Source organism: Equus quagga, chromosome 3 (genome assembly GCF_021613505.1).
Source record: "Equus quagga isolate Etosha38 chromosome 3, UCLA_HA_Equagga_1.0, whole genome shotgun sequence".
Taxonomy (NCBI): domain Eukaryota; kingdom Metazoa; phylum Chordata; class Mammalia; order Perissodactyla; family Equidae; genus Equus; species Equus quagga.
This window is the reverse complement of record NC_060269.1, coordinates 123122752-123186925: the sequence shown is the minus strand read 5'-3', so window position 1 is coordinate 123186925 and position 64174 is coordinate 123122752. Positions and strand designations below refer to the sequence as shown.

At 42.1% G+C, this 64174-nt stretch overlaps 2 protein-coding genes across 9 annotated transcripts in view; one reads left to right on the top strand and one right to left on the bottom strand.

Moving 5' to 3' along the window:
* Nucleotides 1-3648: 3648 nt before the first annotated feature.
* Nucleotides 3649-15276, top strand: LOC124236666 (neuronal acetylcholine receptor subunit alpha-9). The gene is made up of 5 exons (XM_046655604.1): nucleotides 3649-3739; nucleotides 4034-4179; nucleotides 5110-5264; nucleotides 11231-11763; nucleotides 14732-15276. The coding sequence occupies exons 1-5, from the start codon at nucleotides 3676-3678 to the stop codon at nucleotides 15274-15276; spliced, it is 1443 nt and encodes a 480-aa protein (XP_046511560.1). The 5' UTR covers nucleotides 3649-3675.
* Nucleotides 15277-62764: 47488 nt separating this feature from the next.
* LOC124237311 (RNA-binding protein 47-like) overlaps nucleotides 62765-64174 on the bottom strand; it is a 147568-nt gene continuing 146158 nt past the window's right edge. For all 8 annotated transcript variants that reach the window (XM_046656808.1, XM_046656807.1, XM_046656809.1 and 5 more), the window contains one exon: nucleotides 62765-64174. This exon is cut by the window's right edge and continues 1366 nt beyond it. The gene's annotated coding sequence lies outside the window, so the exon portion shown is untranslated.

The window sequence follows — 64174 nt, the reverse complement described above, 5'->3', positions numbered from 1 at the left end:
GTGGTGCACCTACAACATGACTGACAAACATTAATGTACAATTGAAATTTCACAAGATTGTAAGCTATCAATAACTCAATTAAAAAAAAAAGGTAAAAAAAAAAAAATGAGGGAGTCAGCCAGATGGTCTCCAAGAGCTTTTCACAAGTTAAAAATATTCTAATTCTAGATTTAATAAAATGGAAAAAATATTCATGCTGTATTAATTTGTGGAGGAAAATCCTTTACAAAACATTGTTAGATTTTTGCAATTTTTGTTAAAAAAAATACATGTAACAGAATGAAGGTATTTGTCTTCTTCACACCTTTATCCTTCCTCCTCCCACTTTGGCTACTGGGGAGAGGTCTTTTAGCAAAAGAATTCGTTAGGATTCTTTGTCAGGCAAGAGCTCTATTCCAAGGAATGGGAGCACTGCATCATCCTCCTGGAATGAAGCCAGGGATGAGCTCTGCAGACTTGACCCCAATGAGCAAAGTGTTCTCAGCAGCTTCAGCCAAAAAGCGTTGAGCAGGGACCCTGAGGTGAGGGGAGAGGAGTAGGGAAGGATGGAAGGTCACTCAAGGTAGACCATGATGGAGACCACTCAAGGTAGACCACGTGCGAACTGCCATGCAACACTATGAGAACGGGAAAAGAGTGTTTAGAAGCATCCTCTGCACTTCTGTGTGCTCATGATCTGCATGGAGCAAGACAGTTCTGCCAGCTGCCTGTGTCCTTCCAGGTCTCACAGGACGTGACAACACAGTTCCATGAGAACTTAAAAAAGACGGGTGCTGCGTGAACCCTATCTATCTCTGGCTGGATTCTTCTGGGTGTCCTTTCTTTTCTGTACTCTCTAAGTTTTCTACAATAGACATGTATTACTTATGTGATAAAAATTATGTTTAAAAAATATTAAGATCTTATGGAAAATCTCTAATATCCCATTATCACATTTTGACAATAGACAAGTCCCTCAGAATTGGTCCTTAAGCTAGGATTTGGCTCCCTGCAACTGTGAAATGGCTGGAATACTTTATGCCCGGGAACTTGTGAAAAGGGACGACTGCTCCTCGAAAGGCACAGGTATTGAAAAGATTATTATGTTCTCTAGAAATTATTTGAATTATGGGTCCTTTTTTTCTGGTCTTGGGTGATGATTTTGCACAAACTATGGTGAGATGCTGTTCAGAAATTCTACCTAGGAGCCAGGGAAAGGTAGCTGCTGGCATGAAAATCATGAACTGAACTTAAATGGTGTAGTGCTCTGTTAACCTGAATTCATATGCCAACAGATAGGACCAGTCCTAAGTTAATGGGACTCAGGAAACTGGATGTGCTCAAGAGAGTCCAAATTTCTGGATGGTTGAGGTTTATTCAGATTATTGTCATTGCCTGAGCCCACATTTTAGAAAATCAACTAAAGCATATCCACCTGCTTTTCAGCCTTATTGAACCCTATATAGTGATTTCTAAGGATTTCTTCTTCCATTTAGTGTCCTGTAAGCTACACCATATTACAGGCTTCTCTCTCTTTTTTTATATGGTTTGGAGCTGAGGAAGAGATAGTGATGGAGTAAAGATGAGCAGGTGTCTGGGAAAACACCCAGGAGTTGTTTTTAGAATGAATTTTTAAAATATATTTTCTATCTTTTCATTGAAATTCTCAGTTTGTTCATGCCTTGTTCTTTTTGAATGAATTTGAGAGGAGTTTGCTTTTTAGTCACTAGCATCTTTGCCCTAAAAGGCAGAATTGCCCCACAAAAGTATTCGTTTAATTTGGATTGTGTTAACGTTGACAAGGTAGGCATCAACTGTTACCATGTTTTAAAAAAATTGTGAGTGACCAATTGAATGAACTGAGTTAATCGAAAGCAATCAAGGATTACCAGGGATGACCACCCTCCAGGCAGCTTTCGAGCAGCAGCCACAGCACCAGGTGTTCACTGAGTGCCTGTAACCAGGGGCTACTCCAATTGTCATGAGGAATCAAAGAAACATAAGGTAGGGAGTCTCTAGCCGTGAGGAGGTCACTACCTAGCTGGCATCAAGTGCCATGCGGATGAATGACAATGAGAAGGAGGAAAGGCAGCCATAGTGTGATGAGCGCACTGGGCTTGGACAGGGGGCCTGGATGCTGCCTCTGGCCAAGGGCTGCTGGAGGCAAGCCACTCGCATCTCCCGACCTCAGTTTCCCCAGGTAAAAATGAGGCGTTCAACTCAATTTCAAAAGGACCTTCAGCCTCTGAGATTCCAGAGCGGATGGTTTGTTGAAGGAGGCCTGAGCGTGGGCACCAGGAACTGTGTCATTTGATGGGTGAGTCAGACTAGGGATGTCAGGAAAATAATGTCTGCGCAATCAACACAAGAGCATAGGCAATTAAGAAACGCACTTAGCTGGTGGCTTGAGTGTCTGTTCCATTCGGGGATGTATTCCTGGAGAGGGACAGGGTGACTCATCAGACGGCTGTAACTGATGAAATAGAGCTATCCAATGTCCTTGCTCTGACTCCAGGCAACCGAATGGTCTTAATTTGGTTTTCCAAGGCAGTTTCCCCAGGCAAGAGGAGGGACAGGTGATGGCAATTGGAAATTGACATTCTTTTGTGGGAGCAAAATTAGATCATATGAGAAATGACTGTGAAATTATATAAAGCAGCATTCAAATGCAAAGGAATAACATCCTTGGTAATATCATCATGAATTATGAATCATTTCTCTGCTGATTTGGTTAGCCTTTGAACTACTTTTTTTTTAGAGCTAATAAACCCTGGGTGACTTGATAAATATGGAAATTCAGGATTTAAGAAGTTGATCAGAGGTGAAAATTACTAACATTTACGTAGTACTTTAAAGTTTTACAAAGTGCTTTCATGTAAGGTATCCCAGTAGCTCCGGGAGAGGGGGAATATTATTTTCCCAGTCTTCAGTTCAGGAAGGCTCAGCATCACAGAGGTAGGAAGGGTTTGGGCTGGCAGTCAAACCTAGGAGGTCTTTGCTTCCTAATCCAAATTACAGTGCTGCTGCTTCTGAAGGGTGTGAGTGCTCTTTTCCCATCCAACGCAGCCCTCCGCGCACAGACTCACACACCTTACTGTGCAAGATCCACGCCCACTGTGACAACTGATGGAGTGAGGAGAAGCAGGGCAACCTGTTCTGGAGATTATGGAACTGCTTCTCTTTCCCTCTTCAAATGCTGCTGGAAGCACATTCACAGGGCCTTTCTGGAAGGCTGTCTCATGGCAGGCTCTGTTCAGCTTCCCTTAGTCCCTGGACTCGGGCTGAATCTGCTTGCTGCAGGTATAGAAAGCACCCATTCTGCTTAGACAGAGATTTGGGGGTGTTGGGCTCCCCTACCTCTCTTCTCCTGAAAGTTTGTTCTGGATGTTCCTCTTGAAGGTGGCTAGGGTCCCTCAACTGTGACAGCTCCCCCAGAGCAGCACCACCTGACCTAGCCCCCCTGGCTCCCAGCATCTCAGCTGCTGGAGTTGCCAGTCTCAGATTACCGGAGGGGAGGGAGGGTGGGTCTGGATCTCAGGACCTCGGGCTCTGTGTGCGCTGCAGGTCTGAGCTCTCCATCTGCCAGAGCGAGACTACGATAGAGTGGGATCCCTGTGCCTAGACCCTTCCCATTCACGGAGGGGAGTGCAAGACCAAGCAGCCTGGCTAGGAATTTATAGAGGCTCAGGGAAAAGATGAACTGGCCTCATTCCTGCATCTCCTTTTGCTGGATTTACTTTGCTGCCTCCAGACTGAGAGGTAAGAGGCTGGTGGGTTTGGTAACCATCTCGGCTCATTTGGGGCCACCTCTTTGGTAGGAGGTGGGGTAGGCCAGGAAACAGAACAAATGATCTAACTGCAGGCAAGTGTTCCGTGCTTTTTATTGACTCATGCTGATCCCGGTAGGGCATGTCAGAAAAATAACTCTCATTGACCCAAAGCTTGTCCATAACTGATCCTGGATCATCCACTATTCTAGTCCTCAGTCTGTTGTTCTTTGCCTTGAAACATACACTGCCCTAAATGTTGATCCAGGTCCCTCTTTTTGAGCAGCTGTAGAAACTGCAGATGGAAAATATGCTCAGAAGTTGTTTAATGACCTTTTTGAAGATTATTCCAATGCTCTTCGTCCAGTAGAAGACACAGATAAAGTCCTGAATGTCACACTGCAGATTACGCTTTCTCAGATTAAGGACATGGTGAGTAACATATAGTGGTGACCCTTTGGAATGTTGCTTAGAATGAACTAACAGTCCTTTCCAAAGGGGGTGTCTTAACTGGGAATTTGAGAGGAACTGAGAACAGGGAGCTCTGTGTGCAAACTGTTGGGAGAAGGCAACATCAGGGGAAGGAAGCTTTCTACAAAATTAATTTCGCTAAATGTTACCTAATCCTGGCCATTAACAGTAACAGTCTTACATCATCTGAAGAAAGATGGCATTACATACTGTATGATTCCATTTCTTTGAAATGTCAAAATAAGCAAAACTATAGAGACAGAAAGCAGAGTAGTGGTTTTCAGGGGCTGTGGGAAGGGCAGGGAATGGTTGAGTGACTGCTTCATGGTCATAGGGTTTCCTTTTGGGGGGTGACAAAAATGTTTGGGAATTAGGTAGTAGTGATGGTTGCATAATATTGTGAATATACTGGAAGCCACTGTATAGTACACTTTAAAATGGTGAGTTTTATGTAATATTAATTTTATCCCAATTTAAAAAAAAGATGGTGTTTTAAAATGACATACCTTATTTAGTGCCTATATATGTTTAATTACACAAAGTTATAAAACTCAAAAGACTTTTCTTTTGTACACTGCAGCTATTTCCTGACTTTCTCATTCAAGTGAATCATCAGTTGATCAATTTTTCAGAGAAATCTGGACAGCTGATCCATGCGAAGATCTGATGACTTAAATATTTGCCCGCTTTACATTCCAAACACTAAATCAAGTAGAAAAAAATATGGCTTTGGCAGTCAACCAATGGGATAGACTAGAAAAGCTCTCACTTATTTATTGAAAATAGACTAGTGCTCTTGGAATTTTTGTTGTGAATAACAGGGGTTCTAGAGATGGAAGGCATTCAGTTGAGGTGTCTACTGAACAAAATTATATCTGGTTAATTGTGCAGGATGAGAGAAACCAAATTTTGACTGCCTATTTATGGATCCGCCAAATCTGGCATGATGCATACCTCACGTGGGATCGAGACAAGTATGATGGACTGGACTCCATCAGGATCCCCAGTGACCTGGTGTGGAGGCCAGATATCGTCCTGTATAACAAGTAAGTGCAAGTCACTAGTTTCTCAAGAATGAACTTGTCAATTTAACAGAATTTAAATGTAAATAAAAAAGAATGTTTAAAACATGCATGTAGTTAAGTACCAATTCATGTTCCTAGGCCCTGAAATGGTGGTCATAAAATCTTAGATGATAAAATAATAGGTCAGAAAAGCTTAGGGTTACATTCTCCTTTTCAGGTGAGAAACTGTATTAGAGGCTGTATTAGCCTTTTAGGGCTGTCAGAACAAAGTACCACAACCTGGGTGGCTTAAAGAGCAGAGCCGCATTGGCTCACAGTTGTGGAGGTTAGAAGTTTGAGATGCAGGTGTCGGCAGGGTTGTTCCCTCTATGGGCTGTGAGGGAGAATCTGTTCCATGCCTCCCCACCAGCTTCTGGTGGTTGCTGGCAATCTTTGTTGTTCCTCGACTTGTAGACGTATCACCCCAATCTCTACCTTCTTCACATGGCATTCTCCCTGTGTGTTGTCCGTGTCCATATTTTCTCTTATTAGGACACCAGTCATGTTGGATTTTGTGCCCACTCTACACTCTACCGACATCTTAACTAATTACATCTGCAATGACTCTATTCCAAATAAGGTCACATTCTGAGGTGCTGAGGGGTCGGATTTCAACATATGAATTTTTCGGAGACATAATTCAGTCCATAACAGTGGTGCTCCCTTGTCTAAGACCAAGTATCAATAATGATGATACTACTAAGATTAAACCAGAATGAGCCATCTAGAAGCTGGCCTATGGATTTTGGAATTTGTATGGATGAAGGATGAACTAGACCATAAGATTAGCAGTTGGCCTTTTCCTGGTCCCAGGGCAAGGGGCCTCGAGTAAACAGGGAGGTGAGGTTATGTTTCTCAAACTGCAAAGTGCACGTGATCCCTGAGCAGCCTGTTAAAATACACTGGGTCTGACATAGAGTTGGATGTTCCACATTTCTATAAGCTCCAGGTGCTGGTGCTGCTGGTCCATGGACCACACCTGGAGAAGGAACCAGATTTCTCTGCCACAATTCAGGCTCAGTTGCTCTACCTGTTGTGAAAGGGGCTTCTCTCCCTTTTTATTCCGGAACCCAGGTTTCTGTGGGTTGGGAAAGGTTCCTCTCTGACTCAGAACAAGCTGATTGAGGGACAGTTCACGGGGCTCTCCTGAGAGCCCACCCTTCTAGTGGGCATGAGTTTCCCTTCAGGAAGCAACACTCGTGGGTTGCAGCCTGGACTTTCTTCTCACTATTTACTCAGAGAGCTTGTCCAAGAGTCACGACTTCTTGGATCATGACCCTGATCCTGCCAACTATTCCCCACTCTGAGTGGCCAGAGGAAGCTTCCATATCCTTTCCCAAGCAAGATAACCTCCAAGTTCCAGTGCTTCATTACTCTAGTTTCCCCCCACCCCTGACCCCTAGTGCCTGCACAGGAGAAAGAGAATGAGCCATGTTGTCCATCACCTCCTCGCAGCCACAGGGTGCAGGAGAGTGATCAGAGAATACAGTTTACATAGATCACTTACAGCATTCTATAAGTGCTGACAGCTCTCCCTGGAAAACGAACAGAATGCTGGTTCTCCTCTCCCTCCTGCTTTGATTGGCTGAAGCAGTGACCAACTCTTACTGAACCACTTGTTTGTGAGCTTGCACGGTGACCTAAATTAAGCCTGCCCTAGTCTCCCCTTAATAGAGAAGCCAGTTATGCGCTCGTGAGCTCACACAAACCTACTGTGGCTTTGGTAAATTCTGTCCCCATTCTCCCTCCCTCCCCGCCCATCACTGGTTTTGAGATGTGTGAATTCTGTTCCCCATTCCTTTCACACACAGAGCCTGTTTACCATACTGATTAATCAGCTCTTTTCAGTTCCCCTGGGTTGACTCTTTCGTTTTCTCTGCCCTCCTGTCATGGGCAGTTCTCTTTCAGATCCTCTAATCTCCTTTGCATTCTCCTTCTGAGTAACATCAGCGTTTTACTATTTAGAGAAAACTCTAAATGTAGCTGTGATTGGATGTCATTTGCATTCCTTTAACCAACTGATAAGAGAATGGATGAAAGTTATACAATGGGGCAAAGGAGGGACCCCAGTCATACCCATTTCCCTGACCCTCGTCCTTCTAGCTGAATCTCTGGACCTGCAGAATCTTCTGATCCCAGATATTATATCACTACTTCTCAGAAGCAGGCATAGAGCCTTGTAGACCACAAAATGGGCTTTCTGCATGGTGGTAGGGAGAGAAGGAGGGCAATAAGGCCAGTGAGCCAATCAGGTGTGATAAAGATAGTTTAGGTAGGAAGATGCTTAGCATCTAGATTCACCAGTGGTGCCTGTATTCATGGGCCAGACTTGTTAGGGAGTGACAGATGGTGATGGGCCTGGAAGCTACTTCATATGAGGGGCATTGAATTTGTTGATGCTTAGCTTGGAAGAGAGAAGTCCTTGGGAAGACTTGATGGCTATCTTAGGCAATCATAGAGAAAATAAGGCAGAGAAAAGAGAAAATTGCTGCAGAGGACAAAACCCAAGACAATGAGTCGAAGTTAAAGGAAAGATAAGCAATTTAAAAAAATAGTAGCTGGGGCTGACCCCGTGGCCCAGTGGTTAAGTTCGCGCGCTCCGCTGCAGGCGGCCCAGTGTTTCGTTGGTTCGAATCCTGGGTGCGGACATGGCACTGCTCATCAGACCACGCTGAGGCGGCGTCCCACATGCCACAACTAGAAGAACCCACAATGAAGAATATACAACTATGTACCGGGGGGCTTTGGGGAGAAAAAGGAAATAATAAAATCTTTAAAAAAAAAAAAAAATAGTAGCTAATAACTTGAGTAATGAATTTTCCCAAGAGGCAATGAGCTCTTTAGCAAGATAATGGCTCAAGCAGATGTTGGCTCTGTTACCAAATCAGTAAAGGAATAGATATATTGAGGCTCAAAGTTCCAGTGAGGTTGTTTAATGTAAGTATACGACCAATATAATGGTTAGTATAAGAGGCTGCGAGGATTCCTGACATTTTTAGATGAGGTAAAGAGTGGGTTACAGAAATCCAAATGTGCATTTATTATGAGAGAGTTTTAATGGTTTGATTTTAATAAGCAGTTTTAATACTTAGATTTTAGACCTAGTGAGGAACTGGGTGCCCTATTATATTCAGAAAGATTTGTCAAGAATTTAAGTTTTGCTTAAATAATTTAAATGATTGAGAGGATGGTAAAACTTTTAAGTGAGATTGAAAATGAAGAGGAAGAGGAAGAGGAACAGGTTTGGAGGAAAAGAAGATAAGTTTGGTGTGAGACTTGTTCACTTTGGGGGACCAAAAGGAACATCCACATGGAGACAACCAATAAAGAGATTGCAAAGGCAAGGCTTAAGCCTGGAAATAAGTTCAGGGAGGGAGATATCAAAAGTCCTTTCAGCCCTTATAGAACTACTCAAGGAAGGAAAGAAAATGGCTGAGGACAAAGTTGAAGAGTTTCACTGAAGAAATTTAGAGAGGGCACTTGGAAGCCATGATTAAAGAGGTAGAAGGAGAACTGAGAGAGAGGTGTCATAGAAACCAAGGGAAGAAAGGATGTCTAGGAACAACCCACAGTGTGAAATGCTTGGGAAGAGTTGAAGAGGATAAGGACTTAGAAGAGGTCTTTAGATTTGCCAGTTTGCAAGCCATGAGTGACCTTTGGAAGAGCACACATTGGGGGCCATGCATCTATCCATGGCCATGCTGTGGTGATGGCTCACATACAAAATAGAGAAAGATTGGCAACAGATGTTAGCTCATGGTGAATCTTCCTCAGCAAAAAAAAAAAAAAAAAAAAAAGAGCACACATTGGAAAGAAGCTAAATTCAAGGAATAAAAGCAAGATGAAGAAGTGACAGCAGATCCTCCTCTCGCTCCAAGAAAAGTAGGAAGAGTTAGGGATGCTCTCAGTTCATCTATAGTTCCCACTTCTCATTTGGCTAACTCTATTTATTCTCATTGTTACTGAGGTTAAGTTCAGGCATTTTAAGAAATTCATTTTGTTATCTTTACAAGACCCTCATTAAAGATCCCCTCTCTAACCCTTCATTAAAAGTTGAGTACCACAATGTTAGCCATAATGGGCCAATTGGAGTAGCTCCCCCTGGGAATGGGTCCACTCCAATCAGACCATTACAGTTAACATTGTGGTGCTCAATTTTTAATGTGTGGAGGAAAAAAGAACTTTAAAAACATGCCAGTTCTTTGATCTAGCACATCCTTTTCTAGCAATTTAACTTAAAGAAAGAGTTAGTGGATAAATGCAAAGATTTGACTACAAGGATTTCACTACAGAATTTTTTATAAATGCAAAACTGGCAACAACTAAAATGTCGAACATCAGTGAATCAGTTAAATAACCATGGCATATCTATATAAGGGAATATAATAAATACTATTTAGCCATGAAAATAATGTTGCAGAAGAATATGAACAGATGACCATATGTATTTTTAAGCTTTGTCTCTTTTTTTTTTGGTAAATTAACTATTTTATTTCGAGATAATTTTAGATTTACAGAAAAGTTGCCAAGATGGTACTGAGAGTTCCTGTATATCCTCCACTCAGCTTTCCCTCATGCTATATCTTACATAATTGTGGTACATTTGTTAAAACTAATACAAGACTATTAAGTAAACTATAGATGTTACTTGCATTTCACCAGTTTTTCCACTAATGTACTTTTTCTGTTCCAGGATCCAATCCAGGACATTTAGCCATAATATATATATATTTTTAAAGATTTTTATTTTTTTCCTTTTTCTCCCCAAAGCCCCCGGTACATAGCTGTATATTATTCATTGTGGGTCCTTCTAGTTGTGGCATGTGGGATGCTGCCTCAGCGTGGTTTGACGAGCAGTGCCATGTCCGCGCCCAGGATTCGAACCAACGAAACACTGGGCCGCCTGCAGCGGAGTGCGTGAACTTAACCACTCGGCCACGGGGCCAGCCCCTCCATAGTATATTTTGTAGGGAAAAATTATAAGGAAGATTTGGAAAAATATGCATTAAAATGTTAACAGGAACATATCAATTATGATTCTTGGTTGTAAGCATTGGAAACTGACTTTGGCTACCTTGTGAAAAAAGGAATTTGTTGGAAGGATATTGTACAGCTCATTGAATTAAAGGAAAAAAATCAATGACCAGGCTCTGGAAAGGACAGACCAGGACTGCTCTAGACTTTGAGGGAGCAGGGACTGTTGAACTGTTGTTGTTGTTTTTTCTAACGGGGAGCCCTCACCTGGGTGTCTGTTTTTGGTCTTTGGTTCACTCTGCTTAAATCCAAACTCCAGGGAGAGTGGATTCGTTGGAGCTCGCTCGGGTCACACAGGCAGCCCCTAGCCAGGGGATACTGGCGTGCCTTAGTCAACATTCATGTGCTTCGCAATGGTGGTGGAGAAAGAGTCAAGGGAAATAGAAATTCTGCACTCAAAAATGCCAAGCATAAATGTTGATAAAACAAAAAAGAAGATATATTCAGAATAGATGATTATTTCTTAGATTATGCGTAAACAATTTTTTCTCTGTGTTTTCCAAATATTCTATAATAAACAGCTCTCCCAACAGCAACAAAAAGCTGTTTTAATAATCTTGTACCCAAAGTTAACAAGTCCGGAGAGAAGAGCCTCCCTGGACTTTAGCCTGGACAGGTTAACTTTTTGTCTGGATGTTTAAATCGTTATACCCGGACCAAGGAGAGGAAGGCACACAGGGCAGAGATGCTTTAAAGGAAGAATCCAAGAGAACTGGGCCCTGACAAACTATAGGAGATGGAGGAGAAGGGAGAATTAGAGATGATTCCAGATTTTCAAGCCAGGGTGACGGGGAGAATGGTGAACCATTGCCAAAGACACTGAAGTGATGGGCACAGGGCGATGAGCTGTCTGGAGTAAGGAAGTTGGTGAGTTCTCCTGGCAAGCAACTTTATTTCTCTCTTCTGACCTCCAGGGCTGACGATGAATCTTCTGAGCCTGTGAACACCAATGTGGTCCTGCGGTATGATGGGCTGATCACCTGGGATGCACCTGTCATTACCAAGAGCTCCTGTGTGGTGGATGTCACCTACTTCCCCTTTGATAACCAGCAGTGCAACCTGACCTTTGGTTCCTGGACCTACAATGGCAATCAAGTGGACATATTCAATGCCCTGGACAGCGGAGACCTCTCTGACTTCATTGAAGATGTGGAGTGGGAGGTGCATGGCATGCCCGCTGTGAAGAATGTGATCTCTTATGGCTGCTGCTCAGAGCCTTACCCGGATGTGACATTCACTCTCCTTCTGAAGAGGAGGTCCTCATTCTATATCGTCAACCTCCTCATCCCGTGCGTCCTCATATCTTTCCTGGCCCCCTTGAGCTTTTATCTTCCAGCAGCCTCTGGGGAAAAGGTCTCTCTGGGAGTGACCATCCTGTTGGCCATGACTGTATTTCAGCTCATGGTGGCAGAGATCATGCCAGCCTCAGAAAATGTCCCTCTGATAGGTGAGTTCAAATGTCTTACACTTCCAGCCTAGCTTGGTAGTGACTGGGGTTGTGCCTGTGCCTTTAAACTCCTAACAGTGAGGTCAACTTCAAACTCAACACAGGCTGTCATGTACTTCATTTAGTTTCTTCAGTTGGCATCTTTGAATACAGATGTGACTGTGGAAACAAAACTGGTCTTACGGTCTCTAGGTTTACACAAAAGAGGAAATATATGTATATTAGAGTAATAGTTCTCAAAGTGTGCTCCCTGGACCCACAGCACAACATCATTTTAGAAATGCAAATTCTCAGGGCTCACCCCAGACTTACTGAATTAGAAACTGTGGGAGTGATGGCTGGCAATCTGTTTTAACCAGATTTCCAGGTAATTTTGATGCATTTTCTGTTCCTCTGGCTTGGAGGTTAAGCCTCTGATTTTGAAGTTGAAGAAATCTGCATTTGAACTCTGGTTTTCTCTCTCATTCCTTGATCAACTTTAGACAAGTTACTTAATCTTTGAGTCTCTGCTTCATCACCTGCACAATTTGTGTAATTGCTACCTCATTGTGTTATTGCTTAGCACAGAACTTGGTATATGGTAAGCACTGAGTAAACAGTGACTATTATTATCTTTTCACAGCACAAGGGATCTCTTCTTGGGAAGAGCAACAAACACGATAGAAATGGACTGGCTTTTTAATCCTGCCATTTACCCTTAATAGAATAATTTTCAGCCTTTACTGGGTGGTAATAGGTGTGGGAGAGCTTGCTAAAATGTAGGTTCCTATACCCAACGAGTTGGATTTAGTATCAATCTGAGCTGATTCTAAAGTAGACCACATTTTCAAAACCCTGCAATCATGAAATATCTCTCTAAGGGTAGGAGTGTAGACTGAGGCTACCATTCCTGCCTCCTTTTTGCTTTACCTACCTTGTTATGAGATCCCTTCTAACGCCTTTAATACCTACTCCCTGCCACCGAGGACACCACTCAGCTCCAACACCTCTGTCTCAGTGACTCGCTGTTGTAATAGAGGCTTACCCAAATCATAAGCTAGACCTTAAACAAGCAGTGAGGAGAAATTTCAGAATGCCAAGAGACTTAGAAACGAATATCAAAGGGATATGGGACTGCCCTTTTCCCCTCGACTGAGTCCAGTATTGTCCAATATCCAGATGTTGCTACATTGCTTTCTCTGTTTGAAGAGCTTTTCCTTTTCATGTCTCTCCAAGTAAAGTACTACACACACTCTTTTTTTAGAGAGAAACACAGCAGATTTTCTGCCCCCACCACCACTAATGAAGAGGAAGAGGTGTATAGGCATTTTTAATACCTCTCCTGAGGCAGAAAGGATTGACAGTGGCGACATCCAATCATAGCCTGTTTGAGGCAGGATCCATTGGCAGATCCCTCTTTCTTCTTTAGCAGTGACATTCAACAGCAAGTTGGCTCAATTTCTGAAGAGAGATGCCTCAGGAATTTTGCAAGCATTAGTTGTCCTGTTTCTGTGATAATATGAAATGTATCTTTTTAGGAAGGGTGTACACAGATCTTGAGAATATTTACTAACAATCACAATTTGTTATTTGTAGCACCTATGAAAGGTACTTCAATCTTCTAGAAATGTGTTTGTTTTCTGCATTAAGTGTAGCATTTGATGTAGCTTCTGGCCCATAGCCTTTACTATATTAAGAAAGGTCCCATTAATTTTTAGTTTACTCAGAGCTTTTAACAAATAATAAATAGATGATAAACGTCATCAAATGCATTGTCTTAATCCGTTGAGATATCGCGTGAATTTTCTCTTTCACTTCATTAATGCAGTGAGTTAGGTTTTCTGATGTTGAACTAAACCCTCTTTTTTCAAGATGAATTATCATTTAGAAATACCATTGGATTTGGTTAACTAATAATTTTTATAGGACTTTTTCCAATATGTGTATAAGTGAAATGGCCTTAATATTTCCTTTCTTATTACTTTTGAAATCAAGGCTAAATTGACTTCATAAAATGAGCTCGGCAGTTTGAACTCTTCTTCTATCTCTGGAACAATTTGCATAAGATATGAGTTATCTGTTGCATAAAAGTTTGGTAAAACTCACCTATAAAACCTTTTGGCCCCTAGCTTTTTGCAGGATGGGTAGGTAGAGGTATCTGATTAATTCCCATTTCTATTCAAGTGTTCTTTCTTCTTATGCTAAATTTGACATCTAATATATTTCTAGAAATTTCATCTAGGTTTTTAAATGTATTATCATACAGCTATTTGTAATATTATTTTATTGTTTTCGAAATTTCTGTTCTGTTATTTCCTCTTTTGCATCCTCTCCGTCTCTTTCTCCACACCTTCCCCTGCCCCCACTGCCTCTATTTTGTGAAAGGCCTTATCAAAGGTTTATCAATTTTATTACTCATTTCAGATAGCTTGCTTTTGGTTTTATCTTCTTGTTTTATGTTCTATATTTTGTTAATTTGTGCCCTTATCTTTATTGTTTTCTTCCTTAACTTTCCTTTTTCATGAATATTTGCTTTATAAAATCTCATGTTAAAGACTAATAGTGACACAGTGTAATGAGCTTTCGTATGAATTAAGTCTGAAGACAATGTCTGAGAACTGGCCAAGATCATTAAGTGTTTGTTTGGCAAAAGTGGAAGTTTTTCACATTATGATGTCAGCAAACATTTATGAACTTTTTAACTCAACACAAGGGACATGCTTTACATGTATTATTTCCATCAGGCCTCATCATATTCCTATGAGATAACTATTATTATTATACTCATTTCACAGAGAAGGAAGCTGAGATTTAGCAGGATTCTATAACTTGCTCCAGGTCACAAGTCTAGAGCTGGAAGCCCAAGAAGTTTGATTCAAAAGTCTATACTGGTGACTATTAGTGTCCACAGTTTCCTTAGAAAAGGTGTTTGTTTATTTTTGAGCCAAACATGACATTTCAAGCTAACTTGACTGTTGTTATTTTCCAGGCAAATACTACATAGCCACAATGGCCTTGATCACAGCCTCCACTGCCTTGACCATCATGGTGATGAATATCCACTTCTGTGGGGCTGAGGCCCGGCCAGTGCCACACTGGGCCAGGGTGGTCATCCTGAAATACATGTCCAGGATCTTGTTTGTCTACGACGTGGGTGAGAGCTGCCTCAGCCCCCACCACAATAGGGAGGAACGGGACCGCCTCACGAGGGTTTATGGCAAATTCCCAGAGCCTAACCTGAAAACAGCAAGGAACAAAAATCTTCCCAGAAAGAAGGAAATGAGCAGATTCCTAAAGCATGACTTGGGGTGTGAGGGTGAGAACCTGCAGGATGCTGGCAGTTACTGTGCACGGTACAGAGTGCTGACGAGGAATATCGAATACATTGCCAAGTGCCTCAAAGACCACAAGGCCACCAATTCCAAGGGGAGCGAATGGAAGAAGGTTGCAAAGGTCATAGACCGATTCTTCATGTGGATTTTTTTCATTATGGTGTTTGTCATGACTATTTTGATCATAGCAAGAGCGGATTAGTGGGCATTTGGTATGTGGGGATAAATCAATGCAATTCTCTGTGATCTATTCTAATGTTCTTCCAAGTCAGATATACACACAAATGTGTATATTTGTTATTATTATATACAATTTAGGGGTTATATTGTCTTTACTTTTTATTTTTAACTTCAAATCAATGTTATAGCTACCTGTCAGGTTAAATTAAGCAGGAGGTCCAAAACTTCAAGAGTGGGGAGATGGAAGAAATAGAGAAGGAGCCCTTTATGCCTACCAGAGTGGTGGGTGGCTTGCGTCTAGATCACACAATTATTCTCCTGTTTAGCAGTGCAGATAAAGTGCACTACATTACTGTTTTAAATTTAAAACAAAACAAAACAAACTTATTTTTTCCTTAGTCCCTATTAAAATGTGCTTTTAAAAAAGGAAAATAGTCATATATTTTTTAATGTCAGTTAAGTCTTGATGTTACCTTTCTCGGGCAGGGTACATTTCAAGCCATATCTCAAATGATGGAATACAAAGTTTTGTCCTGTGTCAAGAAAGTCCAAGGATCAGCAACTTAATGGGGAAGAGAGCTTTCTTTATAATGATGACGTCATATATGTTGGTTATGTTTTATAGAAACCCTAAATATGAAGTCATTCCTGCATTTAGTCTTTGATTTAAGTAAGATAATCAGCAAACCGAGCTCATTCAATTATTCACCAAACATTTATTGAGTTCCTCCTACAAATATTAAAGCTACATGATTCACATTTGCATTGGGTGTCACAGCAAATCTGATGCACAGGGCCGATCCCTTTTGACCTTAACAATGATTCTGTGAACTAGGCAAGCAGGTATTTCTAGTCCTCTTTCTCAAAGGAAGAAACTGTGTCAGAGAAAGCGACCTACCTTCTCAATATCCAAGTAGGTGGTAAGGGGGGCTGGGAGTCATACCCTCAGCACTGTGACTCCAAGTTTGGGTCAGATCTGCTGAAGCCACAGTTTTTGGCCATGACAGATCATGATTTAGGATAGAAGAGACTGAGGGACTCTCGTTCTTAACTCTGAGTTTCTGCCTGAAATTACTTCCTCTCCTTCTCAACTTCTTTTTCCTATTTTCAATTAAATGTCTTTAAAGTCCCCCCATTTCCACCTTGATTAAATTGATCCAAGTACTAATACCCCTTCCCTAACTTCCAACTCCTTGACTACTCTGTTACCAATTAACAACAAACCAACCAACAAAGGAAGAGAAGTGGAGAGAAGATAGGGGTCAGCCTGGGAAAGAGAGGATGGCATGTGGTTTAAACATATAGACATTGTTTTCTGTTCTTGTGTTTACTTATTCAAAAAACATTTATTGTGCACTACTGTATACTGAGTACTAAGTCAGCCTTGGAGGGAACAAATACAAAACACGGTTTCGACCTCCAGTTGTTCACGTGTGTCTCACAGTTCAGTAAAGGAGACAGTCAAGAAAATAGACAAACACAATCTAGTGTAAAAAGTGCTACCACAGAAGCATGGACAAAATGCCATGGGAACAATGATGATGAGGGAAAACTTGGGAAAGACTTTGTGGGGTGTGGCATTTGAGCTGGGCTGTGTAGGATGAGTGGGAGTTTGCTAGACAGAGAAAGAAGTAGGACAGGAAGTGGAGGCATTAGGGAAAAGAAAGGAGTGTGAGCAGAGCTTAGAAAGGAAGAGGCTTGGTCTATTCATGAAATGGATGACAGGGAATTGGGGAAATGTAACTTGGAATGAGACAATTTTTCTTCTTTATTTTAATTACATAAGTACTTTTACCAGCTTTAGTTGCATTTGGCTGCAGATAACAGAAAACCCAATGGACCACGACTTAGGCAGACAGAAGTTACTCATCTACACGAAAATAAATCCAGAGTTACAAAGTCCAGGAATCTTTCCATCTTTCCTCTGTGTTGTTTTAAGGCACTAAATTTGTGGTAATTTGTTACAGCAACAATAGAAAATTAATACAGTACCCAATGAGCAACTTGGTGGAGGTAACATTTTCTGCATTTTAGATTATTTGTTTGAGTTGGATTTGTCTCTAGCCAGATTGAGACGGTCCTATTGAGCTATGCTAAAAAAATTGAACTTAATCTTAAAAACACTGAGAAGGCACAAAAGGATTTTAAGCAAGGGAGTGATAGTGTCAGATTTGTGTTTCAGAAATAAGACTGTGGTGGCAATTAGAAGATTGTAGAGAAAAAAGAGATGAGGCAGAAAGATCTGTTGGAATGTTTTTACCAATTCAGGGAAGTGATAATGAAGGCTTGACCCAAGATGGTGGGAATAAGAAAACGGATCACACTCTATTTACGACCTAGAATCGACAGGACGTGGTGACAGGTTGGATGTGGAGTTAGGGAAAGATTGGCATCAAGAATGATTCCGAGCTTTCTATCTCGGACAACTGAGGTGAAGAGTAACGGAGGTCCAGGTTTTGGAGGAAAGAATTCAGCTGAGGAAATTTTGAGCTGGAAATGCTCATAGGACACCACGGTGGAGATATCTAGTAAGTAGTTGAACAAGTATTTGGAACTTTGGAGAAAAATGAAAGCTTAAAAAAAAAGATTTTATACTCAGTTTAATCATTAAAGTATTTGTTAAGTGATTTCAGTGGGTAAGACGTGGTGCTACGAGCATTTAGAGACTCAGATGAATAGAAACACATTCTTTGCCATAATACCAGAAGCTTATAATCATCATGCATCGTTAAAGCATTTAGCTTGTTACACTGTCATTGCTCCATTCACATGTCCACTTCCCCAAATATATTGAGATCCTATATAGGCCTATGGCCCAGAAGCTGTCATTATTCTCTTTTCATCCTTCACGATAAGGGTGTTCTCTTTTTATCCTTTGTGTGCAATAAAGGGCCTAGTGTGAGGTCATTGGCCATTAAACGCTTGTTGAATGGATGGTGGGTGAAAGGAAGAGGTGTAAGAGGGTCTCACAGAATGCTATAGAAGCACGGACTGTGAAAGAGCCCCCATCCCATACAGTATACAAAAATAAATTACCAATGAATTAAAGACGTAGATGTAGGCGCCAGCCCATGGCCGAGTGGTTAAGTATGCATGCTCCAATTCTGTGGCCCAGGGTTTAGCTGGTTCGGATCCTGGGTGTGGACATGGCACTGTTCATCAGGCCATGCTGAGGTGGTGTCCCACATAGCACAACCAGAAGGATCTACTACAATATACAACTAGGTACTGGGGGGCTTTGGGGAGAAGAAGGAAAAAGAAAAGATTGGCAAGAGGTGTTAGCTCAGGTCCCAATCTTAAAAAAAACAAAAAGTAAACAGACTTAGATATAAAAACAAACAAAAACAAAAAGCTCGAAAGAAAATCTAGGAGACTTTCCAAATAAGATTCTCCATCTCAATAAATTTAAAGATGTGGTGACTGCTACGAAAGAGGAGTCCACTGCTCTCTGAAGGATGGTCACAAAGGGGCCTGGTTTGGATTGGATGGTCTGCCTGCTGAGAAAGTGACATTTAAGACGAGATCTGAGTCTGAGAAGGAGTTAGCAAGGGTAAGAGCTGGGCAAAGTGCCAGGTCGCAGGCAGTGGAAAGGTCAGAATTCAGACTCAAGGGCAGAACAGAGTTTATTTCCTGAGAAAGAGAAAGGAAGCCCAAAGTGTGACCCAATCAGCGACCCGAGAGAGAGGAGACTGGCCAGGGGAGCAGGGCCAGGACAGGCAGAGCCTTGCAAAGTTTAAAAAAACACCAACGACTTTGTTTATTGCCTGACTGCCTTGGTACTCTGAGATGGGCCTGGGTTTGTTGAGGTCCTGATCTTGTTCTTTCCCCTTCTTTAGCCTATGTACCTACTTTTCCATCAGCTTATTGCCCAGATCAACACTTGCCAACACAGCCATGGGCAAACCTGGCAAATGGACTGTCTTGGTCAAACTGGAAACACAGGTTCGAGAGCATCTTGAGCCAACAGTAGTGAGGCCACTTGTAATGTCGTCAACTCCAGAGGCTAGCAAAGGCTCTCTGCCTGTCTCTTCCTTCCTCTCAGATCACACCTTTGAAATAGGCCCTGGCTGTTAAAACTTCATGAACTTGTCAATATATTTAATTAAGCCTCTCTAATCCTTAAAAGATAAAGCCCTTGACAAAACCTCCCTTGTCTTTGTGTATTTCCCTCTCTCTACTCTTCCCAGCCAAGGTTCCTCCTTGCATCATGCAGGCTTCCAGCAGGACATGAATAGTGTGCTCAAATTAGGATAATTCAAGGAAGGTTTAATAAAGGGCTATTTATAAAGGTGTGGGCAGGCTGTAGAGCAACACAATGGGTGGTTGAGAACCCCAGGACTAGCACAGCAGAGTTATTACCACTCTGAGGCCTGAGAGGAGGCAGGAGGGAAGAGTGGCCTCTGATTGAGTGAATGCAGCAGACTTCGTAAGGGAGGGAACTGGGGGAATATGTATCCCCACCCCACTTTCCTTCTTCCCTCCAATCTCCTCCCAAGGCTTACCAGTGGCCAAACTCTGTGGAGTCCTAGAAATCTGTTGATGTTGCTATTTATCTGGGAGAGAGAACAGAGTGGTAAAGGGTAGAACACAGATCTAGAGGGACAAAGAGGAGACATGTGGCACATTCTCTCACTCTTTGACTTCAACCTACATTTAAAACCTGACTTCTTTTCACCACACTCAGATGAAACTGCTCTTGCCAAGTTCACCATTTGCAAATTCCACTGAACACTTCTGGGGCCTCTCTGCTGCTTTCAACACAACAGGCCACTTCCTCCTTCTTGAACCTCTTCTCCTCTGTGTTAATACCTTCTGCTTCTTAAACGGCTCGTTCTCAGAACTCTTGGCTGATTCCAATTCCTTCTCTTCTGGTAAAGGTTGATGTCCCTCAGTGTTCCGTCCTCAGCTCTCCTCCCCCATGATTTTTACTACCACATATATCCTGATGGTTCTCAAAACCACTTGTCCAATCTGGTGTTCCCCTTGGCTCCAAACCCAATACATTCTTCATGTCAACTGAGTATCACCACTTGAATCTCTCACAGACCTTCAAATTCCACATTTCCCAAACTAAGCTCATTATCTACATTGACAATCAAGGCTACTCCTCCCATTGTGTTTCTGTATCATTTAGCTACACCACCATCAACTCTACCACCCAGGCTGGAAATCAGGCAGTTATTCTGTATTCTTACCTAACCCAACATTACACTAATCACTGACTCTGTCAGTTTTACCTGCTAAGTGGTTTTTAAATCTATCCTCTTCTCTCTATATCCCTGGCAATTGCCTTATTCCAGGTATTTGTCATCATTGCCTGGATGGTTGCAGTAGTACCTTAACTGGGCCTCCCGTCTCCAGTTTCTTCCTCTTCTATTTCATCTTCCTCACTGCTGCGAAACTGATCTTGTGACTCTTTCATCTAAAACTTTTAAATGGCTAACTAAATACCTACAAGTTGGGTAAAGTCCAACTTCCTTAATATGATATAGTAGAGATTAAAAATGTGTGTATGTGTGTTTTCTTTTATGCTGCTCTAGTAAAAGGGGTTCCTTTGTTCACCCTGGGAGTGTAAATTACCTTCTTGTCATAGAAAATAACCATCCTACTATCTCTTGCAAGAGAAATAATCAGAGCTTTTCTGTCACGAGAGTCTGAGATCCCTAGGAGCAATCAGGATCTTCATCATGAGAGTGGGTATAGAATTAAGACATTTGGTGTTTGATGGTTAAAAAAGGAAGAGAAAAATTGCCTTCCCACCCTGGGCATGTGACTAAGACTGAGCTAGACATGTCCCCTCACCTGAGACCTTGAATCTTGGAGTTTATATGGAAGAATGAGTGGTTAATATCAACAGTCAAGAAAAATATGCAAAAGAAGACGGTGAGGGGTACTTGCCTGAGAGGATATTGGAGGGTATGATAAGCAAATAATGTTAGGACTAGGCTAGAAATAGACGAAAACAAACAAACAAACAAAATCAGTGGAAAAGAATTGAGAATCCAGAAACGGATCTCAGTGTATGTGAAAATTTAACATATGACAATGAGAGTATTCCAAATCAGTGGGGAAAGACTGCTCATTAAAAAAAAAATTGGGCACCTGTCTTAAATGAGATACAAACACTAATTCATGATAGATTAAAGACTTAAATGTAAAAAAGAAAACGAAATAATATAAATCTTGTGAGAAAATCTAGGAGGACATCGACAAGATGGTTGAGTAGGAGGTCCCCTACTCGTCCTCCCTCAGCAACAATAATTTGGCAGCCATTCACAGACCAAAGTCCCTTTTTGGGAGTGTTGTGGGATCCAGAGAAGAGATTGTGAAATCTTGGTGGAGCCCAAGACTGAGGACAGCCATTTTGAGAAGAGAGACACATGTCCAAGTGGCAGACTCACCGACTGTGGTCTTGGCTACAGATCTAAAAACAGCCCCTGTGGACTTGCCTACTCATTTGGCCTTGGCTCTGCCACCAGCACCATGTGCCAAAGGACCTAGCAGGAAATATGCCCATCTGTGCCCCCTGAGGCAGGCCTGCCAACCTCAGTCTGACTGCAGATCCTGAATTGGCCCAGTAACTGGGCTCCAGCCCCTCTCAGCCATGGGCCAGGAATACTCCTGCTCACCCAGGGACCCAAAAGGAGACGTGCTCATCTGTGCCCCTGGAGGTAGGCCTGCTGATCTCAGTCCAATCATGATCCTGAAGGGTCCTTATGACTTGGTTCCAGCCCTTTTCAGCTGCAGTCCAGAAGTAGTCCTGCCCACACAGGGACCTGACAGGAGATACACTGCTCCATGTCCCCAAGGTAAGCCCACCAACCTTGGTCCAACTGCAGATTCTAAAGCAGCCCTGTCACTTGGTTCCAGCTCCTCTCAGCCGGGGTTCAGGGCCAATCCTGTCTGCCCAAGGACTTTACACCTCAAGGAACCAGAAAAAGAAGAACAAACTAAGCCCAAAGTTAGCAGAAAGAAGGAAATAATAAAGAATAGAGCAGAAATGAATGAAATAGAGACTAGAAAGACGATAGACAAGATCAACAAAACTAAGAACTGGTTTTTTGAAAAGATAAACAAAACTGACAAAACTGTAGCTAGAATGACCAAGAAAAGAAAAACAGAGAGGACTCAGATAAATAGAATTATAAATGAAGGAGGAGACATTACAACTGATACCATAGAAATACAAAGGATCATAAGAGACTACTATGAACAATTATATGCCAACAAATTGGAAAACCTAGAAGAAACAGATAAATTCCTAGAAACATACAACTTACCAAGACTGAATCCTGAAGAAATAGATAATTTGAAATGACCAATAACAAGTAAGGGGATTGAATCAGTAATCAAAAACCTCCCAACAAAGAAAAGCCCAGGACCAGATGGCTTTACTGGTGAATACTACCAAACATTTAAACAAGAATTAATACAAATCCCTCTCAAACTCTTTCCAAAAGTGGAAGAGGAGAGAACACTTCCAAACTCATTTTATGAGGCCAGCATTACCTCCATATTGAAGCCACGTAAGAAAAAAATTACAGATCAATATCCCTGATAACATAGACGCAAAAATTCTCAAAATCCTAGCAAACAGCATTCGATAGCACATTAAAAGGATCATACACCGTGATCAAGAGGGATTTATCTTTGGGATGCAAATCAATAAACATGATACACCATATTAACAGAAGGAAGGATTAAAATCATCATTTTAAGTGTTCTCACCACACACACAAACAAATGGTAAGTAACTATGTGAGGGCATGGATGTGTTAATTAACTTGATTGTGGTAACCATTTCACAGTGTGTGCATATATTAAATCATCACCTGGTACACCTTAAAAAATCACACTGTACTATCTAAATATATATAATTTTCATTTATTAGTCATATCTCAATAAAGCTGGCAAAAAAGAAAGAAAATTTAGGAGGCTACATGTAAATGACAAAGGAGATCTTTTTTAAATTGAGGTATAGTTGATATATAATATTCTGTTAGTTTCAGGTGTACAACATAATGATTCTATATTTGTATATATTTAGAAAATAATCACCACAATGAATCTATTTAACATCCATCACCATACTTAGTTACAAAATTTATTTTTCTTGTGATGAGAACTTTTAAGACCTACTCTCTTAGCAACTTTCAAATATGCAACACAGTGTTATTGACTATAGTACCCATGCAGTCCATTACACCCCTATGACTTATTTATTGAGATCTTCTTAAAATAAACTAGAAATCAGAAGCTATAAAAGAAAAGATAGAGACATATTTGATTGCATAAAAACTAAAAATTTTAGGGGCTGGCCCCATGGCATAGAGTTTAAGCTTGGCCCACTCTTCTTTGGCAGCCTAGGTTCCCAGGTTTGGACCCCAGGCACAGACATACACCACTCATCAGCCATGCTGTGGCAGCAACCCACATATGAAACAGAGGGAGACTGGCACAGATGCTAGCTCAGGGCTAATCTTCCTCAGCAAAAAAACCCCTCAAAAAACAAAAAACCCCACTAAGCTAAAAATTTTATATGATAAAATATATAATTAATATAGTGAAGGAAAAAGTCAAATGTTAAATGATAGACTTGGATATACCATTAATACTGTTAATACTCAAAACACTCATAAACTGATCAAAAAGAGTAAACAACTCAATCAAAAACAGTGAACAAAAAATATGAAAAGACAATTCACAGAAAAACAAATTGGTATGCCTAAAAAACATAAAAAGTTGCTAAAATACACGAATAGTCCAGGAAGTGCAAATTAAAGTAATGGTATGTCATTTTTCACCCAACCAGCTGGCAAATATTAAAAAAGATCTTGACATCTATGGCTGGTGGGAATGGGTGGGGGAAGGGAGGGCTAACCTCATATACCACAGATGGAAATGTGAAGTGTTACTTTTGGAGAGCAACCTGGCAACATTTTAAAATATTAAAAGTATGTTTTTTGCCACAATAATTCCACTCCTGGAAATATAGCCCAAAGAAATAGAAGCAGCAGCAGTTAAGAGTATATATCCAAAGATGTTTATTACAACAATGCTTATAATACTCATCAACAAGGAGATGAATGAGTAAGATATGGTATACTTACAGGATGGAATATTATGCACTCAGTAAAAAGAATGATTTAGAGCTATATCAAAATCTAGGGATTTCTACAAGGTTTTGTTGAGAAAAGAAAGATAGAAAACTTCTAAAATGTGATCACATTTTTGTAAAAAGATCAATGATTTTATATACACACACACATATATATATGACTGATTCATGTATATATATGTATATATATGTATATGTATGAATGATTGATTACTTAGGCTTGGCAAAAAACATGGAAAAATAAATACCAAAGTATTAACAAGGTTAACTGCAGGGGGTGTGCTGATTGATATGAGTTGAAAGGGGAGAAGAGAAGAAAGGGAGCCGAGTGAAAAAAGGAGAGAGGGTTCACTAAAAAATGCCAATGCTTTTGCATAAAAGGAAAAATTTTGAAGAATTTAAAAAATTCACTGTTTTTGCAAAGCATCTTCTGTACTCCCAGTTTGCTAATTCCTCCCTCTTTTGCGTTGTTTCTATAGTGTGTACATATTTCTAAACTTACGACACACTAAAAATTTGTAATTAAAAAATGCCCACAGCTGTGTCCTCCCTTAGATTGTGAGGAAGTTGACGACAGGAACTGTGTCTTATTTACCTTTCCATCTCATCATCTAGTTGGGCGTTGTATTCATGTCCCAGGGCTGCCACAACAAAGCGTCACAAACCGGGTAGCTTAAAACAATTGAAATTTATTGTCCCGCAGTTCTAGAGGCTAGAAGTCCAAAATCAAGCTGTCTTCAGGGTCATGCTCTCTGAGGTTTCTGGGGGAGAATCCTTCTTTACCCCTTCCAGCTTCCGGTGGTTGCCCACAGTCCTTGGCATCCTTGGCTCACAGCTGCCTCCCTCCAGTCTCTGCCTCTGTGTTCACGTGGTGTTCTCCCTGTGCGTCTCTATCTCTGTATCCGAACTTCCCTCTTCTCATAAGGACACCAGTCACTGGCTTTAGGGCCCACTCGAATCCAGTATGACCTCATCTTAACTTCATTACATCTGCAAACACTCTATTTCCAAGTAAGGGCACACTCACTGGTTTGAGGGTTAGGACTTCAACATATTTTTGGGGAGACAGAATTCAACGTGTAATAGGCATGTAGTAGATACTCAATAAAATAATTTTTTAATTTAATTGAAGTCATAGAATCTTCATATTAAAAGAAAAACTCATGGAACAAGCAATAAAGTTTTGGTTATCTAAAGGAAAGTGTAATGAAAGCAAAATGTACACTGATTGGTAGCCGACAATTCATGTCAATGGAGGGGAGTGAAGTAATAATAGTAAAATAAGTAAATATGAGAGAAGTAAGGATGGGGATGGATATTGTAAGAGATATAATAAAGGATCTCTTTCTTTTGTATGTTTCCTTATCCAGGTCACAGAAACCCCAATATGATAAAATTTCTATTTTACACAGTGTGCATCTTAATCACATTTAGAACTAAATGACTCAACACAGGTTGAAAGGATTATTCAAGACCACAACACACATTCTCAAGTCGAGGAAGGGGCACTACCTCCAGGAGAACCAGCAGAATGGAGAAGTGTCTTTGGTTCAAAAAAGAATATTCTATCTACTATTGTTTTCGTTAACCAAGCTACAGGAAGCAAAACCGACTAAATCTTGGCTTGTAGAGATGTAAAGAATTCAGTGTGAGAAAACTTTGAAGTGGGCCTGAGCTACAAAAACAACTGAGCTACACTACGCAAGAAGAAGAGAGAAGAAACATAATTCAGAATCGTAAACTGTAAAACACTTCAGTATTTTTATGGAGACAATGAAAGTCTGGGTCTTTGATTTTGGGGGAACAGTGTTTTGACCAACTCTGCCTACGAGGTCCTCATCTGACTATAAGCCACGGAAGGATTTTCTTGGCCCTGTCTCTGGCCTGAAGACCAGTTGGATCCTGCTGACCTCAGCCATTCACACTCTAATAACTCCACTTGCAGGTCCCAAGTTTGGAAGATTGATATATAAACCCAAACCAAGTGAATCGCCTTGATTCAAGATCTCGGAGCTTTGAAGCAGGGCTCCCCTCCTATCCCTGAGCCTTGGGCTGGATTGAAATGAATTGTAGGACAAAGTTGACGCTATATATCTTGTCTTCCTAATTAATTCAATTAATAAGTGATGAAACTATAGTAGAAATTGAATAGTTGCAAGTTCCTAGGTGTAGCTCACATAACTGTAAGCTTTACAGTTACACTGGCCCTTAAGCCAGAAAACCTACCTATAGATAGAGAATTGTCTTGTTCTGCGCCAGCTCCCTCGAATTCTTAATGGCTTGGTTTGTGGGAAGTTATTTAAGCTGTGAGACTATCTCAGCCTTCATATGTAATTTAGCTGTAGAACATATAGCAAATGAGATTCTCGCCTCAGATAACTGGGCCAAGGTCCAGAGACTAGCTCCCAGGCAGAGAGATGGCTGACGTCCAGGTGCTCTTTGTCTCCAGCAGTGGACTCAGAGCATTCCAGTTCCTGCCCCGTCTTGGGCAGCTGCTGTAGGGTCAGAGCTATGGAACTCCAGGCATCCCATCTCTTTGTGGAGACCAGCTCTAACATCTGGTTCAACTCTTACTAAGAGAATAGGCAGTAACTTATGCTATTCTAAAAAATGTTCTGCAAATGGAATAAGTGCTATAAAAAAAGACTTGCAATGAGAAAGAATAGGATGTGGAATAGTTTTCCCTACTTTTATCAGACAGCAAAATCTTTCCCAGAAGCCCCAGCAGTGTTCCTTCTATATCTCATCAACCAGAACTTGGTCTCAGGTACACCCCTAGACCCATTACTGACAAAGGTTAGACCCCACCTTTGTGTGACTGGTTTTAGAACAACGAGATTTACTCCCTGGGCCTGAGGATGGGGTCCACTTTCCCTCACCACATTGCTGCACCCCCAGTTCTTGAGCAACAGCAGGACTCTGTGGGATAGGAGGATTTTGGTTAACTAACAGTGGAGATCACAATAAATTGGAAAAAAATAGAAAATTGGGCACCAATTAAGCCAGGTAGCTACATATCACTCCTCATGTAACAGAATAAATATGAATTTGTCCCTATCTTGCCAAAGTAGATAGCAACCTTGAATGAGGAGCAAAAACTCTTCTCTGGGTCCATGTAGGTTGCAAGTAGCCCAATGATAGACCCCATCAACCCTGAGACCATCAGACCACAGTAGTATAAAGTTGGTTCCTGGAGCCAGCTGAAGGTCTGAAACAAACCATTTACTAGTTTTTCTCAGCATTTGCCTGGCTTGGTAAATTGTAAAAGAACACAAAAGAGAGAAAAAGATCTTTAAAAATGAAGGAAACATTACGCTAACATGAAAATCAAAAAAGAAGCAAACCTAAATGTTAAACCAGACTTTGAAACTACCTCCATTGTCATCCTTAATGATTCTGAAGGACCAAACACCACCAGTCATGAGTGACGGAAATAATATAAGACAAAAGACGCTGCCACAGGGACTAAACTGTTAGGCTCTGTTCAGTGCAGGGGATTAATTCTATTATTGAACATAAAGAAGATATATGTGTGTGGTGTGTAGAGTTCTATTAATAGAAAATCCATTTCTCCTGCCTCCACCAAAATAAAGACAAATATTTACTAAACATTGCTTTGAAGAGGTGCCCAATTATGACCCAGCCTAAAGCACCCGGTCTAGCTCTGTCAGTGAGGCAGCGGGGTGTAAAAGACAGTGGCTGTGGCCTTCAGAAAGCTGCTCTTGAAAACAGACTGCAGCTCTTCCCCTTCCGTGAGCTCGAGCAGGTCCTGCCTCTTGTTGATTCTCAAGTCCTCAGTTGTAAAACGGGAACAAGCTGTCATAGTGTCACTGTTCCTGTAAGTGCCTGATTCATAGTACATGCTCATGACGTGATAATTATCTTTAAGTTTGTTAGGAGCAGTGGTTTTCAAGACGTGTTCCCGGACCAGCCCCACAGCATACTTCAGGATGTGTCAGAAATGCAAATTCTGGGGTTCCACCTAACAACTACTGAATCAGACACTCTGGGGTGGGCCCAGGGATCAGTGTTTTCACAGGCCCTCCTGGGATTCTGGTGGGCATTCACGCTGGAGAACCACAGGTGAAGAGCAAGGGCAGTGAGCCAGACTGTCTGTGTTGGAACCAGCTCAACTCTGTCCCGTGGGATCTTGAGCAAGTAACTCAACTTCCCCGTGTCTCAGTTTCCTCATCTGCAAAGTGAAGGTAATGGTTATACCTGTCGCATAGAACTGCTGTGAGGATTGAAGGAGTTAATCATAGGAAGTGCTTAAAATGGGACCCAGCCCACAGTAAGTGTTTCATAGATGACAGCTGGTCTAATTAATTATTTAATTAACTATTAATTACTATTGTAGTTCTTGTTCTGCTGTGAACATTTCCAGGTCAAGGGTCATTTGGGGTGAGGTGGCCGGCACACTGTGATGAGATTTTGGCATCTCTAAACCTTCCCCCTATTCTGTGGCTTCTGCTTCACTCCCACGCAAAGTGATTTGAGGAAACTTGGGAATGGTAGGAATATACAAAAATATATGTCTTTGCTGAGAAATTTCTAAGTCTCGTCATGTTGAGACATTCAGAGAGCTGATTAATTCATGTTTGAACTGTTCATTGCTGTGAATCACGGACTTTCAACCAAGTTGAACTGGTTCTCATGAGTTTAATTGTATTTTGTAATTGCTAATAGTTCTTTTTTAGTTTAAGAAGTAATTCATAAAAAGGACAAATACTGTGTGATTCACTTCTATGAGGTCCCTAGAGTAGTCAAATTGATAGAGACAGAAATGAGAATGGTGGTTGCCAGGGGCTGGGGGGAGGGGGACGGGTGTGAGGGAAGGGGGATGGGAGTTAGTGTTCAATGGGTACAGAGTTCCAGTTGGGGAAGATGGAAAAAGTTCCGGAGATGGACAGTGGCAGTGGTTGCACAACAATGTGAATGTCCTTAATGCTACTGAACTTACATTTAAAAATGGTTAAAATGGTAAATTTTATGTCATGTGTATTTTACCACAATAAAAACTTTTTTTTTTTTAAAGATTTTATTTTTCCCTTTTTCTCCCCACAGCACCCCCGTACATAGTTGTGTATTCTTCGTTGTGGGTTCTTCTAGTCGTGGCATGTGGGACACTGCCTCAGCGTGGTCTGACGAGCAGTGCCATGTCCGCGCCCAGGATTCGAACTAATGAAACACTGGGCCGCCTGCAGCGGAGCGCGCGAACTTAACCACTCGGCCACGGGGCCAGCCCCCAATAAAAACATTTTTTTAAAGAATTGACAGAGAAAGTAATACATACATTTTGGGGGGAATATGAAGAAAAAAACATTTTTAAAAAGAATCTCATGATTCCGTGCTGCAGGCAATACTCTATTCTTTCACCTGGTTACATACATGCTGGTTTTGTAATCAACTCCATCAAGCTGTTTATTTATGCAATGTTATGTCTTTGTGTTATATTTCACAATAAAAAGCTGGGGCAAAGTATGGGAATAATAAATACTTAAAAATAATCACCCATGGGCCTACAAATCTATCCAGAGACAATCACTGTCAATGATTTTGTGTATTTTCTTTCTTTTGTCCTCTGCATTTGGCCATATATTTGTTATTCATGCATTCATTCAACCAGTATTTGCAGAGCATTATTTTAAGTGCTGGGATGTATTAGTTATCTATCTTTGAGTAAGACATCACCCCCAAACATAGCAGCTAAAATTAACAAACATGTATTATCTCACAATTTCTGAGTCAGGAATCTGGGTACGGCAAGCTTGGGTGGCTCTGATTTAAGGTCTCTCAGGAGGTTGTGTTCACAATGGGCCATAGTTTCATCTGAAGACAATTAGAAAAGTATCCACTTCTCAGCTACTCACATGCGCCTGTATTCCTCACAGGTGTTGGACTGAGGGCCTCAGTTCCTTGCTAGCTCTTGGCTGGAGGCCTTCTTCGCTTCCTTGCTTCTTGGATGTCTCCACTGAGTTGCCTCACAGCATGGCTGATGGCTTCCCCCAGAGCAAGTGGTCCAAGAGAAACAGAATATCTAAGAGAGAAGTCACAACCATTTTACAACCCAATGTCAAAGTGACACTGCTGCTGTATTCTCTCTGTTAGAAGCAGGTCAATAAATCCAGGCCACACTCAAGGGATGGGATTATACAAGGGCAGAATACCAAGATGTGGAGATCACTGGGGGCCATCCTAGAGTCTGCCTCCTGCGTGGGGACACAGTAGTGGGCAAAATAACCCTTAACTCATGAAGCCTACATTCTTGTGTGGAAAGTCAAGTATTTAGTATGTTAGAAGATGATAAGTACAATGGAAAAAGATAAATCTTAGTTGGAATTTTCTATAGCTTTATTGTAGATTCTTGGAGTAGAATTACTGAGTCAAAACATCTGATTTGGAAAAAAAAAAAGATATGTTGGGGCCGGCCTTGTGCAGCAGTTAAATTTGCATATTCTCCTTTGGTGGCCGAGGGTTTGCTGGTTCAGATCCCAGGTACAGACCTACACATCACTTATCAAGCCATGCTGTGGCAGGCATCCCACATATAAAACAGAGTAAGATGGGCACAGATGGTAGCTCAGGGCCAGCCTTCCTCGGCAAAAAGAGGAGGATTGGTGGCAGATGTTAGCTCAGGGTTAATCTTCCTCAAAAAAAAAAAAAAAGATATGACTTGTATCAGAGCTCTTAGTTGCAACCAAAAAAACCAACTGATTCATTTATGCAGAATTAAATAATTTTACTTTATTATTGAAATGACCAACGAGAAATGACCAGTATGAAAAACCAATGAGTAGTGCACAGAATCTCTGGTAGGACAAGAGAACCAGGTCTGGAGTTCCCAGCCGGGAACAATGCCTCAAATCGCACTGCAGAGCTGATCATATAAATTCAACATGACCATCACTGTGGGGTAGTTTGTAGCACAGATATCACAGAGCTGCAACAGTGGACACAGGCCCCGGAACCAACTCCTCTGCCACCTCTGTTGCAGCCATCTTTGCCAGTAGCTGTTCCATAAAGTCCCTACTTTTATACATTAGTGGCACTGGTTCCAGATCTGGGCCGGCGTATCTGATAGGGGAAGCCTAGATCATGTGCCACAAGGGAGACAAGGAAAGGAAATATTTGGCAAGTCTAATTTCTGTGGTGGAAAAGGGATTCTATTTCACAAGGAAAAGGGATCAGATGCCACCTGGTCAACATCCACCGAAACTATTTTTAAGATTCTTGATCCATATTGCCAAGATGCTTTCATGAAATGTACCAATTTTTATGCCCATCAGTAGTGTATTTGAATGTCCATTTCATTGCATCCTCACTGGCGATGATAGTTTACGGCTTTTTATTTACACTTGCCTTCTGGGTGATCTTGTGTAGTCTCAAGGCTTTAAAAACAACTGACAACCCCCAGTTTTTTTATGTCCACCCTGATCTCTCCCCTGAACTTCAGCCTTATAGATCCAACTACCTTCTCCACCTCTCCACTTGGATGTCGGATAAGTATTTTAAGTTAACGTGTCCAAATACCAAACAGACATTCTGAAGTCACCCTCTCCCCCTCTACTACAAACCTACACCTTCTGCCCCCATCAATAACCAGAAACTCCATTTTCCTAGTTGTTCAAGCTAAAGTCCTTGGCGTCATTCTCAACTCCTGCCTTTTGTCTCCCACCCGGGATTCAATCTATCAGTGAATCCAGCTGGCTCTGTCTTTCTTCAAAGGGATCAGAGTCCAATCCCTCTTCCCCGCCACCTTTTCCCCACCACTACTGTTACCTGGTCAGAGCCACTGTCGTCTCTTACCTGGGTTGTTGTGATAATCTCCTACCTGGTCTCCTGGTTTCTGCCCTTGTAAACCTAAAATCTCTTCTCAACCCAGCAATAAGAGTGATGCTGTTAAAATGTAAATCAGGGGGCTGGCCCCGTGGCCAAGTGGTTAGGTTCGTGTGCTCCGCTGCAGGTGGCCCAGTGTTTCATTGGTTCGAATCCTGGGCTTGGACATGGCACCGCTCATCAAACCACCCTGAGGCAGCGTCCCACATGCCGCAACTAGAAGGACCCACAACGAAGAATATACAACCATGTACTGGGGGGCTTTGGGGAGAAAAGGAGAAAAAAATGTAAATCAGTTGTTATGGGCTGAATCGTGTCCCCTCCAAATTCACACTTTGAGGCCCTAACCCCTAGTACCTCAGAATGTGACTGTATTTGGAGACAGGGCCTTTAAAGAGGTGATTAAATTAAAAAGAGGCATTAGGGTGAGCCCTAGTCCAACGTGATTGGTGTCCTTATAAGAAGAGGAAACTCAGACACACAGATTGGCACCAGGGATGCACACACAGGAGAAAGATCATGTGAGGACGCAGCAAGAAGGCAGCCATCTGCAAGGCCTCAGAAGAAACCGAGCTGCCCACACCTTGATCTTGGACTTCCAGCCTCCAGAATTGTGAGAATGTAAATTTCTGTTTAAGCCACTCAGTCTGTGGTATTTTGTTATAGCAGCCCTAGCAAACTGATACATCAGATTACACCATCCTCTCCCCAAACCCTCCCGGGGCTTCCCACTTTTTTGTGAGTTAAAGCTGAAGTTCTTACAGTGACCTACAGAGTCGTATATCATCTGGCCTCTACCCTCTTTCTCTAGCCCGACTCCTTTCACTCTCTCCTTGGTCATTCTGTTCTAGCCACTCAGCCTCCTTGGTTCCTTGAACACAACAGCCACATTTTTGCCTCAGGGCCTTTTCACTTTCTGGCATCCCCACTGAGAAGCCCTTTCCCCTGCATTGCTCATCCCCTCATCTCTTTCAGTGACTTACTCACCCCTGACCACCCTAAAAGAGAACTGCCCTCTCCCCCTCCCTAAGGCCCTCCCCTCCCTGGTTTTACTTTTCTTGTTTCTCACCATCTAACATACTATAGATTTTACATATTTATTTTTTTATTGTCTGCCTCCCATGCTACCATGAAATCTCCAAGAGGATGGAATTTGTGTCTGCTTTGTTCACTGCTGAAGCTCCAAGATCTGAATATTGTCTTAAAAATAGTACGTGCTCAATATTTATTTGTTGAATGAATGAATGAATAAATGATTTGACAGGCAAAGACTCTTTTTTAAAAATTTAAATTGATTTAGTTATCAATGATGCTGAATATCTTTTCCAAAAGTTTTTTAGTCATTTACATTTACTCTTCTATGTTTTGTCCATTCATGTTCTTTAGCCATTTAAAAGAATTAGGGTCCAAGACAATGTTTTCTACATGTTGCTACACTGCCTCTCCTCCATACATTCCTGGTGTGAGTTATATATTAAAGAGATTAAACTCTTTGTCATATTTTGTAACATATATATTTTTAGTTTGTGGTTAGCCTTTTAAAGATTTTTCAAAAGAAAATAATTTAAATTTTTTAGATAGATAAATCATTGTGAGTTCTCCCTCTGATGCAAAGCTAATGTTAAAGCGGCAGCTTTTTATAATCCTGTCAGTTGACCAGGAAATCTCCCCTTATTTTCTTTCCAGAGACCCCTCTGATGCTCATTCATCTGAAACTCACTCACCTGGGGCAGGTGACAAAAAGCTGCTTTCCTACAAGGAGTGACTTTAAGGAGTTTTTACAGCAATAACCACACATAGATTTTGCCCTCATGAAGTTGTCAGCAAACAGTCATATGAATTTAGGACTTTTTTTAATGGTGCCATCCAGGGTCCAGTCTTACCGGATAGGTCTCAGGCTACTTGGCTGATGGTCTATTTCAGCACCAGTGCACAGAGATACTTCATTTTCTAAGTTTCCTCCTATCTATCTTCACACACCAGTCACTGCAGTAAGCAGCCTTCCCTACTCCAAGCCCAAAGGGCTTTGTGGCCTCTAGCAAAAAGACGAGGAAACTAAGCCACAGAAATGCTTAAATAATGGGCTAAATTTTACACCCCAAATAAGAGGATGATATTCAAAACATTTAATGACCAGCATAATGTTGGTAGCAAACGCCCAGAAACTGACCAATCGGAACGGCCACCAACATAAGTTCTAACCTATCAGAACCGAGGCCACTGTAAACCACCAGGATGGCTCCATCACCGAGGACACGCTCTTTTGTGGTAGGGCCACAACTTGGACTCCAGAGCCCCTACTCTGGAATATACTCCACTAAACTGTCTCATCACCAGACTTCATAGCAATGAAGTCTGATAGTGAACGTCAAGCCCTCCTTTCTGTTCAGTAATCAACTCCTATTCCTCCCAAGCCTTCAGCGAAGAGATCTATATCCAACTCTTGGTGTAGTGGTGTCATGAAGGGAGAAGGCAGAGTGAAGCTGTGTGTACACTGGGAAAGAGGTAGTGTTGGGGATATTTGGGGTGAACCACTCCCTGGAGAAAAAGTTATGAGAAGCCAGGAGCAATCCACAGAACATCCTGGAGCAGCTGTCTATAGTGAGGGTGACAGCATTCTCCATTCCCCAAGGTCTTGAGAAATCTTTGGAAGGGAAATAGATTTGCTGTAAATATAGAAGATGCAATTTTAAGATATTATGTTATTAAAGGAATAGGTGAGTGAAAATGTTGGCATGGATACATTGAAAACCCAGGGGAAGGTTGAGGAACACCATCTTTGGAATCAAACATTGCTCTAGGTGTGGTTCTGCCATTTACAGCTTAAGTGACCTAAATCAAACCGCCTTTCCTAAATCTCCTTAATCTGTAAAATAGTTGTAATAATAGTGCCCACCCCATAGGGTAGGGGTTACCTGAGGATTAAGAGGACACGGGTATCCAGTTGGTGAGCACAGTGAATGGAATGTTCACTCAATGCCAGGCATCATTGCAGAGAGCAGAGGCATCATCACCTTCGTAGTCAGTTTCACCATCATCATGGTCTCTGAGGTATTTTGAGTTCTTAAACATACACACAACACCACAAAGAAAAATCCAGGGTAGAGATGCTCGCATATTTCTTCCAGATCTCCTGATGACAGATGAAGAGAAAGTGCTGCTGCAAATCAGGAATGAGAGAGGCCAAATTCAAGAGCTCTAGAGAAAGCTCTGAGCTCAGGAGAGTCCTAAGGAATTAAAGCAGGGAAATTACAAAAAGGAGAGAGGCTTAATTTGGCTTCAGGGAAGAAGAGAAGCCCTGGGGGAAGGGGTTTGATTGGCTGCAGATCTGATAAGAGAACTGGGGAGGTGTTAATGGCGGTTGTAAAAGACCAAGGCAGGTGATGAGAAGCACTTTTTTCAGACTAAGGGGGCATCTCAATCTATCGAACTTTATCTCTTGCCTTTTCTTTGCCTCTCTGGGAAGTTTAAGGTGGTCAGAGGGTGCTGCCAGCTGATTTCATCTTTTTATGCAGTGTCTTGATTCAAATGTTTTCAAGGTGATTTTAGTCAGCTCTGGGCAGGTGAGGTGAAGTGAGGCCAGGTGAGGCATGTATACTCATGCCCTGCTGGAGGGAGTATAAATTAGTATGACCTCTTTGGAAAGCAGCTGGGCAATGCATCTCAAAATGTCTTAAAAATGATCATCCATTTGGGTGCAAACTTGGGAGGAGTACCCTACAGAAATGATCAGAAATTTGGCCAATGAAAGGAAAAATCACTTTGTTTATGTGAGTAACGAAAAGCACATAGGAAGAAGACTGTAAAGAAACTCATAAAAATTTGAGCAGTTGTTATATCTAGGTAGTGGGATTATGAAAAATCATTTGCTTCATTTTACTTTTAAGATTTTCCTAAATTTCTCCCATATGTTACTTATAAGAAAAATATATTTAAATGCATTGAATAAAAATCCGTTTCCTTCTTTCCCTTCCTCTTCAGCATCCCTCCCTTTGCAAACAAAGGCCTAGTTATTCTGGTAATGACAGGCATAGGATGACCCATTGCAGATTCCGTCCTCGATCCTCCTGTCTTCCTTTGTAGATTTTGCTGTGGGCTTTTGACTAGGATTTTGTGGCTCCCTCCAACATGGATGGAGCTCTGCAGGATATGCCTTCTAGTGGCCCAGATCCAAGAACACTCTGCCACATTGCTTCTCATCAAAGCCAAACTGGGCAGGGTACCTCACCAGTGGGGACAATCAAGCTTAATTCTGCGTCCTTTGCTTAGAATTCATCTTATTTCAGAGATACTGGAGTAGAACTGGGGAGGTGAGAAGAAGAAGGAGGAAAGAGGGTAGTTTTCCTATCCAGTAGGCAGTTCTTTAGCAAGCTAAAAGTCGTACCTGGTACCCTTGATTGGACATATCTTGGTTGATGATAACCTGTGTAGTCTCATACACCAATAAGAAGACAGTGTGGTTGAGCTGATATTTTGTGAAGGAGAAGTTCACTCATTCATTCATCCATTCACAGCTCATTATTAAGCTCCTGCTCTGTGTCAAGCAGTATTCTAGGCACTGGGAAAAATCTTTGCCTTGATGGAGCTTCCATTCTAGTGGGGGTGAGAGTCAATGAGAGTCAATATTGCAAGGAAAAAAATTAAGCAGAGTAATGGAGGTACAGAATGATGGGGTGAAGCATGCGTGTGTGTGTGTGTGTGTGTGTGTTCCTTTAGATAGAGTACTTGGAAAAGGCCTCTTAATAAAGAGGTATTTGAACAGAGAGTGAAGGAAGTGGGGGAGCAAGGCACATGGCTATCTTGAGGAAAGGCTTTCTAGTCAGAGGGAACAGTAAGGATAAAGAGCCCAAGGAAGAGCTCGCTTAGTGTATTTGAAGACTAGTGAGGAGGCCAGTGGGCTGGAGACAAGGTTGGAGTGTTATGGGAGGATCAGATCATGTGTGGCTCCGCAGAGATTTTGAATAACTTGATGATATCTGGGCACCAAGATTTTTAAAACTTCCCTGTGTGATTTTAACAGGAAGCCAAGGTTGAGAACTACTAATTTAAAAGGCTTACTCTGGCCACGGTGAGGAGAAATGAGGAGCAGGGCAAGGGTAGACACACGGAGACAATTAGGAGGCTGCTGCAATATTCCAGGGGCAGATGATGGTGGCTTGGACCCAAGTGGTAGTTTTTAAGATGGCGAGGAATGGTTGAATTATGGAAATAATTGAAGGAAGAGTCCTGGTCCAGTGCTGCTGCTGCTTCTGGGGCTGGGTGGGTACTGGGACTTCATATCAGCAAGCACCTTGACCAACCAACCTGAACCCTATTCTCTAATCTGGTCTCTATCAGTAATAAAGGTGATTTTTGGCCTATTTACTTTGTGTTATTTCTCAACTCATTGAGAATCTGGATGGGGAAGAGGGGTGCTATTTATTGAAAGAAATCCTCAGAAACCAAAAATGAGCCTGTGTGGTGGTGGTGGTGGTGGTGTGTGTATGTGTGTGTGTGTCCACATCCAGCTACCCGAGGACATTGCCACATTGGTGGCAAATTAGATTTCACCAGAGTTGTAGCTTTACCAGGAAGGAGATGGGAGCAAGGGAGCTGAAGAAGTGTAGGAGAATGATGACAATGATATACCATTGAATCTGAGCTGGGAGAGTTGGAAGGTGAGAACACGGGGTGAAGAGGTAACACTAATGGATTATAGGTCCTGGTGGGCTCAAAGAAATGTTTGGGTCAGGGTCAAGAGGGAGTGAGCTGGAAAAATAGAAGTGGGCAGTAGTTGAGATGCTTAAAACGAATGTTGTAATTAGGTTATTAGTCACGACAAGGTCTAAGGCATGACCATAACAGTGGCTGAGAAAGGACAGAGGACAAAATCATTGAAGGGGACGAGGAAACAATGAAAAGTGAAAAGAGGACTGAACTTGGAGTCAGAAATCCTGGTTTTGAGTCCCACTTGAGTCACTGACTAGCTATAGTCTTTAAAAAATCATTCTACCATGCTGAGCCTCCATTTCCCCAACTGTAACATTCCCGTTCAGTGAGCAGTGAGAGGCTTTCAATGGCGTGGTATATGTGGAAGTGTGTCAAAACCTGGAAAATGCTCTATGGAAGGAATTGTATCCACTGGCCACATAAATGATGCAAGATAACTTTTCCATAGTTAGTGAACCAAAGTAAGCGTCAATAGAACTGCAAACTTTCAATTTCTGGGACATCAAACAACCTGAATGAATACCAAAGGAAAATAATAAATCAGGCAAATGTATGGCTCCTTAGGATTGCCCTATTGACAATCTTTCCAATTCTTTTTCTGTGATCATAGTTCTAGAAGTATGGTATTTGATGACTTTATTTCCTTTTGCGGATGAGAAGAGTGGCTTTCATGGCAGGGAGTAGGCACAAGAACTGGGAGGAGAAAGGTGGATAAGTAATTCAATCTTTCAGTGAAAGAGGAATTGCTAGAAGCTGTTTTATTCAATTGTTTTAAAGAAATTTGATTTATCCTCAAATACAACCATTAGGAAATCAAGGATAGAAAAAACAAACACTGGAAGAAGGAAGCAATTGTTTTGGAATGCATTGCTGAGAAAGTCACTTAGCACACCTGCTAAAGAGGTCCACGTGGTATTGGGTATAGAATCACAAATATTTTAATATTTGTAAACACCATGTTCTTTCATATTCTTTACTTCATGTGACTGGTCCTTGACTCCAGTAACCCTGACCTTGCTTTTGCCTCCATCATTAGACCCCCCACTCGTACCCTCAATTCTAAGAACAGGTCCCTGGCTCTACATCATTTTCCTATATCAATTGTCCTGTTTCTTCTACCTTGGTCCTCTCTTCACAGCCCTTTGACACCTAACCACTGACCACTGCTCTCTTGTCTGGGTCTCCCCTCTTGCTTCTGAATCTCCTCAGCTGCCTTCCAGTTTGTTCTGAGAAGAAATACAGCGTGTACTTTGATTCTAAAGTGCACTGAATCAAAGACAAAAAGTCAGAGACTCCCAGATTAAATTTTTTAAAAATGATAACAACAACAATAAAATGTCTTCCTCCACTCCATCCAGCAATATGTTTTCTAGAGAGACGTATTTGAAATAAAAGGATGTGGAGAATTTGAAAATAAGGAATGAAAAAACACACAGGGAAACCAAAAGAAAGATGGGGTAGCAATTTTAATAATAGATAAAATAGAATTGAAGTTGAAAAACGATCATAAGGGATGAAGGGGGACATTATATGCTGATTATATGATTTATATATGAAGAATTATGAACAAACATGCACCTAAGAAGGTAGCCTCAAAACATAGAAAGCAATAACTCACAAAAGTATAGCAGTTTAACACATCCCTCTTGGAAAAGATAGATCAAGCAGACTTTGGTGATGATCAAGCCGACCTGAGTGCATATCCCTTTTCCATCACTTACTAGCTGCATGTATTCATTAAGTTACCTGGCCTCTTGAAGCTCTGTGTTCTCACCTGAAAGACGGGAATAACATCAACCTTCTAAGATTGTTAAAAGCTTTAAGTGAGATAATGCATATAAATAGTCAAGTACAATGTCTGGCCCACAATTGGTACTTCATAAATGTCTGGAACAAAAATTATCCTTTGGACACCCTGCCCTCCATCACCTGTTTCTGTTGGATCTTTTTGATTTCTGAGTACAGGCTGCATCCTATATCACAGAGCAGAATAGATAGCAGATAGAGCAGAATAGCGGGATAGAGCAGAAAGCTGAAACAGAGTCTGGGAAATACAACATCTTTGCACAACTCTAGCATGATACTCAACTATCAGTGAGCCTATACTGGTTGTTCATAGTTGGCATCCACTCTGACTGTCAGGGCCTGTGCCTTTTATCAATTTATTGTCTCTCAGCTCCAAATTCACCGTTCTTTAAACACTTTTGTGATATCAGAGCTGGACCCTGTAAACATTTCTCCTTTGCCAGCTGACAGAATGCTAGGCTTCATAAATAAGGCACTGGAGTGACGCTCCAAGGACACAGCTGCTGAAAGAGAGCTCCCTGCTAGATTCTCGCACTCCGTTATTATCATTCAGCAGGAGAGCCCAAAAGCCCATATGGACAAGTTTCAGTTGCACCCTAACACCTTTTTCAACAGCTCTGGTCTGCCCACAACCTCTGACAAGAGAGAGCTGCTTCTGGAGACAGCTCTAGCCTGGGCTCTCTGCTAAGTTTCTTCATCATTGTCAGGCTGTGTGTTCTTGTAGTAGCCACAGGCTCTTTGAACAGGTCTCCTAAGTCCTTAATTCTTTCTTTGTCCAGGCTCCTTCAGCATAGAGGTGGAAACTTCCTTTTATTGTGCTGCCTGCTTCTGAACCCCTTGGGGGTCTCTCTTACTCCTTTTAGTAGTTAATCACCTTCTGCTAGTTAACAGTTCTTTATATTAAAGTTTCCTTATTCAAATCACTGGTGTGATTTCTTGCTCCTTACCGAAGACATGCCTGATCTGTTTCTCCACTAAACTGTTATCAGTGGTGAGTTACTGGGTGGTGCGCAGGCAATTGCTGGATCAGCATATCAGTATTCCTGAAAGGAGCCACTCTCCTTCCCAGTAAAGAAGAGTCATTGCCAGCTGAGTTTCCTAGATCTTTTGTGACCAGAAGAAATAAAGGGATCGGTAGAAATAGGGTCTGAGAAGTGAAAAGAAGTCGAGGAAGCCTTAGCATACGGGCTAAGTTGAGCTGTGTACTAAAGAGCCAGGGCAGACAGAGAAAGGTGGAGGGAGGAAGAAAAAGCATCATGGACTGACTAGTGGAGAGAATATGGATTTGAAAAATTTGCTGAGGCTTATGAATTGGATTTCTGTTGATAATTTTTTGAGAGATATGAGTAAAGACTGAAATTCACTTTTTGTTACTTTTGGTTACAGTAATATGCTTCCTTTTTTGTCACTCTGTGCAGACACTTGGCCACATGGGTGCCAGGCTTTTACTAGGGTTCTACCTGATTTCTATTTTATGTCAGAGAAACGTCCAATTTGTTCACACTTTTGTTTGTGATATCCAAACACTAATATTATTACTGCAGACACTTAAAAAAGCTATCTGGGAGGTTTTAGGCAATGTTGGAAAATCCTTATGTACCTGTTCTCAACTACCTAAAGAAGCATTCACTTCCTACAAATGCCCTCTTATTTAGCTCTAGAAATCTTTTTCCTTCTGACTAAATTGATTTTTTGTTTTTTAAAAAAAGACAGAGTAGGCATTCTGCAGGGCATGGTATGAAGAGCCCTACATTTAATCTGTGTGTGTGTATGTATATTCTCAAAAAGAAACACTAGAAAGATAAATCATAAGTCAATAGAAATTATCTATAAGGGGAGAGGGGATGGAAGGAGGGACAAGGATGGAAATGAGCACTATAAAAATGAAATTAAATTTAAAAGAAGAGCACCAGGTACGGATTCAGACAGACTTGGGTTCAAAATCCAAATTTGGCGGCTAACTACCAATTGGCCTTGGAAATGTTACTTAATATCTCTTGGCTTCAGTCCCATTAATAAAATGCATAGGGTTGTTGGGAATATAAAGATAATACCTGCTGAAATACTTAGCCCAGTGCCTGGTGAATAACAGATGCCTGGTCATGTTAGCTATAGTTAGTACTGCCTTGGCCCAGCATGCAAGAAGCAGGACTATGTAAACTTTGTAAGATTCTTAAGCTTTGTAACTCCCCCTTTGCTTGTATTTCTGTTGTTCCCCTGTTTGTCCTAAATTCTGAGGAAGAAAATCCTGAAGAGAATAAAGGCTTATGTTCCTCTTTGGGGAGAGCTGGAATGAGATGTTCTTTCTCTGTAGCCATTTCGGGCTGGGATAAAGGAGTGATAGGAACTCCAGGGGTAGAGTGGGTGGGAGGAGATTTTGGGGAGGAAATGGAAACAGGATAAGTCCCTGAGGCATGTTGCAAAGAAGGAAAGGGGAGCCCAGAGCCTGGACCTAGAAAATGGGAGCCAAACAGAAGATGTGAGGGTCTTTCCCCATATCCACCATGGATTTCTCCCTTCTTCCTCTTTTATGATCAGCATGGAAAAGCAGGGAGAGAGTGTGGCTCTGTAACTTTCTCAACGTGGCTTAAAAATCCTAGGGTTGTCTTTGTTCCAATCAGGAAACAACTCTCGACTCTCTCTCTCCCTCAGTCAATGCTTCATTGTTTCTGGAGCTGAGGAAGTCCTTGGTGCAGATCATATAATCCAGCCCAGACCTTTAGCATCTAATGCCTCTTTTTAAAAGGAACCAAAGCCTCTTTTCTTCCTGACGTTTCAAAGCCCAATTGAACCCAACAGCTTCCAAGCATTCTGCCACTTGGCTACCTGTGTGACCCTGGGCAAGTTTCTAAACCTCCAACTTGAACATGGGTCTGTCCCTACAGAGAGCAAAGTGGCAGGACTCTCTGGCCAAATCTCTCTGCCAGCATCATAGAAGTGGTTTTAGCAAGTATAACAGATGGTTCTGCAAATGTGTTTCCCCAGTATGTATTCCACTGTGAACCTTTCCATCTTCCATAGTGCTCTTACATCTGCCTTTGTAAGATTCACAACTGAGCTGAATCTTAGCCTTCTAAAACTCCATAGCTTCTCCTGTTGCAGGTGAGGAATAGTGCCTGTGTCAGCCAGGTGCCTGCAGTTGGATGCTGACCAACAACGGTGGAAAATGAATTAATGAAAGGTTGCTCACAGAATCTGTAAGAGGGTAGGAGAAGCAGTCTTGGAAACCATGGAGGTTAGGTAGCAGACATAACGTGGTCAGGATGCCACCACCATTGTCAACCATGGTCACTATCCTTGGCGAGTGATCTCAATGCTAGACCACTTCAGCCACCACCACAGATCCGACATCACTGCTTCTATGACTTTGCACCGTTCAGAGCCCTGGGTGGTGATGTGGTCCTAGAAGCTGTGTGGTCTCTTTGGCAGTCGAGGACAAGAAGTGACAGATTTTCTGCCTGTTTGCTTCTGTACTCTGCATGTGTTGGCTAACAATCAGAAGATACAGCATAGTTATGCTGGGCTCATGTCCTCTGGTTAACTCCTGCTGTGCTGGTGCCAGAAGAATGCTCTGACTCCCAATGGCGGATTCCTCAGAATTAGGAAGAGGGATTTAGATGCTGGGCAGCAAGGGGAAAAAAATGCCTCCACTGATGTGCTGGAAACTTGGATAGAGTTGTAAAGTGAGTTTTTTCAATCAAGCCTTTTGCTTTCTGTCCTCCTCCAGCTTCTCTCCTGTTGGGGTGAGACCTGCCCAAGTCCTGTCATGCTTCGGTGCCCGAACAGGTGCATTTGCTCCCTTCCGGTGCCTGGACTCCTGCCATCCATTGCTCAATTCCAACCTCTTGTTGTCTTAACACTAGGCTTCCACCCACAGGGCCTTCTCCTGGTGACAGTTCTCGGAGTCAAGTTTCCTTTCATGAAGCTGTAAGTTGCCAGCTAACCAATCACAGATCTTGGGACTTGAATAGAAATGACCTTTCTCCCCCCTTTTTGGCTCTTCTCTCTGAGGGTCTTCTCTCTGATCCCTGGATATGGAAAGAGTGCTAGAATGAAGCCAGGAGACCCAGATTTGTTAACTGTGGACTTCGGCCAGAAATTTAACTTTATGAGCCTAGTTTTGTTATCTGGAAAATCAGGGGGGTGATGACTGGGAATATTTCTTGAGCTACTCGAGTGTATTTTTTTCTCAATTCTACTTCTGGGGTCCCTGACTTCCCTGGTTCTGCCACCCCCAATTCTGGTCTGCATTATTTCTATCCCTTTTTTTTCATCTTTAACACACCAGTTATGAAGCCACAATAAAAATGGGAATTTTCCATTCTTCACTCAACCCGGAGTCCTCCCACTCAGTATCATGCCATACATTGCCCCAAATCACTCAGCCTGAGGATTCTGACTTTTCTGGGGTCATGAGAGAACAGTAGAGGGGCTGAGCTCTCTGCATTTGATCCTGACTCTACAGTGTGGGGTCAAATATCCTTGTCATTTTTTTGGTAAAAACCCAGATGATCCTGGTTACATTATGGATTACTTTTTGACAACATGGACCACAACTTTAGAATGGTATCTTTGCTCCTTGGTTTTACCCAGAGGAGGAAAAAAGCCATACAAAGCAATCTTTTGTTTATTTCATAGACCAGAGAATCCTCTTGCAGGTTTTTCCACTCTGCCTTCCCTGTGTTGTTTCTTTCAGAGTTTCACTAAAAATAATGACAGTCATAAAAACAGCTCCCATGTACTAACTTGCTACGTGCCAGGCCCTGTGCTAGATGATAGATCGATGTTATCTCATGTAACCTGCTCAATAAATATAGGAGGTACATACCAATGCCCTCTTTCTGTGGATGAGGAAACTGAGGTTTGGAGAAGCCAGGAGAGCTTTGTTTGGGAGCCCTGTCTAGCAGCCCCAGAGAGTCATGAAGCAGGCCCTGTGGCGGAGTTGGTTCACTCTGCCCAAAGTCCTCTCAGCTTCCCAATCACCAGGGATAAAGGAATCTCTGCTGCCTTTCTGGCTTTCTTCTTCCCAGATTCCTTTGAGTCTCCTGAAGTTTACGGAACTTGAGTCATCTTGTTGGGAAGGATTTCACAGACTCTCTGTTGAACCAATGACTTCTTGGCCCTATAATGTCCCCACTCTCACAGAGGCCACCATGCTGAGTGTGGCCCCTTTGACCACACACACTGGACTCTGGAAAAGATGGCACTAACATCTCGGAGCCTTCTCGGGGTTAGGAGAGCAGGAGAGTGAGTTAGAAGAGGTTTGCAGAGGTCATTTAGTTCACCTCTTCGTCTTTGGCACAATTACCCTTCCTTCCTCCGATTCCCAAGTCTGTACACAGCATCTCTCAGAATGTTCAAAACTATTTCCATTTCAGTTCAAAGCAAATTTTCCTTTCTCTACCCTACCAAAACAGGAGATAATTAGTTATTATCTTCAAAATATTAATTTCCTTCCTTCTTTTCCCTTCCCTTCCCTAAAAGAACATTAATCAAATGCTTTGAGGGAATTGCGTTTGCCCATCAAGAAGTCCACAGCCATTGTAACAGGAATCATAATTGGGGGGATTAATGTGCTTTTCTCTTTTGCTTTCTCCCTACTGGGTGGAGGAATTCTTTTATCCGGTGAAGCGATTAGCATGGTTTCTAAAGGAATTCAAAGGGAAAGAGAGTTAGTATTCGGTTTCTGACATTCGAAATAGGATTTCACAGCAAGACAATAACTAGAATGCTAAGTTTGAGGTGAGAGAAAGGATTTTTCTAAATAACTTTAACTCCAAGTTGATCTAGATCATAGAATTCCTCCCATAGGACAGAGAAGATAACTCTGTATGAGCTAGGTTTAGCCAGGAGTCTGTAGGTTCTATTTAGGTCAGAGCCAGAAAGCCATAAAGCCGAGGAAGTAAATAAGTTTGCTGCCTCTTCTTGTCCTGGGGCATCATGGGAAAAAGAGGCCATGAACACAAGCTGAGTTAGGAGGGGAAGTGGTGAGATATGTGCTCTGATGTCCCTTTGGAAGGCATGTTGGACAAGCTGAGAAGAGACCTCTGGAAGCAGGCTCTGCTCTGTCCAGGAGGCAGGGGTGGGCAGTCCAACATGGTACAAAAGGTGGGCTACATTGTTAGGCAGAGAGAAAGAGTCTCCTCTATAGTCCCAAGCCTCCCTCCATTCCCACTGGAGAGCCAGTGAGCCAGCCCTGATGCCCACGGCACCAGGACAGCAGAGGGAGGCTGGGGCAGAGCTCTGAAGGGTCCACAGCTCCAGGAGATGACGTGAGGTGAGGAGCTGGGGGCAAGTGCGAGGGAGCCCAGACCAGGAGCTCCACAGTTGCAGACATCAGTAGTGGGTGCCAGATGAATCCCTAGGGACAAGCACCCACTGAAGGGCCTGCATAAAGCCAACATGACTTCTTACCCCCACAACGATGCCATGGGACAAAGGCCCAGACACTCCCTTAGGAGAACAGGGGAGGAGCCATCAGAAATCAGAGACCTTGAGCAGGATCCAAAAGGGGCCAATTATTTAATTGATTTAGACAAAGGTTTAAGCTGGATTGGGCATTCAGTTATAATTCTCCTCTTTACCTAGCAAATAACAACAGCTAAGACGACAACACAAAGAAAACACTTTCCCTGCACATCCAAGTTGTATGGTGAGCATATTTAAGCCACCCCATATTTCAATCAAAAAAAAAAATCAGCCTTTTCTATTTCAGGCCCAGTGATTTGAGTTCTTTTAATTTATCTTACATTCTTCGTTCTAGTTGCCAACCTCTGGATAGTTCCTGAATTTTTCTCTTTCTCTGAAATTCTCCTTCTCATCAACATCAGCAACAAAAAGAAGCAGGAAAGTTCACTGTTTTGGGCTGAATTGTGTCCCCTCGAAATTCATATGTTGAAGCCCCAGCCCCCAGTACCTTAGAAAGTGACAGACTGTCCTTGGAGAGAGGGCCTTTAAAGAGGTAATTAAGTTAAAATGAGGCATCAGGATAGGCCTTAATCCAGTCTGACTAGTGTCATAAGAAATGAAATTTGGACACACCAAGAGACACCAAGGATGCATGCACACGGAGGGAAGACTATATGAGGACACAGGGAGGAGGCAGCATCTACAAGCCAAGGAGACAGGCCTCTGGAGAAAATAAGCGAGCCGAGCCCTTGATCATGGACATCTGGCCATGGACCAGTGAGCAGGCTGGCCTTCAGTGAGAACACGTGATCTCTAAGGTCCCTTGCAACTCTCATCCTCTGAGTCTGGGCAGCAGACAGAGTGACAGGCAAACAAGGATGGCAACCAGGTTGTGGCTGAGTGGTGGGTGGCCCTTGCCCACTCAAGCCATTTTTCTGTGACAGACGCTTCTTTCATACTGACGGGGAGGCATGGAATTAGTGACACAAGGTGAGAGACAGTATAAGAAATTGAGATGTGATCTTGAAAGTTTATCACAGTACAAGATGTGAAGGGAGAAACTTCAGGAAGTTTGTCATTTAACAGAGACCTTCCAGCTGGGAGGGTGACAGAAGCCCTGTGATTTGTTATCCAAAAGCCTGGGGTCTTGTGAGTATTCTTAATGAGCAATGCTTTCTACCAGCTGGAAACCAGCTCCTTAACTGACATCTGGAAATCACTAATGGAAATTAGGGAAGGCCCCAAAAGAAATGAGGCTGTGGGAAAACACGGGTTGCAGAAAATGTGCCCTACACATAATTGTAGGGTTTTTTTCTTTACTTTTTTATGGAGATGGGGTTGACCCAAGATGTGCTGGGAATAAGTCAGCCCGAACTCCTTAACATTCTGCCCTGGGGACCCAGGTCTGAGGAAAAGAAGCCTTTCCTTCGCTCTGTGTCCAAGGTACTCAATCCTTGTTCCATTACATGCCTGAGTGAAGGACATTAGGACAACTCAAAATATTAAGCAAGGCTAAGGGCATTAATAGGATTCCACCTGCCTGCAATCTATCCCTCTTTGTCCTCCTACCCGAAGACACAAGCTTTGACTTCGTCCACCCATCTCTCTCTCTCACTTTACTATAATCATTCACAGGGCCTCTCCTCTTCCAATCCTGTGGTTAGAGAAACACCCCAGTTTGCTCCTTGTCCCAGAGCCTTGGAACTCTGTTCAAGGGGAAGGGTGAACAAGCCTTCTCGGCTGTCAAAGGTCTTTGCTATCTGAGCATTACAACAGCAAAAGCAAACGGCCTAATCTCCTGCATTAGATAGGCAGAACTAGAGCCCAGGCAAAGAATCTTGTTTGTCACGGAATAATAAAATGCTAGAACCAGAGACACCGCCGAGATCACCTGGCCCACAATACACACGTGAGGAAACTAAGACCCAGAAAAATGAAATAACTTGCCCAAGGTCACACAGGCAGTAGTAATAACACCAGTTGCTCCAATTTATTGAGAACCTACTACATAAGGTACCACTGGGCAAAGCATTTTACTTGCATTCTGTCTCCCCACAACAACCTTGCAAGGTAGGTACTATTATTTCTGACTTACAGAAAGGATACAGAAGCCTAGAGAAGCCAGGCGACTTGCTCAGGGACGCCCAGCTGAGCAGAAAGCCAGGTTTCCCAACACGCTCTTGGCCACCACTCTCTGAGGTAAGACCTGTTTTGGTGAGCTTGTCAGAATGCTGCATTTTCCTGATAGGTTGCAACTGCTGTTTCGTAAGCGACCGGTGTACTAAGGGGAAAAAAACTCCTGGCCTCCCCGGGGCAAAAGGATTATACCTCTCAGCTCACCTTTCCACAGGCCTCTCCAAAGAGGCTACGAAATGTTGACAAGCGAGTCGAAGGCGGATCGAGTGCCAGCCGCTGTGCGTTTACTTCCTGATTAACTGTTTCCCTGGCACTTGCCATTGAGGGGACAGAAAAGCAAAGAGGACGTTAGCTTTCTCACGGGGTGGTGTGAAACCAGACTCCACGCAGCTCTGGGAGGTGGGGCAGAACTGGTTTTGTGTCTCTTCTTGACCCTTCCCTGCCACTGCTGCTCTGTGGCTTTTCCTTCCTTCATACCCCAACAGGCCCCTGCAAAGTCCCACTCCACGCCGGAAACTTTGCCCCAGTCCTCCCTTACTCGGTCCCGAACCACATACCCGCCTCAGGTGACATTTCTCTGGGGTCCTGCTCTCTGCCCTCCAGGCTGACCGATAAGCTGATCCCTGTGATGTGCTCAGGGCAAAGCTTTGCTCCCTTTAGGTAACATATTTGAAATTTAAAGGGTAGAATTGTCAAGTTTCTGAGCAGTCTGTTGGGAATACACTTGGGGATTGAGGCAGGCCTTGCAGGGGGACACATAACCACAGGCTGGTTCCTCAATTTCTAGGGCAGCCGTGAGCCTGATTCTCTGCTCACCCTCTTCCCAAGCTCCCGGGGGCAAGATTTCCAAGGCTCTGCCCGTGCAAAGTGTCTAATAAGTGAAACTGAGTTGCATCTGTGTCCTCGCACAAATGCTATACCTAATGTGGGACTTGGTAACTCCCAGTTGCACCCTGGGTAACTCTCAATTGTATTTCTGTGTACTAAGGAAAATTGAAGCTATGTTTAAATTTGGAAATGCTTAAAAACAGAAAAATAATATTAAACTAGCGCTTTTTTTTTTGTAAGGAAGATTCTCCCTGAGCAAACATTCATGCCAATCTTCCCCTATTTTGATTGTAGGACACCGCCACAGCATGGCTTGATGAGTGGTGTGTAGGTCCATGCCCAGGATCCAAACCCATGAACCCCTGAAGTGGAGCTCATGAACTTAACCACTACACCACCGGGCTGGCCCCTAAACTAGCACTTTTGAACACCTCTTATGGATCAGACTACGTATTTATCTCTAATCTATATAAGAACCTTGAGAGATAAATATTATCCCGTTTTACTGATGAAGAAACTGAGATTCAGTGAGTTGCCCAAGTTTTCATAAATAAGTCTGAGAGAGGTCCGTCTGACCTCATTTCCCCTGTTCTTCTTTTTATGCAAGGACATGTGCCCTAGCTCAAAGTGTACCTCCAGCCCTGGCTGAAGCCGACCTGTGCTAGCTCATGAGAGCCAATTGTTTGATTTTCAGGAAATTTGTGAGTCAATTCTTAAACATAGCCGTAATTAAAAATCAAATTATATGAACTTAAAATAAATTATATTAAACACAGAGGTGATAAATACTCAAAACTTGCCACTATTATCTACACTGTTAAGGTTATTTATGCCGATTTCATCTGTCTGGTGGAAATACTGAAGAACGCTGGACGGTTGCACTCTTTTCCCAACTCTGCATTCAGTGACAGCACCTCGGCATCTTGAAATCAGTCATGGTGGGGCTATTCATGCCATGGAAGTTGGCGAAGGCTACAGGTCAGGGCTTTTTCTTTCTAGAGAGCCGGTTGTTAAACATTAACTAGCAAACCACTGCCCTAGCCCATTACCTCCTCATCACCGACATCAAACCTTTAAATCTTGGGACTAAAAGAACACATAAATCTAATTTAGTGGTATCTAGACTTATTTTATATTGGGCAAAACTGTTTTGTCAAATACTAAGCCTGGTACATGAAAAAGAGGGAAAGCAGAGCTGGTCTAGTTGTTGTTTTAAGCCTCAAGTTTTGTGGTGGACTTTACATGGCAATAAAGAACGAAACATGTAGTTTTCCTCCTGCTTCTCTGACTGTGGCTTCTCAGACGCCTGCGTGCGTGACTCTCCTTCTAACTGCCCCTTCATCGTTGGTGTTCACCAAAGTTCCATTCTTGACGCTTCCTTGTCATGGTGTACACTCTTCCTGTCTGATCTTCATTCCATGTCCTCAGCTACCAAATGTATGTCTATCAAGTGTTGGTTTCTGAAAGAGTCTCAATTAATGCTCTTTTCCCCTTCCATGTTTTGAATAAACTAAGGAATGAAACAAGGAGTTAAAATGGATACTAAAAACATACAAAAATCAGATGTATTTCTATATGCTAGCATTGAACAATCCAAAAATGAAATAAGCAATTCCATTTACAATAGCATCAAAAAGAACAAACTGGGGCTGGTCTGGTGGTGTAGTGGTTAGGTTCACACACTCCACTTCGATGGCTGGGGTTCACAGGTTTGGATCCTGGGTGTGGACATAGCACTGCTTGTCAAGCTATGCTGTGGCAGCATCCCACATAAAATAGAGGAAGACTGGCACAGATGTTAGCTCAGCGACAATCTTCCTCAAGTGAAAAAAAAAGGGGGAACATTGGCAACAGATGTTAGCTCAGGGCCAATCTTCCTCACTAAAAGAAGAAAAAAGAAAAGAATAAACTACTTAGAAATAAATTTAACTAAGACTTGTGCACTGAAAATAATAAAACATTGCTGAAATAAATTAAAGAAGACCTAAATAAATGGAAAAAAATAAATGGTTTATAATAATCTGTGTTTGCGAATTGGAAGACTTAATTTTCTTAAGATGGCAATGCTCCGCAAAGTGGTCTACAGATCCAGTGCAATATCGACCAAAATTCCAATGGCTTTTTTGCAGAAATGGAAAAGCTGACCCTAAAATTCATATGGAATTTCAAGGGACCCCAAATATTCAAAACAAACTTGAAAAAAAAGAACAAAGTTGAAGTACTCACTCTTTCCAATTTCAAAACTTACCAGGAAACTATCGTAATCAAGATGACGTGGTGCCAACACTAGGATAGACATATAGATCAATGAAACAGAATTGAGAGTTTAGAAATAAACCTATACATCTATGGTCAATTGATTTTTGACAAAGGTGCCAAGAGTATTCAATAGGGAAAGAATAGTCTTTGCAACAAATTGTGCTGGGACAAAACAAATACCCAAAAGAATGAAGTTGGACTGCTACCTCATACCATACACAAAAATTAACTCAAAATGGATCAAAGACCTAAATGTAGGAGCTAAAATAGAAAGCTCTTAGAAAAAAATATAAGGAAAAATCTTCATGACCTTGGATTTGGCAACGGATTCTTAGATATGACAACAAAAGAACAAGCAACAAAAGAAAAAATGGATAAATTGGACTTCATCAAAAATAAAAGCTTTTGTCATCGAAGGACATGATCAAGAAAGTGAAAAGCAACCCATATAATGGGAGAAAATATTTGCAAATCATGTATCTGAACTGGGTCTAGAATCCAGAATATATAAAAAACTTTTACAACTTAACAACTGAAAGATAACCCAATTAAAAATGGGGAGAGGACTTGAATAGATATTTCTCCAAAGAAGATATAGAAATGGCTAACAAGCACATAAAAACGTTGTCAATATCATTAGTCACTAGGGAAATGCAAATCAAAACCACAATGAGATACCACTTCACACCCGCTAGGATGGCTATAATTTTTTTTAAAAAAAGGAAAAAACAAGTGTTGGCAAGGATACGGAGAAACTGGAACCCTCATACTTTGCTGGTGGGACTATAAAATGGTGCCACTGCTGTGCGAAAGTTTGGCGGTTACTCAAAAGTTCAATATAGAATTATATGACCCAGCAATTGCACTGCTAGGCAATTGCTACATACCCAAGAGTAATGAAAACAAGTGTTCAAACAAAAACTTGTACATGAATATTCGTAGCAGTATTATACATAATAGCCAAAAAGTAGAAATAATACCAACGTCCATTAACTGTTGAATGGATAAATAAAATGTGGTATGTCCATACAATGGAATATTATTCCGGCGCAAAAAGAAATGAAGTACTGATACATGCAATAACATGGATTAACCTTAAAGCACGCTAAGAGAAAAAAGCCCGTCATAAATGGCCACCCGTTATATGATTCCATTTGTAGGAAAGTCCTTAGAGACAGAAAGCAGATCAGTGGTTGCCGAGACCAGAGGTAGAGGGTGTGGACAGCGACTGCTTAATGGGAATGCGGTTTTTGGGGGGGGGGGGGGCTGATAAAAATGTTCTGGAATTATATAGTGGTGATAGTTACACGACATTGTGAATGTAATAAAAGCCACTGAATTGTATTCTTTAAAGCATAATGGTGAATTTCATGTTATGTTGATTTTATCTTCAATTAAAAAAATGGAGACCAAAGTATTATGAAGGAGACTGGAGGACGTTGCTAAATGAGTCCCCAAATTAGGCAGACACCCCACCCAGTCACAGGCAACACTGGGTCTGGAAGGATCTAGGAAAAGGAAGAACAGAGGGGAATTTGTCTGCTGTTAGGCTCCCTTCCAGGAGGAAGAGGAGATTGGTTAGCCACGAACGCCCAGTTATTCGCTAATTTATCAATCAGGTTTGAAACTATCGCTCCAGGAATGAAAAGAAAACGGGCAGAGAGAGGCCAGGGGTTATGTTCACTGAACTCCCTACACATAAAAGGAAACATCAGGAGAAAGGATGACATTTTTTTTTTCACTAATAATACGCACTCAGATGTAGAAAATAGAGTATCAGTGCGCACCTTTGTTTTCCTAGATAGCCAGAATAACAGCAACACTTGGTCTTGCAGTTAAAGTTACCTCAGGCTCTTTTGGTTTATAATAATCTCTTTTAGATTAAAAAGTCTCTTCCAAGTAAATATTCAATCAACTTAAAGTTCACTTCCCTGCCAGAGCTCTTTCTCCCCTCTCGCTCCTCCTCCTTCAAAATGGCGCTGTGTTTGGCAGGGAGCTCATATGACATCACGGCAGGAGGTGAGAAGCTCTGGATCTTCATGCTGGTCAATGGGTCTTTGCTGGTTTCTATGTGGTGAGCTGATTTAATCCGATCCCCGAGTGTTTGGTCCTGGCGCCAGTCAATGAAGTCTATGGCCAGTGGAGCTGTGCTTGGTTTTCTCGGCCATGCACAGGGAGTTGAAAGATATCAGGCTCACCAGAGCGTTCAATGGTGCTGGAGCTGCAGGCCCTTGGAGTCTCAGTCACATCCTCTGCCAGGTCCCTGCCTTGGGTGTCCATAGCAACCTTGCTGTGAGTCACCCTGATCATGTTTCTTTCCCCACTGGACAGGTGAGGCACGGCAGTGAGGTGGCAGGAGCATGTGGGAACACATCATGATAGGATTGTGGAGAACCCAGAACTAGCTGCTCTATCTCAGGCATATCTCTCGAGTTACCTGCCTTCGACACGTTATTCTGCCTCTCTGTGCCATGTTGGATGTGAGAGGGAAGCAGAGCACTGGCTGCAACCTTCTTTGACTCTCCTTGAACAAATCTGGGGTCCTGTTAGGTTTTGGATTATCTCATCCTGCTCCTCTGCTCCAAAATATTTTAAACAATCATGCTCACTCACTTGACAAATTTTTTTGACTGTGGACCCGGACTTTTGTCACTGACTCCTTGTCTTTTCTCCTACCTTTTGCCTCCTCCTCCTCATTTCCTGTTGGGTGGGCATGACACGGAACCCATCAATCAGAATGGATGCCCATCAGTCAGAGCAAATATTGGCTCTGATACCTGTGTGCTCTCAGCTGAACAATCATGACAATTCTCAACGGTCTGACTTGACAGGACTGGTGCTTGAAAAGGGAGCTGTCACTATTCAGAAATTCTGCTTGTCTTTCGATAAAACTTGACCCTCAAAACTCTTATCTCACGATGGACTGAACAGAAACTGATAGTCAAAGCTGAGGGATGACTTGGATGCCTCGTTGGCGTCTCACTCTTCCCTGAAACATTGAATCCCATTGATCCCGTGTACGGGGAGTCCCAGAGCACCAGATTTACGGCAAATGAAAAATACATCCATTGAAATTTTCCAAAAGTAATATCTTGTTATAAAGGATCACTTTTAAAACCCATAGTTTTACCCCACCTGCATTTGTCCAGCTACCTTCTGAACTTTGCATGGATCCTTTACATGCATCTCAAGCTCAACAGGTCCCAAACTGGACTTGTCATGCTTACCCAAATTTGCTACTCCCTCTGTACTCTACATTTTAGTAAATCACAGTCTAATAGCATTGGTTAAGAATGTGGATTCTGTACTCAGACTGCCTGAGTCTAAATCCTGATTCTGTCACTAGCTGTGTGACCTTGGGCAACTTACTTAACCTTTCTGTGCCTCAGGTTCCTGTCTATAAAATGGATATAAGAATAATACTATCTCATGGAGCTGTTAAAAGGATTAAATGGGTAAATTCATGTATGGTGCCCAGCACGGTGCTATATGATGTTAGCTATATAAACGACACCACAGTTCACCCAATTACCCAGGCCGGGTACTTGGGAGTCATTCTTCATTTCCCTGTGCCCCATCACTAACTAGTTACCAGTGTTTATTGACTTTAACTTAACAGCTCTTGAGTCCATTCCATCTCTAATGTCAACACTAGTGGCTTCGTCCAGCCTGCTATCATCTCTGATCTGTTTCCCGCGACAGCCTCCTCCCTCTCTTTTATCCTCCCCTTCCAGTCTATTCTCCATGCTGTGGCCAGAACATTCTCTCTAAAATGCAAATATGATCAAGTCACTTCCCTGATGAAAATCAATTACTGACTCCCCACTGTGGTCAGGATGGAATCTCACACCTGAATGGCCAACTCTGCACTGCATGCACCCCTTCAATACACACGCATGCACACACACACACACACACCAGCTTCTCGCCTCCACCTCGTATCAGTACCGTCACCTCCCATCTTAGGCTTTACTTCCTTTGCACTATTTACAGATTGCTCTCTTTATCAAGATTTCTTCTGCCCCTTCTCAGCCTTCAGAATGCAGTATAGCTCTCCCTTCTCCAGGAACAGCTCCCTGAACCCCGAGTCTGGGTGAAGTGCCCCTCCTTTGTACTCCCCGAACACTGGACTTTATCTCTATCCTAATACTTCTCCCACTATTTTATAACTCTCTCTTAGCTTTTCTCTCTTCCCAATAGACCAGCCGTTTTTTGATAGCAGGACTTTGAGCTTTCTATTCTGAATGCCTAGCACAATGCTGACCATACAGTAGGTGCTCAATAAATGTTGGATGAGTGAGTGGAAGTTTGTTGGTGGACACTGCTAAAGGGAGAGGAACATCTTAAAGGAACTGTGGATGGTTTTGGCATAATTGGAGAGGAGAGTAACCAGGGAAAAGGAACATAGTTAAAATCTTCAGCAACCAGCCCAGGCTCTGGTCAGTCAGAGGGGACACTAGTGTTAAATGGCCACAATGGCCATACTGGTTCATGCTGTCTGAATGTTAGTTCTGCCTGTATGTGACTGGCAGGAGATAATTCTGGAGAGATGTAGAGGCCAGATTATAAAGGACCTTGTATGTTTTAAGCTAGTATCTAAACTTTGTATATTCAGCAGTGGGATGCACTGAAGATTTTTGACCCTAGTGACACTCAGACTTGATTTTAGAAAGATCACTCTGGCTATGGTGTGGAAGGTAAATGGACGGGAAGCAAGAACGCAGGCAGGAGACCCCAGAGGAGACTGCCAATGCCAATGTTTTATGTTGCAACATGGTACTGGGTGCTGCTGGGGCTCTGCAGAGAAAACGCAGTGGTGTCTCCCCTCACTGGATTCTCAGAACACAAGAAGCCAGACACCTCCTCATGTGATTGCCCCATAGTGGGACTTACCTAGGGGGAAGGGGCGGTACAGAAACACTCAGGTACCAGGGGGGGCATTCTGAAAACTTGGAAGTGAAGCCTTCAATGGCCAATATCCCTTCCATCTCTGGGGTATCCTATGTCTATTCAGGGCAGAGTGTTTAAATTAAGACATCAAGCTATTGTGGCATGTTTTTTAAAACTTCAAACTTCAAGGGCTTTATTTCCAATCCCATTTGAATGGATATATTAAACATTTGGATGAAAAAGCTTTTCTGTAAGAGATGCACTGAAATGTCTATTTAACTCAGGAAGTGGGGTTTATGCTGAGCCAACCAAGTCATTGCACAGACTCCCACAGAACCACAGAGCTCTTATCCTTCTATCATTTGCATCAGAGTCAAAGCTCTCATGAGTTCTGTTTACGTTCCAGATGGGCCAGTGGCATCACCGATTGTTGACTCTGTAAAATAATGCTTAAGCTTTCATTTCTGGAGCCAGATCAACGAGGGTCTGAATGCTGACTCTCACCCACTCAGCTGTGAGACCTTGGGCAGTCATATAACTTCTTTCTGACCCTCAGTTTCTTCATTTGTAAAATGGGAGTTAAAATAATAGTAACTGCCTCATAGAGTTGTTGTGAGTGTTTAATGAGATGCATTTAAATTCTTTAGCCCAGGGTAAACAGTTACACAATATTAGCATCAGTGTGATCTTGGGCAAGTCATTTATCCTCTTTGGGCCTCAATGTCTTCCTTGATTAAATGGAGATAAATGCTCACCTTGAATCTTTAGGTCCTACCACAAAGTCTGGCACACAATAGAGGCTCAAAAAAAAAAGATTTGTTGAATGAATGAATGAGAAGGAGAAAGAGAAGTGGAAGGAAAAGAATATCTTCTGTGACTACCTCATGGATTGCCGTGACACTCCAGTGAGACAGAGCTGAAGAAAGCCTTCTGTGGCTAGGGAAATGCTGTTCAAAGGTAAGCTAGCGATACAATTAATGTTTTAGAATAAAGGAAGTTCCTTGATTGGAGTGTCTTTCCAAGACTTTATTCGGTATACCTCATATTTGGGACACCGGTCATTAACATTGTTCAGTTAACTCTCGAGGGCATCTAATTATTTGGCTCCTGGCCACTCAGAATTCCCAGGCTGAGCTCCCCAGGCTGGGCTGCCTTTGTGGTCCAATGTCATGGGTAAGTGGAGGAGCTCCTGGTCCTTGAAGTTATTCTCTTTATTTGACTGGCTATGGCCTTAAATTCCAAAATTAGGGCTTTATTCCTTGGTTTACTGAACAAGGGTTTTGTCCTTAGAGAAAAATCTACAACCCACCTCAGTTTGGATTAGTCCATTCCTCCCCTTCTTGAAAACCAAGTTTGATAAAGGGGAATGCTAGAGTGTAAGAGATTTGGAAGTCACTAGGAAAAAAAGAATGCAGAAAGGTAATCCTGCAGGGCCTGGACACTCCAAAAGGTTTGGGACCCCATGTTCTGCCACGTGTGCTGATTTTTTCTCTCTGCTTTCCACTTGCTCCAATGACCTTTATGGTGAAGTGACTGTTGGGAGATCAGTGTAACTTCCAGTACAAACAAATGACCTTAAGTCCTTATGAAACAGGTGACTTATAATTACACCTTCCCACCCGGATCCCAGCTCTGGAGTTAGAAAATCCAGGTTCACATCCCGGCTCTTTCACTTACCAGCTATGTGACCTTGGGGAAGTTGCTAAACCTCCTTCTGCCTCCTTTCCTTTTATCTGTAAAATGGGGATAATAGTAGTAGCTATCTCAAGTATGAAAAAATGACCCATGGAAAACAAATTTATGCTGTTAGATGTCAAAACAGTGGTTACCCTTAGGGAGGAGGTAGTGTCTGGAAGGGACCATGGGGAAGCTTCCAGAATACTGGTCATGTTTTTTATCGGGATGCTGGTTACATAGATGGGCTCAGTTTGTGAAAATTCATCAAGCTCTATGTGATCTGTGCACAGTTCTCTGTTTGTATTATTTTTAATAAAAAAATTTTTAAAAATCCATGTAAGCTACTTGACATGTTAAGTATCCGATTGGCATATAGTAAGTTACTGTCAGTCATTGTTCTTATCTCCTGCTGAGTGATCATGCTCTAAGGTTTGACGCTATTCCCAAGCATAAGGAAAATGAGGGACAAGAAAAAGAAATGCTCACCGAAGGCAGGCCTTGTCAGGGCACTTAACAGTTTGGATATTTGTACTTAAGAATTGGGAAGTTATGCTAAATAGATTGTTTTTGCTATTGTCTCTTATGCTCAGAACACTTTCTTCTATAAATGCTAGAGCACATTTAGCATCAGCTGCATTCCCAGAATTTCTCTTCTTAGAGGAGCATCTTATTTGGAAAGGGGAGATTAGGGACCTGTCAGGAAGCTGAGTTTACACAGCACTTTGTGTAAGACTGAGAAAGTGTCAAGCAGCCATGCTTGAATTGGGGTGGGGGGGGGGGGGGGGGGAAGCTGGCAAGGCTGATAGAAATACACTGAAATGAAGATCCTGAAAAAGGAGAGGAAAAATCCCAGGAAAACTAAACTGGCAAGGCCAGTGTTATTATAATGCCATAAGCTCAAAATGTCTTGACCCAGGGCCCCCCAGCAAGGTCATGTCAGAAACAACCGGGCTTTAGCAACTTGTTTTACCTGCCTCACAATGACTAAGGCCTATTTAAACCTCGTGGTTGGTTAATCATTAATGAAGATTTTTGACAAACAAAGTAGAGCAAGCCAAGAAAGAAAGGTGGCTAAAAATTAGCTCAGGAAAGGTCATATTTCTTGCAAATGCAGCATTTGGTGTTGCTTTTGATTGTGGGTATAATTGCGTAGAGTGGACTTGCAAGGAAATCTAATCCCACTGAGGAAGCCAGTGCACTTCTGAAGATTTTACTTAAGACCGTCCCTCGCCCTCACAGCCATCTGGAGGACTATAGGGCTCCACCACCTTCCTGAGAAGTCGGCATTCCTGCAGTGCTTCCCCAGGGAGAGTGGGGACACCCTGACCAGCACATGTAGGTGCTGTATGACCCCGGAGAGGAAAGGGTAGATGGTCCCAGAGGCTAGAACATGGATTTAAAGAAGAAAGGGGTGGAAACCTGTAAGACCCTTGTCTGCCCCTATAAACTCCCCCCACAAGATCAGGGTTGGTGGACATGACCTGGGGCCAGGAAGGCTGGAGGGAGGGTGTTGCCCATTAGAGGGAGCACTCAGATGCACCATGCTGTTGATCGCTAGACAACCCCTCAGCCTCAGCAGTTTAGATAAATGCAAGGCTCCACCATTTTCTGAAAGAAACTCAAAGTCCCAAGGAGGAATGTTTTAGTTAGAGGTTTTCCCCGTTCCTTGTTATAGGGACCAAATCTCTTCCTTCCACACCTAACACAGGTCAGATGACACCCTTTCTCTTTCTCCTTTGAGGCAAGCCACACTGACTTTCAGTGAATATATCATGTTCTTTCTTCCAGACCTGGGCACTTCCTGTTCCCTCGTTTCCCTGCTCATCTGCCCTAACTCATAGTCATTCTGTACTTCCTTGCTCAGATGGCACTTCTTCCTCAAAACCTCCTTTACCCCCTGTGCAAGCCTTTGCGGGTGCCCCCTCCCATTTCATAGCACTTACGACACTGTCTTATCATGTCTGGGAGTTTCTGGAGGGCAGAGGGGGTCAATTTTGTTGACTGTTCTCTCTCCAGTGCCTCCTGCTGTGCTGGCAGACAGTTGGCATTCAACAAATGTTTATTGAATAAATGGGGAAAAAAAGAATAAAAGGCATAAAATGGAACGGCTTAATGGAGTTAATACTGTGGGATGCATTCACACGACAGTTTATAAAGGGGAAGGGAAAGGAAATAAATGTTTCTTGAGTGCCTACAACATACTAGGCTTTTTAAGATTCATTAACTCATCAGATTTTCACAATAAACTTACGAGGTCAGGATTATTGTCTCTATTTTACCAATTAAGAGACCGGTGCTCAGAGAAGCGAGGCGTCTTTTCCAAGGTCGCACGGCTGGTAAAGAGCACAGCTGGGGTTTCACTCCCTACGTATCTGGACTACAGACCCAGCTTTGTTCCCCTCGGCCACGGTGCTTGCTCACAGAGATAAGTATTTGGGCAAGCACAGTTTTTCCACGTTTCTGACTGATGTGAGAAGTCAGAAAACAGGAATGCGGGCTACCTAGAAAGGGAAGACTAAAGAGGGAAAAGAGGAGAAAGAAAAGTCTGTCTCCAGGCTGACACCTTGGAACTTGGAATTGAAGCAAAACACTTGGTGGATGTTTCCTGAGTCTCATTCTGTATTTAACCCTAATCCTGCCCTTAACCTTGGGTGGTCAGAGAGATGGGGAAAGTGCCAAAGGACTTAGCAGGGCAAGAATAAAATGAGTACATCTATGTCATCCTACCCAGTAATTTTTTTAAAAAGTGAAGATGTATTTTTTTTAGGGTGATTGTGTCAAAATGTGATTTCATCAAAATATCCATGCGAAAATGTTGCATTTCGTGTTTTTTTTTAAAATAAAACCTAACTCTGATATAAAGGCTGAGTGCCCAGAAGCCTATAATAAAGATAATATCATGTAACAATTGAGGTCATACAAAAATATTGCGGCAGAGCCAAGAAATTTAAATTTCTTTTAAATAGTGAAGTACCCTAATGCCCTTATAACAGGGTCTGCCAAGGCAGTAAGGTCAATTATAGCTATCAAAACACAGCCAGCACAGTGCCCACCACATAACAGCACTCGATAAAGGTTGGACCGTCCGTAGGATTATCCTTCATGAGAAAAGAAAAATCAGAACTTTGTTTTCTAGTGGTTCTGACTTTCAACTAAATAAGTGCTTATGTATGTTGTCATGACAGATATTTTTGGAATAAAAAAACGGGTCACCTTTCTAGTGAAGAATCAGAAGGGTATAGTTGACTGCCCACGATAGTTCTTTAGCCTTCTCCATCATCTTTGGGACAGCGTTGTAGATAGACTTCCTCAGATGTGCCAGGGTCTACATTTTTAGCAGCCCCACCTAGAGCCGCTGTGTCTTCCGCGCTGAGAGGAGGCATTTCAGCCATTCTGCCCTCAGTTCCCATCCCCCAAGGAAAGAGGTTGCATATGAAAACACACTAAAAGCCAACAGAAAAGAAACTACGTTTGTAGAAAAGCTTTTCTTTTTTTTTTTTCTGGGCTCTGAAGTAGGTCATTGGCGTGACTGGTTTTAACTATTTCCAGGGTCACTGTGCTGTTAGAAGGAATCTGGGACTTGCAGTCTGAGTTCATATTTCTGTCCTGGTTCTTACCAGCTGTGTGGCCTTGCCCAGTCACATTATCTGCCCTGCCTACTTCACTGAGTTATTGTGAGGTCCATCTGAGATTACAGAAGCCAAAAAGCCTAAGAAGTCACATAATCATAGCATTTGTCCCCACCCGACCTACTGTTTATCTGCTCACTTTGTCTGTGCTCTCCCACTGGAATGTAAGCTCTACATGTGCAAGATTTTGCTCATGCTGTAGCTGCTGCAGCAGCTCGGACAAAGCCTGGCGCCTGGTAGAGGTGTAACATGTTTTGTGTGATTGTTAATTCTTTTTCTAACAAGATCAATCAAAATCTGTGATTCTGCAACTTGAAGGGCATCCGTTCTTTTCTCCCAGAACAGACTTTGGGGAGGAAAAAAAAAAAAAGAGGAAGATTGGCAACAGAAGTTAGCTCAGGGTGAATCCTTCCCAGCAGAAAAAGAAAACATTGCCTAATGATCTCTCACCTTGGGAAGTTTCCCAGCCTCTTTTGCCTCCAAAAAGGCCTTTATTTTTTTTAAAAAGCAGGAAGTTAGTATTCCAAGAAACGTAGGTTGGGACACCATAACTCAGGCTGCTCAAGACTAACAAGGTAAAATTCTTAATTTTAATCAATGGCAAAGCCACATGGGGCAATTGTTAGAAGTTATTCCATGACAACCCGTCACTTCCCCTTGAATCATCTGACTGGCTTTGCTGAAAGATACTGTCTGAAATTAGTGATGATCTCTAGAGAAAATGGAAGGAAGTGTTCCGCTAACCTTGTTGTGTGTGCACTGTGAAAATGAGAAACAGAAGGCTTTGGTTTCCAACGCAGAAACCAACATTCAGGTCACCCCAGCACCTTCCTGAGACCACCAAACAACTCAGTGTCACATCAACTGTCTCCATCTAGGGTTCTGAGTGTAAAACTCTTGGGACCATAAACAAATTTCAGTACTGAGAGCAGTGATAGCCTCTGCCACATCCTACTCCAATCTAGATGCTGAATAGTATTTGAGCGCTCAACCTTCAAACTCAAGTTTGGGCATATTGATAATTCACAATTTTTACTATGCACCCTATCTTCAATGGTAATTCCAAACCAAAGACATGATAGCAACTTGCTGGGTTCCTCCTGTTGAAAATATCAAATTAATCGATTCCTTCTATGCTGTAAGTGTTTTTCTAATTTTGTTAGGGAAAAAAAGTCAGTATAAAGAAAACACAGTTTAAAATAAGGTCTTGAAATTGCCTTAAAGAAGCTTTATTTACTACATCCATCCAAAGAATGTACTGTAAATGGAGCAAGATCTAAATAAATTTAAAAGCTTTTCCAATACAAAGCAACTAAAGGTAACAACTAAACTGCTAGCATGTTTGAAAACAGAACCCTAAAGCCTTTTTTTTTTAACATTTATATAGTTTGTTCTTAACCCTAAAAAAAAAAAGTTCACATTTCAAGTTATAAACTCACCTCAGTAGTGTATGTGAAATGGTTTTGAAACAGGAACAGACAGATCATACACAGAAGGCTCACTGATACTTAACTGGCTATGTCACCAATATTTGTTTTTAAGGTAGTCTGGTAACTGCCATGTTAAGATACCACTTTTTTTCTTTTCTTTTTATTACCTCTTTTTTTTTTTTTTGCAAATAATTTACAGGCCCATGTAAAATACAGTAAGACCTCTGGGTCAGAGTCTCATCCCATGAACCCCTGTGACAATCCTACAAGGGAAGGAGTGTCCTTTCACACAAAGCCAAGGGATGAGGATCTGATCCAGATTGCATTTTGTTGGATTACTCATTCCAACGGATGCGAGTTCGGATGCAGCTTGCCGGGTACATCATCAGGAACATTGCACAATTACTTTATGTCATTGAAGAATGATGGATAGGAATGTCAAGAATGTTTAAAGGCCTTTGCAGGCACTCAATAATTTTACAGAATAGTTAAATAAATATTGCTTATATATAAAAAATTCATCCCGCCCTAAAATGAGGGGGGAAAAAAGGCATTTGGGAATCTCTTAATTTAAAATTTAAAACAAAACTAAAACATTTGCTAAAGGCATGATCCTATTATGAATCCACAAATAAGAATTCAGCCACCAGCAAAAATTCGGTGAGTGGTAAGACTTTATGCATCTCTAATATGACATAAAAACACAAATGTGTACTTGCTACCTATTGCACACCTCACTTCCTTGATAGAACCTTTAAAACAAAATTCCAAGTTGATGTATTTCATAAAGTAGATGACAATCTTAACATTTTACTGTATTTTACATTCACTCTGCTAAACAAAAGCCTTTAAACAGGCACAAAACACTGCAACAATACATTTACTTTCTAATAAAACAAAACTTTTTAATAACATTGAAATAAAATGGTTTCATTTTGCATTAAACTATATACCATGAACTTCTGCACCATAAAACAACTAAAAACGAGCATCAGGAGATATTTACAAACTATCTTTTAACTCCTGGGGGGGTCTCTCTCCTCCTGAATGTGCCTGCCCCAATTTAGTTCACTTGCCCCGTGCACAGCAATGGAGGGAAGCCGTGTTCAAGAAACTTAACATTTCCAACACCCTTGACGACCACAGACATTTTGCATGAAACATGATAAGGCAACTAGAAGCATAACTTCCTG

Excerpts from the sequence above, each read along its gene's own strand:
- LOC124236666 (XM_046655604.1), top strand. The coding sequence starts at position 3,676 with ATGAACTGGCCTCATTCCTGCATCTCCTTTTGCTGGATTTACTTTGCT. Across the intron at positions 3,740-4,033 it reads TGCTGCCTCCAGACTGAGAG|CTGTAGAAACTGCAGATGGA; the intron begins GTAAGAGGCTGG and ends CTTTTTGAGCAG. Across the intron at positions 5,265-11,230 it reads GATATCGTCCTGTATAACAA|GGCTGACGATGAATCTTCTG; the intron begins GTAAGTGCAAGT and ends TCTGACCTCCAG.